This window comes from Adiantum capillus-veneris, chromosome 24, assembly GCF_014529385.1.
Source record: "Adiantum capillus-veneris isolate H3 chromosome 24, ASM1452938v2, whole genome shotgun sequence".
Classification (NCBI taxonomy): domain Eukaryota; kingdom Viridiplantae; phylum Streptophyta; class Polypodiopsida; order Polypodiales; family Pteridaceae; genus Adiantum; species Adiantum capillus-veneris.
Genome location: NC_140954.1, coordinates 127,784,960 through 127,857,048, shown reverse-complemented (window position 1 = coordinate 127,857,048; position 72,089 = coordinate 127,784,960). Strand labels below are relative to the sequence as shown.

At 42.9% G+C, this 72,089-nt stretch overlaps 2 pseudogenes across 1 annotated transcript; both read right to left on the bottom strand.

The window, feature by feature from the left end:
* Positions 1-19,637: 19,637 nt before the first annotated feature.
* LOC147427113 (putative glutathione S-transferase GSTU6) lies at positions 19,638-20,814 on the bottom strand (annotated as a pseudogene). Its single transcript, XR_015186240.1, has 2 exons — positions 20,409-20,814; positions 19,638-20,327 (listed from the first exon to the last, which is right to left on the bottom strand). The product of XR_015186240.1 is annotated as a putative glutathione S-transferase GSTU6 (transcript).
* A 15,874-nt stretch (positions 20,815-36,688) lies between these two features.
* On the bottom strand, positions 36,689-37,326 carry LOC147427112 (uncharacterized; annotated as a pseudogene).
* Between the last annotated feature and the right edge of the window lie 34,763 nt (positions 37,327-72,089).

Here is a 72,089-nt window from a genome sequence, read left to right as displayed (position 1 = left end):
AAGCTAAAAAACCCACAAAAAGAAAGCCCACACGCCCTTTTGACATCAGGCGTCATGTCCATATGTACAAATTTACAAAAAATGGGGTGTCAGAAATGCGTCCAACATAGTTTGCCACACCCCAACCTTCTAGATCATTCATGATCAGCAGCACAAAAGAGATCCTATAAACCACATGAGGGAGTCTTCACCTCATCTTCATCATTAACCACATGATGAGAAAATTCTTCAAAAGAAGGCTCATCCTCAATCAAAGTCATCAACCTTGCAATATACTTCTTCAACCTGTAGCCATTCACATGTGCTTTATGCGGGGTACCATCCAAGTCAGCAAGCTGATATGTGCCATTTGGAAATCTTTTTAAAACCAAGAAAGGACCTTGCCACTTGATTTGAAATTTCTTTTGAAAAGTGCTATCAAGATTACTATTGTAACGAAGCACCATGTCACCCTTCTTGATGTCCTTGTTCTTTACCTTCTCATTTGCCTTTGCTTGATTCTTCTTCAAGACCTGCTCATAATGCTCAAAAGCTAACACCCTATCCAATTGTACACGTTTCAAATATAAAAGTCTTTCCTTGAATGCATCCTTGGGCTCTTCTTCAAGATTTAGCATCATCTTCAAGGATGGTATCTACACCTCAATAGGAAGTAAAGCCTCTTTGCCAAAAACTAGATGGAAGGGAGAAAAACCAGTACCTGATTTGATGGCAGTCCTATAAGCCCATAGAGCACAAGGTAGCTCTAAATCCCAAGTCTTCACATTGTTTCTTGTCATCTTTGTAAGCATCCTTATGAGCTCTCCATTAAACCTTTCATTCATGCCATTGCATTGGGGATAATATGGAGTAGTAAACCTGCGATGCACATGAAGCTTTTCACATAGATAATCCACCAACTCTCCCTTGAAACCTGGACCCTTGTCAGAAATTAACTCCAATGGCATGCCAAATTTACAGCAAATATCTTCATATATAAATAAGGAAACATCTTTACTCGTGATGTGGTTAACAGCTTTGGCTTCGGCCCACCTGGATAGATAGTCAACAACAGTAAGTATGTAACATTTGCCTCTAGCTGTCATAGGTAGAGGACCTATTGCATCAATACCCCACTTCTCAAACACATCATAAGCCACAATGGTGCCTCTAATTTCTGATTTGAGAACCCTATTTTCCATGCTTTGACACTCTTTACAAGACTTGCACCAATGATGAACATCACGTTGAACAGCTGGCCACACATAACCCTCCTGCAAGACTTTATGCAAAGTGATCTTTGCAGCAAAGTGACCACCACAAGAACCCTCATGATTCTCCTCTAAAATTTTGTAAATTTCCTCTTTCAAAGGCACTTTTCTCATCACAAGATCAGCCCCCTTCATATACAAGCCATCACCAAGTAGCACATACCTTTTGGCACGACGTAGGAAGGCGTACTTTTTTGGCTTTTCCAACTCTGATGGAAGCATACCTGTTTGTAGAAACTCTTTCTCCTTCTCTAAAGATTCCATTCCCAAATAAAGAGGAGAATAAGCCCTTATCACATACAATTGCCCAATTGAGGCTTGCGCTGCACCATGTGCTTCTTCATTTTGAGACCTGTCCACATGCCTTAAACTCCAAGCTTCAAAATGCTTAAGCAGATTCTTCACTTGAAAACACATATTTTTCAGCCTTGGATTCTTACTTTGCCACACCCCAAGTACTTGCTTCACCACCAAAAGAGCATCACCTCTTACCCTCACACGAAGGATGCCAAGCTCAAGGCAAAGGTTGAGACCTTTCTCCAAAGTAGCATACTCAGCTTCATTGTTGCTTTGTGATGTAAGCTTCAAACTCCTTTTAGTTACCAAAGCACCTTCAGGATCATAAACTACCACACCTCCTAAAGCTTCACCATGCGCTTTCCTGTAAGAGCCATCAAAAAATAATAGATAGGCATTGTCTATGTCAGGAGCTTCCATGTGTTGCTTCTTCACTGCATCCTCCTTAAGAAGAAGAGGGCTTTCCTTATAGGTAAGCAAATCAGCCAATGTAGCCCTTGTACTCTCCTCAACAAGAAAAGAGAATTGGAATTCCTGTAGCTCCACAATCCACTTCATGAGCCTCTTTGACAAAGTAGGGCTATTCACCAATTGAGGTAGAAGAGTGTAGCTAGTGAAGAATGTGAATGGTTTAGGGAGAAGGTAGTGCCTAAACCTTCTACATGCATAAATCACACTCACCATAATGAGCTCCACCTCAGTATAGCCTCTCTTCACCTCTAGCTTCACCCTGCTAGCACAATAGATAGGCTTCATGTAGTGGGAATTGTTACCTCGTTGAAGAAGCATAGCTCCAATAGCATCCTCACCTACTGATGGATTCACATAAAACTCCTTATCCCAATTAGGAGCTTGCATAGTAGGAAGAGAACCAAGAACCTCTTTGATACCTTGAAAAACCTCTTCACATTCATTTGTCCATTGTAGAGGATCCAACCTTGCTACTTGTTGTAGAGGATAAAGAAGTTGAGAGGACAAAGGAATAAACCTTGCCATATACTTCACCTTTTGAATAAAAGTAGAAAGTTGCTTTGTATCTTTAGGTGATGCGAGGAGCACCAAAGCCTTCACTTTGTCAAGATCTGCTTCAATCCCATTCTCTGAGATCATATGCCCCAAAAACTTCACTCTTGGTTGAGCAAGATGACATTTCTTTGGGTTGAGCTGACCTCCACTTTCATCATATTTCTTCAATGCCATCTCAAGCTTTGCAAAATGATCCTTTCTAGAGCTATAAACACAAAAGTTATCAATAAGATCCTTCACAAACTTGCCAAGAAAGGGAGAGAACACCTTGTTGACGCGCTTTTGATACCACGCACAGCCATTCATAAGACCAAAAGGAAGTACACAATAACAAAAGCATCCCCATGACGTGATAAATGTGGTCTTCTTTCGATCTTCCAAAGCCAAGGTGAGCTGAAAATATCCAGAGAATCCATCACATACGCTATACCTCTCATGCCCTGCAATAGAATCAAGTATGTCATCTATGAAAGGAAGAGGGTATGGATCCCTCTTCATGGCTGCGTTTAGAGGCTTAAAATCAACACATATCCTCCACTTTCCATCCTTCTTGGGTGTGACAACAACAGGACTCACCCATTCTGCAGTGCTCACAGAACATATGAAACCTGCTTCAAGAAGCTTGTCTACCTCTTCCTTTAAAGCATTAAGTTGTACCTGTCCCATTCTCCTTAGCTTTTGGCGTACGGACTGAGCTCCTTCCTTGATTGGAATGTGGATTTTCTCTCCCTTAAAGCCTCTAATTTCCTCATAAGAAGTGATGAATAAATGGGGAAACTGTTGTATCATATGTAGGTACTCACTCTTCTCACAACTAGTCAAGTCGGGAGACAACATACCTTGTATCAACTCCTGTTTGACATTAGGTTGAACTTTGGGTTGCATCATCTCTTCAATTTTCTCATAAGGACCAGAGGTATCCTCATTCTCCATAAGGCCAATAAATCTTTGTTTCTCATCATGCTCTTCTTCAAGAAACAAGGAGGAAACATCTAGATCATTATCGCTGCTATCTTCCACTTCACTGCCCTCATCCCCATTGTCTTCTTCTTCACTTGAGTACTCTTCTTCATCACTTTTCTCATCAAAATCAGCATCCAAAGATTGCTTGATAGCCATGTCAAACCTCTTCTTATCACCCCTTCTATTGTAGAGAGTGATGGTACCATGTCCCCAATCCTGTATAGCTTTGGTTGCATGTAACCATGGTCTTCCAAGGATGAGAGGCTAAGCACCAATACCTGCAGGCATAACATGGAAATTTACCAGCACTTTAACATCAAATACATCCACCTCCAAGTCCTTTACAACTCCCAAGCACCTCACCCTTGATTGGTTGGCAAGATTTATGCGCAAACCTGAATTCTTCACCATGTTGAGTCCCAACTTTGATACACAAGCTTGAGTAATAACACATACCTGTGCACCTCCATCAATATAAGCCTCTCCAATGCACTTCCTCTTATGCCATGCATCCATAGTAGGGCATATATCAGGTAGCTCATTCAAAGATAGGACTCTCACTGACCCCCTTGTAGGCTCCTTCTTGATGGGATTGACTACGTGCTTCCATTGCCTCTTTAACTTGGGACACATCTCCATGAGTTGCCCAAAGGTAACATCAGCCTTTCTACCCACCAAATCAGCCCTTAAACTATAATTTGGTTTCCCTTCTCCCAAAGGAAAGTCAGATGCATTGTAATGTTTCCTGGGCTTTCTTTTCTTCTTCTCTTTACCTGTACCTGTTTCAACCTGTTTCCCTCTTTTATGGCTGGGACTTGCATCACTCATGTCATGATCTCTTGTAACCCTCTTACCTACAAGCATGACCATAGCTCCCAAATCATCCTCTTTCTTCTCCAAACGGATTATGCTTACCACTTTTGTTTTGCCCTTCTCTTCTGCTCTCAATGCACTTGGTCCTGCTTCCCCTTTAATCTCAATACCATAATCTTGAGCTCGAGAAGGAATTTGTGGAGGAAGAGGAAACATGTCGCCACCCATTCTCTTTGGCTTGTCACATTGAGGGCTTTTATGACCCCATTCACCACAATTGTAGCATTGAAACATATCCCCTCTTCCAGCCATGCCTCTTCCTCTACCACCTGTATAACCCTCATTGCTTCCATAACCACGTCCATATCCACAACTCTGACCTCTTCCACCTCCCATCATATGCACACTAAGATTCTTCATAAGACCTACAACCTCTTGCATCTCCTTGCGAAAGGCATTCACATCATGAGAAGCTTGTTGATCATAACTTGGCTCCCTGATGAGGACCCTTGGTTGCTCTACCGCTTTCACTTCAAGCTTTGGCTCGACATTGATTCCAAGTTGATGAATACGCTCTGCTTTCCACTCTTTATTCTTTGCAATTTCAACTGCCTCCTCAAAGGTCCTTGGCTGCTTAAGCTCTACCTTCAAGCGTAGGTTACTCCTCAATCTTGCAAGAAACCTGTCCTTCTTCAACATGGTTGGAGGAATTTCAGACCTCAAAGATGTACACCACTTTGCCCATAACACATTGAATGCCTTGACAAAGTCTTCTATGGTTTGGCCTTCATCTTGTACTAAGCCTTGAATAGACTGCCATACCTTTTGTGGGTCTTCCACCTGTTGAAAGTGTGTAAGAAAATCATGCCTTACCATTTCATAAGTCATAACTTGAGGAGGTTGGGCTGATTGTAGATCCTTTTCGTAGCCTTCCAACCATTCCCTAGCATCTCCCTTCAAATAGAAGTAGAAGATTCGTAGCACCAACGCTGGGTCTTGCTTGTCAGCAAGAAGGCAAGCAAACTCCATTCTTTCAATGAAAGCTTTGAAAATTTCATTTGATTTCACACTAGACTCCGGAAAATTAAACGCCATGTCTTCAAAACCTGTAAATTGAAGGTAACTTGAAGCGATTCCTCGCTAGCGGGCACCAAAACACTGTTGAGAAACAAGCAAACTGAAACACCTCTATACTGATGTCACCCAAGAGCGTTGAAAGAGAACTAAAAGACACCAAAAACTTTGCAAAATTCTTTTGAGAAACTACAAGTCCAATAGGAGTAGACCCTTGGGAATTTACTAGCCGTCGCCCACCCAAGAGACTATGTCACATAGGAGCAAAACCCTGCCAAAGCATGGATTTACAGCACACGCCGACCAATGCATATGAAGACAAGAGCCTCTTCTTTCAGAATCAAACATCACAAACACACAACTTCAACATCAATTCCACAATTCATAGATACATGCCCTCCGAATCTGTCTACACACAATTTGCCACTAGGCTGCCATAGCCATAACCCTGCAGAAAACTAGTCGTAACCTGATGAGCACAACTCCAATTGGGGCACTTTAAAGCTTGAGAGAAAGCTTGAAAAATGACTGGCGAGAAAGTTGAAGATGGCTAAAATTGATTCCATACGTCCCCATGAGCAAAATTGACGCGAACAGAGAGCTGTCCCAGCACGACTACACGTAGAGAAGGCTAGTCGGGGGAAAAAACTGCATCCAAGAGCACCAAGGAGACAGAACGAGCTAAAAATTGAAAATTTCTGATGTTTGGATGAACTTTTTTTAGTTTTTACATGAGTTTAAGTTATATACAAGGCTCACTTCAAAAAACTCACTCGCGGACACTTATAGTAGCCCGACAGCTGTCACTAGACTAGCGACTTGTAGTGCATGTACATGTGCTTGCTAAATCAAGATAAAAAACCCACAAAACGAAAGCCCACACGCCCTTTTGACATCGGGCGTCATGTCAATATGTACAAGTTTATAAAAAAAGGGGTGTCAGAAATGTGTCCAACAGCGCCTGTGCCTTGCCCGGTCGCCCAGAGTCTGGGCGCGACTGACTTGTATACCTTATACATAGCACAAATGTATAGAGGGCTGCTCACTCTTTGAGTATCCTCACCCATATCTGTGTGTCATGTGTCTCCTTCTCTCTCTCATGTTGGGATATAGGCGCCTGTGCCTTGCCCGGTCGCCCAGAGTCTAGGCGCCCACTGACTTGTATACCTTATACATAGCATACATGTATAGGGGGCTGCTCACTCTTTGAGTCTCCCCACCCATATCTGTGTGTCATGTGTCTCCTTCTCTCTCTCACTCTCCGTCTATGGTGCTCTCCGATCCCCTTCAATGAAACTTGTCCAAATGGATGTGAAAACATTTCTTGACGGGGATCTCGATGAGGATGTTTACATGCAGCAGCCTGAAGGGTTTGTTCAGGAGAATGCATCTTGTGAGGATCTAGTATGTAAGCTCAAAAAGAAACTTTATGGTTTAAAGCAGGGTTCAAGGAAGTGGTATCATAAATTTGATCCATGTATGAGGTCTCAAGGATATACATTAGGCAAAATTTGGACTCACAAAGGGGCCCTTTAAGGAGTTTGACTTTACCTCTCTCTACCAAAACGGGCGCATGGATAAAGTTTTGCAAACAAACTCCAAAGTTGGCGGAGGTTTGAGAGTTAGAATGTCTTCTTCAAGCTCTATCTACTGATATATAACACGCCATGAGATTCCTCATATTTTAGAAGATTCTCAAAAAAAGAATCTTCTAAAATATGAGGAATCTCATGGCATGTTATATATCAGTAAGATTCTCAAAAAAAGAATCTTACTGATATATAACACTTACTGATATATAACACGCCATGATATATAACACGCCATGAGAATCTTACTGATATATAACACGCCATGAGAATCTTACTGATATATAACACGCCATGAGATTCCTCATATTTTAGAAGATTCTTTTTTTGAGAATCTTCTAAAATATGAGGAATCTCATGGCGTGCTATATATCAGTAGATAGAGTTTGAAGAGGACATTCTAACTGTCAAACCTCCGCCAAATTTGGAGTTTGTTTGCAAAAATTTATCCATGCGCCCGTTTTGGTAGAGAGAGGTAAAGTCAAACTCCTTAAAGGGCCTCTTTGTGAGTCCAAATTTTGCCTAATGAAAGGAGCGAAGAAGATCACTGCTTGTACACAAGAAAGCTAGATGATGGCTCGATGATCATTCTAGTTTTGTATGTTGATGACATGCTTATAGCTAGGAAATCCATTGCGGAAATTGCCAACTTGAAGAAAACACTTAGCAAATAATTTTGCAATGAAAGATTTGGAGGATGCTACACACTTTCTTGGCATGCGAATTAAAAGAGATCGCAAACGTCGTATTCTTGAGTTCTCTCAAGAAACATACATTGAGAAAGTTTTGCAGCATTTCAATATGTAGGAAGGGAAACCATTGAGTACCCCAATGATGGCATTCTTGAAACTCAGCAAGGAAGATGCACCCAAATCTGATGCTGAGCGAGCTGAAATGGCTAAGGTACCATATTCTTCCGTAGTGGGCAGTCTCATGTATGCTATGGTGGCCACAAGACCAGGCATTGCTTTTGCAGTGAGAGTGGTGAGCCGATAGATGGCAAATTCTGACAGCAAGCATTGGGAAGCAATGAAGCACATTCTTAGGTACCTCAAAGGTACGGTCCGCAGGTGTTTACGCTTCAGGAATAGTGATTCATCCATCGTGGGTTATGCGGATGCAGACTATGCGGGTTGTGTCGACAATAGAAGATCGACATCTGGCTATGTCTTCATATTTGCTAGAGCAGCAGTATCTTGGAGGTCATGTTTTCAAGATTGTACGTCGTCTTCCACTACGGAAGCAGAGTACGTTGCAAGTATATGAATGCCTCTCTATAGCCCAGCACATATCCAGCACCCCAAGCCACACAGAATCGCATACACATGCACCTTACCTGCCAACCTTCGCACCCTGGAATCGTCTATGAGCAAACATGACTACCCAGTCACATGTGAGCACTTCACCATCATATCTTGACACCACTGGACGCATACAACTTCCCCATTTGTAAACGCAATCACACAGGGAGGCGACACCCGCCTCGACCAATCATACAAGTTGCTTGCACAATCTCTCTACCTTCCTCTTTGCGCACACACACACTGCCCCGGAGCCACCGCTACCACGGGTATATGGCACAAAATGAGATGCAGATGAAATTGATGGCTAACCTGACACAACACTCAAACCAACTATGTATCACATCAACACATTCCCAATACAAGGATGACGACTGTCGATTGCGTGCTCTGGTGCAAACTGGTATCCTTCCTTGGTTATTGGCAACTCACACTAGCGGTCAATTCTTCTCTTTCATAGGCAGCCCCTCGGTGCTTGGTGCGACCTCCCCCTTCACAGAGTGCCAACCCTTCTTCATTGACGGGTCCCCCCTTCTTTCATATGCAGCCCGACTCTGTTGGAACCCTTGAGTCGCCCCTCTTCACCTCCTGTGGCGCTGTCCTGCAGCCCTGTTCTCACCTTGTTGAAGGCGGCTCCTGGCAGCCCATGGCGAGCCCCTTGCAATGGAGCCCTCTATCATCAAGCTTGGCGGTTTTTTCCTGCTCGGCCCCCCTTGGTCTCACCTCATGCATCACCACCTCTGGCCCTCCTTGGCACCACCCCCTTTGCAAGCTGGCCCCCTTGCTGAAGCCCTGACGGCCCCTCTTTACTGCTTCATGCGCCCCGGGCCGACTTTCATAAACCAACCCCTTCATCTCCCTAGGCCTGCAGCCCCGCCACACCTCTCAGATGTCACCCTCTGTCCGAGGCCACGCTTTGCAACTGCCGCCAACTCTCTTTCCTTTCCATGGCCACCTCCTGCATAGCCCCGAAGTGTCGACCTCTCTCTGCATGCGCCACCCGATTGGATGCTCCACACCTCGTTTTTCTTTTTTGCAACTCCCTGTTAAACATCCTCTAAAAATAGCCAGCATGGCCTCCTTTCCCACGTGAGAATGCTCGTGAGATCCGCATACCTTGATATCCGAGATCCCCTGTGTTAATGCCAACCCGATCACCAAAAATATTATTCAAAATAGTGTTTGCCGCAGTCAACCATCGTTTCGAGCTCGAAGTGACACCCGAAACGAACATGAAGCCGCACTCGAATACATAAAGATTTCGACTTCGCTGACCTTGATGTCCGATCCGACATACATATCATAGCACCGTGTGCCTTCCAAGTTTGAGAACCACAAATGAACTGTACAGTGTCGCCTTTGGCATACACATCCGGACAGTAGAGTGTTGTGCAGACAGCCTGCCCCAAATTCCATATCACAAACTTGATGGTACCTGCATCCAACACTCCTTGTCCCGCTCACAAGCTTGTGATATCAACCTTTGCTCCTGCCGCCTGTGATAGCAGGAAACCCTTGCATTTTCCCCTAGCAGATGCTCCATCTCGATGTACCTGGCCCCTAGCACCATCAAACACTTGCCCAATGTCCCTGCCAGTTGCCTGCAAACCGCCATGCACGGACTTCTTTCATCTCCATGGGTCGACACAGTCGGGCTGTCCCAACGCTTCCCGCGGCATCTTCATGGGGGACAGTCTCCCAAGGGGTCCAATGAGCATTCAACAGCCCAATGGCTTGCCTGATTCCTATTGGCCAGAAGACCAAGAGGTCCAATGAGAGATTAATTGATTTATTTAAATACCTAAAGCTCTCACAAAAGGGGAAAGGGGGACACGTTTCACAAGGCTAGCCATTATGCTTCTAATTTCCTATTAGCTAAGCCTGGCATGAGCCAATGAGGGGCCAGCAAGAGGGATCGACCAAGAGAGAGAGGGGCTGATTTTTGCAAGGCATTAACACACACACACTCACACAAGCTCATGTGTGAAGTAAAGAATACTACCTCTTTCTCCAAGCTTTAATGGAAAGCTTATCATCTTCTCCAAGCTTTTGAGAAGGGAGGTCTACACCAACAACTCTTGGCTTTGTGATGCAAATCCAACCAAGAGCCAAGCTCCAATGCATGCTCATCTCCTCTACCATGCTAATTACTGAAGGGGATCGGGGAGCACCACAGACGGAGAGTGAGAGAGAGAGAGAAGGAGACACACACACGATGTGGGTGGGGAGACTCCAAAGAGTGAGTAGCTCCCTATACACTTATGCTATGTATAAGGTATACAAGTCAGTGGGCGCCCAGACTCTGGGCGGACGGGCAAGGCACAGACGCCTATAACCCAACAACCTCCCACTTAAAGGCGACTGTGCCTTTAAGCAAGAGAACCTAGTCTAAAGACTACAAAAGGCGAGAGAAAACCGCTCTCAACCGATGTCCACTGGCTGACTGTGATCGTGTGCATCTGGCTGTCCTGATCCCGTGTAAGTCCATACACCACCAGACGTACCGCACACGTACTGCAAGTATGTGCGCAATACCTGCATATCTCCCTCGTGCACTATGCCATCATCAATCAACAAACGACTGACAATCCCAACTGCAAATGCTCCCACTGCAGCTGCGATATCCGGTCTCAAGATCAACATCTCATACATGAGACCACCGAATGCCGATGCAATGCTAGCGGGCCCTGCTAGCTCTACGGAGCATGCATCAACATATAAATCCCTGGAAATAGGCATCTCTGACTGACAAGGCGTGTCAGCCACATGCATCTCCTGACTGTCCGCAAAAGACGCATCAACCTATTGTGCAACCTCAGAGCAAACCAGCTGCTCTAGGTGTCTGCTGGAAGACATATCCTGCACAACTATATCCCCATGCTCAGTGTCGAGCATAGAAAGGAATGACTGCATAATCGCTGACATCTCAGCCTCCTCTGCAATCATCCACTGCAAACATGACCACTCAATCTGCTGTGACTCACTAGAGCTCTCATGCTCTAACTCCGTATGCATAGACTCTTGCACAACGTCCTCTTGTCGTGACTCACTAGAGCAAGACCACTCTACCTGTCTATCCTGCATAGAAGTATCTCGCACAACTGACTCTCTGCTTTGCTCAGTCACTAGCAAAGCATGCATGTCTGACTCTGTCACCTCTCTGTGTGACTACTCAAGTCGTGCCCCAACTGTGTGCACAACGAGCTCACTACTCTGCACTCCATGAAAAGCATCCTGTAACCCATGCGCAAAAGAGACTCGCCTGCTCTCTCGCTCTCTACCTTGCTGCATGATCACAGAGACAACACCGTCTCTCCCGTGATCCACATGCAATGGGTAACCTGTACCACTCCTGGCACCTCTCGCAATCACTAGCGAACCCAAATGCATCACAAAATCTCGCTCTCGTAGCGAAATCTGACATCCACAATCTCTAAGCTGACCAATTGAGATCAAACTCACTGTCAAATCTGGTACATAGCGCACATGTCGTAACAAGTAAGATGCACCACTCGGTAATGACAGTCTCACATCTCCTGCACCTGCTATCGCATGCACCGATCCATCGGTCAAACGTACACTGCCAAGCATCCTGCTAGAATAGCTACAAAACCATGCACGATGCGGCGTGACATGAAACATAGCATCTGCATCTAGCAACCACTGCGAAGGGAGTGCACTATCCACATGTATAGCATCTCGTGCATAGCTCGAGGTTAAAGTGACATCCCCGTCACTAGTATACTCCGACACTACATCTACATCAACTGTCAAAGCAACTGAGTCCATGGCATCACTACATACATCTCTGAGACTGCCATGTCTCCTACGATGTCGCATACGACGAAATCAACGCCATCTAACGTGTCTAGAATGACCACAATACCAACATGTCACCTGTCGGCGTGCTCGTGAATGTACATGTCTCACCTGAGTCCGTGATGACTCAGATCTATCATACATATCATGTAATCTACGCCAAAGTGCTCTCGAAGTAGTCTCATACATAACAAGAGCATATACAGATTCCGCAAGGTGCAAAGAGAGCGTAGATAGTGCCATCTCCTCTAGCTCCTGCCACTGATCATCAGACATGTTTGAAGGTCTACCTGCATCACCACTCAATGGTCGATGCAACCCTCGTTGTGTCAATGCATCAAGCATACACTCTCTCCATGCCGCAAAGTCTGACCCATCAAACAAGCGCATCTGTGAGAGGTCACAATCTGATCGATCACCTGTCTCTGCCATGAGCACAATGTAGCAAACTAGAAAGCAAAACCACCTCACCAACAACACCTGGAAACTGTCTACAAATATGGCCAGAAACACAATGTAAAACCTGTGAGACACACTCCAAAATAGAGCTCCCGCAATGTCAATACAAGCCTCGCATGCTCTAGATCACACTGCAATCTATGAGCTAATCACCAAGCCCACACTGTGCGGTATCGATGCATACACACGCACAAATCTCCCACCTGCAGAGAACACCGCACGCAAATGCTGAGTGCAACCCGCAATCTCTACCTAGATCGCATAAATGATACGCATAAAACTCCTGGGAAAATTTCGCCAGAGTTTCGACGTACAATGGCTATCAACACAAAATAACCATTGTCCTGCAAGCTCAATACAATGAGCAATCAATGCGCATCAAACTACACTCAACATACATGCATAAGCTCTGCAAAACTATGGCAAACAATGCTCGAGATCACAAGACTCTCCCACCTGAGAGCAAACCACTGTCTCAAGCAAAGAAAGATACACAACTCCTCACTCTTGCGAGAGTGGATACAAAAACACAAAACTGTGTACAAAAACACAAAACTGTGTACAAAATCACAAAACCTGTCAAAGTGAGAGTAAACACTCGATCACAAACTATGGCGAGAATCTGGGAAAAATCTGACAGAATTTCCCCTGAAAACTGAGCAAAAAACTCAAGTACAATCTCTACCATAAACCATAACACTACTCAATGCCAATGAGTAGAAATGCTGAAATGTCTCCACATTTTCACATACAATGGCAATCCGCACTTAACGTACATCAACGGAGTGACTGCGCATAAGCAAACGCCAAAAGATTTGCAATCCGGAAACTTGATCAATGCGAAAACAATGCTCTCAAGAGAGCTTACCGGCACTTGAAAGTGCTCGCCAAAATGCATATATAATGGGCATCAACCATGTGCCATAACCATATGCAAACCATCCTCAAAGACCATGAATCCAAGCACAAAATCACTGCCAAAGTATCCTGTGAAAACCAATGAAAGAAGCCCCACCTGTGTGCTCCAAAAAACTGCGTCTCTCAAGAGACCGCCCCGGTGGTGTGTAAACGCCTCCGTACTTCGTTGCCCAAGTCTACCAAAAACCCTCAAACCACAAGCTTAACACAAGCTGCAATTGTATCTTCAACTCAGAATTTATGCACTCAATTTCAAGCATCTCGCGTGCTTCCAAAAGTGCATCAAACTCGCACACAATGCGACAACAGAAAATCTGGAATTTTTTGTATACAGTCAGTCTGAGCTGAATATCAGCAAAACGGTGAGAAATTTGCAAAAAGTTTCTTCTGCAAAGATGTAGACCACGTCGAGACGGAGAAAAATGAATCTGAAAGAAGTGCTGCTGCGCACACAGTTTTAGGGCAGCACCTTCACTTACACACAATCTTCCACACTCCTTTCTGAGCTTCCACAAGAGCATACATCACTCTCAACTGAGCTCACAAGCTCCCATTGCATTCTCACAGCAAGTCTTCTGCTTTCTTAATCTCTCTACCGTCGAGAGAGAGCGAGCTATTGCCTCGAAGTTCTCAAAGCCGTCGTGCTCTCCGCTGTCACCATAGCTCTGATACCAATTGAAGGGGATCGGGGAGCACCACAGACGGAGAGTGAGAGAGAGAGAAGGAGACACACACACGATGTGGGTGGGGAGACTCCAAAGAGTGAGCAGCCTCCTATACACTTATGCTATGTATAAGGTATACAAGTCAGTGGGCGCCCAGACTCTGGGCGGCCGGGCAAGGCACAGACGCCTATACCCCAACAATTACGAAGCTATGCTAAGCTATTAAGAGTGATTATGTGAGGAGACATAGTTCTTTCTTGTAAGAATACTCCTCCTTCCTCTTGATCTACTCTCATACCCCGCTATCTCTCACCATCTTCGAAGGTGTGTGAGGTCTTGGGTCTGAGACCGTGGGGGAATTGATGTTGTGGTTTCAAGTGTAAGCTTGGTGTTTGAAGCTTCCATTTTCATTGCACCAGCCAGATATTGAAGGAACACAAGCTCTTGTATTGTAAAACGTCTCCCTTGATGGGGGGAAACCTATAATACAAAGCCTTTTGGAGGGGGGACTAGCTCCATGTAAATCCAATCCTCAACTGTTGTCAATAGCTTAATTTCTCTCTCTTTTTGAAGTATTTTTCATGCCTATCTAACTAGGTGTTATGCTTTTGTTTCTCTCTCCATCCAAGCACTCTTGCTATGCTCAGTAGGAATCTATTCTTAATGAAATGCTCACTATGTCTATGTTATTTTCCGCTACACACAAGTTACTAGACCATTAAATGTTACAAGGAGGCTTTAGCTCATGCAAGAAAAGATTGGTAGGTCATGATTTCTAGGCACAAGACATGCTAATTCCAAAAGACGATGAGATAAGTCTTCTAAGAGAGCAGTTAACTAAAGAAAAAGAGGAACTCGCATCACAAAACGATGCACATGTCTTGGTGATGCAACAGAAAGATCTAGCAATTGTATATCAATTTCTCTTGTGGATGGCCAATACAACATGATGCTTTCCTTGTGTCATATTTAGTTGTGAGTCATTCTAGGGGGGCAATATTCAAATTGTGTGTATATATGTAATTTATTTGGTGTAGAAGTATCTCATCTGTAGAGTACTAAGCATCTTACTCCATGGGTATTTGTGCATTTGTAACAAGAGAAATAAGAAAATACTAAACCACCACAATTTAGGGCACCTAGAAAAAATGAACCCTATCACTCTCAAGAGTGAGCCCACCTCACGATCTTGATAAAATTGCGTCATGATTGCAAACTAAGGAAGTGTACCTCTCCCTTATGGCTTCGAGGATTGGTTTTCTCGATTGAACAAGTGATGGGGCAAACAATGGCCTCAGTCAAGATGGGAGACAGCCATGTAGAACATCTGGCGCCCACAATGGCCACATGGAATGAAGGTTTTCTTCTGGAAGGTGTTGTGGGAATCCATGCCAACTGGGGTGAAGATTTGCATCAGGGGGATTTGTTTGGATAGATGCTCGCAATGTAGAACAGCTAGTGAAGACCTCCCTCACCTGTTCAAGGAATGCTCGGCAATCTGTGGCCTAGCAGGAAAAATTTGCAAATGGGTCCAAAAGACCTGGAAAACAGGATTCTTCAAGAATGATCTCTTCTTGGGAGGGAATATGTTTAAGAGTCATGCTTTGCTCATCACAACACAAATGGTGAGATTTTGTCATGTTTGGAAGGAAAGAAACTGCCATATCTTGAAGAACACCATGAAAGTTGCTAAGTTCACGGGGATAATCCAAGAAAGCAAGGGGACTATCATCGCCATCGGGAAACATATGAACTTCGATGAGTGGAACATGACCATGGAGCCCACAATGATTGACCTAAATGGGTATTCATGTGGGCCCATCCATTGTGGTGGGGTGGCTCCCCTTTTAGCCGATGTATCTATGATCATTTATGGCTCATGACGAGCATGGTAGGAATTTGTAATTATAAGATTATGCTAATATAATCTACTCACCATCGTGAGTTTTGGGAAATAGATTTTTTTCACGATTGTACCTAATAAAATCTATGAATGAAAGACAACCCATATCATACGTATGCTTTTCACTCAATATATTGTAACATAATTGTAAGAACATAAACCAGGCTAGGTTATACAAAAGCTACAAAAGGTTATTTGGAAAGTATTTGCACTAATTATAAAGATGCTATAACTTTGCAATCAACTAAGGCTGGGGTTCTCAAAGTGCTCAATGTGATGGTTGGAACTTGGGAATGTTGAAGGGAAACAAAGATGTACGTGTGTGTGTTTTGGGTGGTGTACTTTTTTTTGTTTGGGGGTGCGAGGGGATGTGTCTAATTAATAAATTCATGGGAGTAGGACTTTAGAGACAAAAGATGTGATTTTGTCAAGCTTTGGAAGCACAACAATAGCAGGGTAGGCCTTGTTGGCTGCAAACCATGCTTCTAAGAAGGGAGCGCTCCTTCTTCGCCTAGGGCAGGCTTAGCTGTGCCAACTCTTTAAAGGCCAACAATCACACTAGTAGCGGCATGGGCATCACATCTACCAGGCCCAACCTTGGGCGCCCGAAGAATGGCCCCTTATTGCCCTTTTCATCAACGCCTCCTCCAATGTGCTCATCACCCCCAGCACATTCTCCTCTGCCGCGTTCTTCTCCTCTTCTGTCCCCTTGCTTTCCTTCACTGTTTCATGCAACACATCAAATACCTAAGATGATTGAGCATAGGTGTTATAGACTAAAAAGAAGAAGAAAAGGAAGAATTGATCTCCTTATCGTTATTTTAAGTATTTGACTATTGTATGGGTTGCTAACTCCTTATAAAAGCCGAATACTTTTAGTTCTGGAATCCCCATGGCAAGGCAACTTTGCATGGGACATCCTTGTATCTTTCTTGTTTTCGCAAGTACAAAATATCCCACATAATGTGACATAATGTGGGAATTGCTTTTAGAAAATAAAAAAGAATAATAAAGATGGATAGGCTACACGAAGCTTAAAAAGGTTATTAAGGCAATGGTCACGCGAGGCTCAGTTATCAATTATTTGGATGGATAATTGAGCCTGCATTGTGGTCGTGCGCGTATTTAACTGTGCTGGTTCAGTTCTACTATGCTTACAAATTTGCTATCATGTCTATTTTGGCATAGTTACATTTGGTGAGACTCAGTTACAAGTTACTCGTAACTGAGCCTCGTGTGACCACTCCATTAGGGAACTCTTTGTAATGACAAATACATGTGCGGTGCAAGAGAGACCCTGTTGTCCTCATGATGTTGGTATCGCTGTCGTGCAGCTCCGCTTCCATGATAGGAAAAAGAGCAAATAAATGCAAGCTAAAATTCTTTGAAGCCTACACATTTACTGGGCAGTGACAAGGCTTGAGAACAGGTCAAGTTTAATGATTAATGTATGCCAGATGCGGCTTTAAAGGTCCAACTAATGCCTTAATGATGATAAAAAGTTCTATTCTTGAAGTGGGTATGGATGTGATATTATGACCTATAATTGCAGTGCTTGAAGTGCTCTATTAGCCTGTCTTTACGGCTCGTTGATTGGAGCTACGGTGAAGAAGTTATGGCAGTTTGAAGTTTAAGTCGATTGCAGATCCATACCGGATTGGGCAACTACAGAAGCTGAGGTTCGGTCGGCTTGGTTGGTGTCTCAGCGGGAGTTTTGTCTATCGTCTAGGTTTTGGAATGCGGGAGCAGTAATAGCTTGATGAGTCTAATGCTCGAGATGCCATTTCATGCAGTGCTTGGCCGGCAGTGGTCGTGATTGGCAATACTTGGCTAACAGGAACAAAACTCTGACACTTTTATCGGATGTGATGGGAAGTCCTTACTTCAATGCAATCACTCATAATTGCATCTAGCAAGCTAATCGCGCTATTCAAGGACATTTACGGGCATGAGAATTCATGGAAATATCACTAGTCAAGGGATATTGGAAATAACGCTGTCATCGGCATGTATACCAAATGTGGTATTCGAAGCAATGGAAGCTTCAGTTGATATGCATGATAAATAAGGTGCGCTTTGAGAGCCGCTTGGAGACTAAGCATTGCCTTGACTGGCATGTGTGCCAAATATGGTGCCTTCATTTTTTTTGTGTGTCGAAAAACTCCTTACTAGGCATGTATGCCTAAATTGGTGCCCTTACAAAGCCAAAGGGAGGCCGGACGCCCAAAGGTTCATCTAATGGCCACCCTAATTTTAGTGGGTGTGTAAGCAAAAGAAGAAAAAGAAGGAGATGGCGGGCAGAAGAGAGCGTAGGCAGCGTGGAGGGAGAAGGAGAGATGCAGAGGCTGTGGTGATGCTCCAATGAGCGCGAGCCAGAGACGAGAAATGACGAGGTCGCCAGGGTGCGTATTTTCGGCACTGGTCCGGGCATATTTCAGCAAGGTCGGATTTGGCGACTGCCACGTCATAAAGGGGGTTTTTATGCCTCCCTAGCAACGACAGCACCGTCGTTGCTAAGGGAGGGGCAAGCTATTAATAGGGGGGGACGCCTTTTGCATGAAGTATTGGAAGCCAACGAGAGAAAAGAAGGGGGAGCCAGGAGAGCTTGAAAACCAAGGAGCTATTGCAAGCAAAACGAGCAAGAGGGGAGAGGAACCAAAGAGATAACAAGGAGATAACGTGGACAAGGCTTCTTTCTTTTTCTCTCTCTCGATAAGGGGAGGCAAAGCAAAGGGTCGGCACAAGAGGCAAGCATCGAAGAAAGATCCCTCTCTCATTCTCCGATCGAGCCATAAAGAAGAAAAGGGGAGTAAGGTGTTACGAATAAGGAGATGACGTACGGAAGCGGTAAGGAGAGTTCTCTTTCTTGCTCTCGGAACTAAGGAAGAAGCCACTTTCTCTCGTTCTCGGATAAGCTTGAGAAGTCGAAGGAGGAGAAGGCAATCTCTCTCTCGTGCATAAGCAAGTGACTCAACCTAAAGAAGCAAGAGGTCAAGAGCAGGAGAACGGAAATCAAGTGAGTGGAAAGCAAATAGAGTAAGAAGTTGCACATCTATTTGACAAAAATCAAAGCTTGATGATCGAGGCAGTGAAGTGAATTGAAGCTTGCAAAATCCGCGAGGTATTTGAATCAGATAAAGTGGCAGAGGAAAATTTCCATCACAGTCATCCGTTAGAGATTGATTAGCATTTTGTTAAGTCTGGTGTCGTTAACGACCCGGTTAATCCTATAAACGGGAGGTTAAACTCCTAGTAAGCTGATGATCCAAGTGACGGTGCTGTTAATAGCCTGCCTTGGTTAAATGACTAAGTTATACTCAAAATAATATTCAATTAATTGATAATTGCGGTGATTGCCAGAGCTGTCAGTGTCTCTTGTTCTCTCTTTTTCACACCTCCCACAGCCAAAGGCCTGACACCTGTCCGGCTCACATAGCGAACACATATCCCCTGACAACACGACCGTGGGATATCTCTCTCCCTCTCACTCTCTGTTCTAAAAGAATCACCTTTTTGAGCCTCAGCTTTTTAAAGGTCCAACTTATTAGACGATTGGGATATTAGGATTAGTTACCGGGGTATATAAAATGGCCCAAATTTGAGCTTGAAATATATGATCAAATCAAACTGACTTTACAATAGAAATTTGAAGTACAAAGTGGGTGATACGGTAGCATTCTTGGCATACGTGGTTGCCATTCTCCATATTCATTTTTCTCTTGGAAGTCATTGGTATGCTTTCAAAAATTGCCTAGGGGCTTGAGTTATGAGTTTTAAGCAATTCAAGCTCAACTGAGCACTTAAAGAAAAATAAAAAAAAATTGCCAAGGGGACACAAAAAATGGGGGGCAGGGCCGGGGCCCGAAGGTCTGGGCTTCTAATTGGCAAATCGCGGGAGGGCACTTTCGCGACAAACTCTATGATTCCGCTAGGCTCTGGAAGCACAGCAACAGCAGGATGCGCCTAATTGGTGGCCGCGAACCATGCTTCCAACCGAGGGAGCTTCTTCGCCCAGGGAAGGCTTAGTTGTGCCAGCTCTTCAAAGGCCAGCAGCCACGCCAGTAGCGGCACCAGCATCACGTCCACCAGCCCCAGCCTTGCGCCCCCAAAGAACGGCCCCTCCCCACCTTGCCCTGCATCAACGCCTCCTCCAACGTGCTCATCACTGCCACCACATTATCCTCGGCCGCCTTCTTCTCCTCTTCCGTCCCCTTGCTTGCCTTCAGTGTTCCGAACAGCGCATCAAATACCTACACATACGTACACAGACATATATCCCGTTTCCCTCCTTCAAAACAATGTCTTCTTCTCTATGTATGAAAAATGCTTACTTTCTTGTCCACGAAATCCGCCCAGAAGTGCGCCGTTGCCCTCCCGTAGGCGTTTGCCGGGAGCAAGTTGCTACCCTTGGCACCGGGCCAGACCTCGTCGACGTACTGCACGATGATGCCGGACTCGCAGACGGCCTTCCCATTGTGTAGCAACACGGGAACCTTCTTGTGGACGGGGTTGGAGCTAAGCAGCAGCTCGCTCTTGTTGCTGAGGTCCTGCGGAACGTTCTCATAGTCTACCCCCTTCACCACCAGCGCCACCTCCACCCTCATCATGTAAGGACTCGCCCACAAGCTCAGAAGCTGCACCTTCTCACCTGCCATCTCTCTGATGCTTGTTATTCTTGTCCTCTCTTGGCGCTTGCTGCTCTCTCTCTCTCTGCCTGCTAATTCTTTCGCGTTGTTTGCTCGCAGTGTTATGCCCTGCTGGGCCTGCTCTTTTAAAGTGCTTGGGTGAGGTATGTCACGCGTGACGATAGCTGGATTTAATTAGACTCCTACGATGAGTGGTCAGAGAAATATAAAGAAAGCCTTGTTGTAGCTTCGTATCCAGCTTGCAATGCGAGCCAATCACTGCTTTGCATTCTCCTCGAGTCCTCAAGGCAGTCACTTTTGATTCTTGACTGCTTTGCATTCTCCTCGAGCCAACCACCCATACAACCTAGTACCTACATATGAGAGGAGGGCCCGGGAAACCTTTTTTGTGGACCGGCTTTGGAACCTTTTCACACGCATATGAGCATGCTAACTCTAAATTTGAGAGGAATAATCACACTACAAATCTCATATTATAACTAAAAATTCCATAATTTGAATCGGCTTGAGAGCCTTCTCACCCAAATTTCAGTCGGCCATTTTTCATTTTGAACAGGCTTGGATAAAGCAAACCTATCTTTTCCCGAGCCCTGATGAGAAATGAGAGTCTAGAGGTATCTTGACTATACTTGAAGGACTTTGCAGAAGGTGAGAATTTCAAAACGCTCTTCTTGTTCGAAAGTATACTAAGGTCACTGAAGGCATTTAGCACCACCGTTAAAAAATGCTATGGATTAGGACACTGCTACCATTTATTGCAAGAACGCAGCAAATTGTGGGTCACTTCGCTACATGCATTTCAAATCATTGAGCAATGGGATACTCTTTCTTATAAAGAAACTCCTCTGTCTCAGGGCACTCTCTCCCACGATTAAGAAGCCAAGTGCTTTTATATGATGTCAAAACCGACAATGCAAAACTGTAGAGCTAGGGAGAGAATGCCTAAAGGACAACAGAGCAAATAGGATCACATTGGGCATTCACTTGTTGAGATGTATAATCTTTAACACCCTCTCGCTAGCCCATAGAGTACATATGTAGGAAGATCAAGTGGACGTAGAGGCTACGATGGACACCCCATAAGTGGCCAACTATCACCTCGGTGGATTTTAAATGTCATCAACTTGCTAGCTTAAAAGGATGCCATCTTGAGTATCTTTTGCCTCATAGAAAGTTGAAATGGACCACCCTACGTCCAAAGATCCCCATTTATGATCTGTGAACACATCACACACAAGATTTCACAAGATAAAGAACTTTGGAAAACACCCTCTTCATAATCCCTCCGAAAAAAATGGATTCTTCGCAACACATCCATAGTGTTTGGTATACGTCATGTTGGTTCCTTGTAGTATGCAATATGCTTTGAACTCTGACACATGGGTTCAAACACCGATGACTTGAACTTTAGCACACGGGTCCAAATCAAGCATTGGGAGCTCCTATTGCCCCTCTTTGCCACTCACTTGCCTCTCTGTGGCTAGCGGCATGTTGCAGCAACCACCATCGTGGTAGAACTTGCCTTGGGAGACTAAGACAACTTCCTCCTCACCGAGAAAAGGGATAAGATAATTGAAATCAAGCTTTTACTTTGAGAATTGTAAGCTTAATGTCCTAGCCACCATCGCACACTCCTTAGGGAACTTTGCAAATGCCAAGGTCCTTGTGTGTACTAGTTAATGCACATGCACTATCCGTAGCTGAGTGTTGATTTCAACTCAACTTTGGTGTTGATAGTGAGCCATATCTTTGCCAAGAGTTGGACCCGCCACCACTAGTTTCCCTTTTGTTGATTTCAAAACGGAAGGCACCAAAACAAAAGTCGATATGAGAACATTTAAGAACCTTGAAAGCATTGTCCAAATTTGCATGCAAACTTGCTAGTGGATCAACAAAAAAGGCAAGCAAGAAGGAGGTTCATGTCTGATCGGGCAAAGCGTCTCAATATTCATTTGGCAAGAGAAATTTCAAGTGTGCTCCTAAATGTAGTTTGTTCAGATGTCGAGCTCTACATCTTGAGCTGGCATCCACTACGGGTCTTGGCCGCTTATGGCATTTACTCATAGGCGCGTTAGGTGACCGACACGGAGGATCTCTGCCAGTGATTCTACAGCTGGACTACACTTATAGTGCCAGCCTAGTATGCTTCTAGCGAGTTCACACTTAGTGACCGCATGTACATATGTGCTACTTTTCAGCTTAGCACTTAGTTATTTTGTACTCTCTTTTCTAAGCGAAGAAGAAGAAGAAGCTTTCCATCTCTGTGTGCTTTGTGCTTGTCTTGTGTAGCTCTCTTGCATCCTCATTCTTTACATGGTATCAGAGCCTGGTGCAGGCAAGAGAGGCTAAGAGAGCAAGAGCATCACAATCTCTTCGTTCGCAATCCACGTACCAGTTTCTGAACATGTCTTCTGTAACATTTAATGGCCTAATAACTTATGTGTAGCGGAAATTAGCATGAACATAGTGGGCATTTCATTAGAATAGATTCCTAATGAGAATTACAAGAGTGCTTGGGTGGAGAGAGCAATAAAAAGCATAACACCTACTTAGATAGCATCGACAATACTTTCAAAAGAGAGAGAAATTAAGCTATTGACAACAGTTGAGGACCGGATTTTCATGGAGCCGGTCCCCCCTCCAAAAGGCTTTGTATTATGGTTTCTCCCATCAAGAGAGACATTGTACAATACAATTCTTTGTGTTCCTTCAAGACTAGCTAGTGCAATGAAGATGGAAACTTCATGCACTAAGCAAAACACTTAACAAACACAACTTGAATTATCCCCGTTCTCAGACCCAAGACCTCACACACCTTCGAAGATGGTGAGAGCTAGCAGGGTATGAGAGTAGATTGAGAGGAAGAAGGAGTATCTTACGAGAAAGATGTACATCTCCTCACATAATCACTCATATGTAGCATAGATTAGCTTAGTAATTAGCTTGGTAGAGGAGATGAGCATGCATTGAAGCTTGGATCTTGGTTGGATTTGCATCCACATGCCAAGAGAGTGTTGATGTAGGCTTCTATCTCACAAGCTTGGAGTAGGTGATGAGTTCTCCATTAAAGCTTGGGAAGAGATAGTCTTCTCCTTCTTCACACATGAGCTTGTGTGAGTGTGTGTGTGATAATGCCTTGCAAAAATCAGCCCCCTCTCTCTCTCTCTTGGGCGAGCCCTCTTGCTAATTGCTCTTGATGAAGCCTCATTGGCCCTCCCCAAGTCAAGCCAATTACAATTAAGCAGCATAAGTGATAGCCTTCTGACATGTGTCCCCCTTTCCCCTTTTGTGAGAGCTTTAGGTAATTAAATAATTAAACTAAAATCTCATTGGACCCCTTTTCCTCCTGGCCAATAGGAATCAGGCAAGCCATGGGGCTCCTGAATGCTCATTGGACCCCTTGGGAGACTGCCCAATAGTCTTCTAGGAGACTTAATTCTCATTGGTTTCTTTTATTAAATGTTTTTAAATTAATTAAACTAGATTTACTCTAGCTTAATTCTCATTGGTCCACTTCAAGGGTCATCCAATAGAAATTGGGCACACCTTGTGGGCATCTGGTCTAGGGAGCTGACATGTGTCCCTCATTCCCTTTGTGTAAAGGGAGCCTGTGTGTGTGTGTGTGGCTTTCTCTCTCATCCCCTACCTTTAGGGCTCGCCCCCTCCTATGTAGGGATGTGCAAAGACTTTTAGGGCACACACAAAGCATCCAATTTTCCCTAGGGTTGACCTTTGGACACAACCTTTGAATTTTGGAACCTTAGCATTTTGGAAGTCTTAATGGGCTGAACCTTAGGGTCTTTTTAGCCCATTGTTGCACATGGCTCTTTTGCAGATGGCCCCCCCTTTGGATCCCTATTTTCCCTCCTTTGCATCCCTACTATGGCCGGTCTGCTAGCTTAACTAATATTCTAGCTTTTTCTCCCCTGGCCTTCCCCACATTAAATGATCAGTTTAATATGAGAAAATCATTTAGGAGAATTAGATATTGATTATTATGAAATTAACTCTCTCTTGAAATCATAGTCGTCCTCGACTATGGTGTAGAGAAGATAAAGCATGTTTATGAGTCCTTTTCTTAGCGGGTAGAGGATCCCTATGTTACCCTACGACATCATTCCACAATGGATGACTAGTCCATTTGGCACTTGAGAGCTTGAGGCTGCCGCAAGCATGTCTGCACATTAGTCCTATCATTCTTCCATAATAGAGTGACAAGCTCTACTTGGTGTTTGGGAGACGTCGTCTCCGCAAACTTGATCTAAGCATGCATACTACTTCATTTTTGTGCACAAATAAAGAAAAAGAGAGTCTTATAAGACAAAAATTTTGTTCATTTTTAACATTTTGTACATTTGCTTACTCTTGGGAAGCATTGTAAGCATTGACAAGGTTTAGGTTATCCTTTAATTGTATGCCTTGTATCCATCTAGCATCTTCAAAAGGATAATTCTTAAACTTAATAAGATATCGTCGGATAGTCTTACCGCCTCTTAGTACCTTGTCTTCATGTCGGAGAATGGACTCGGGCTGTAGCACCTCTTCTTGGTCCTCGATCTCTGGTGGGTCTTCAATAGTTGGTTCTTGAGGTGGCTCTCCTTTGTAAGGCTTTAATAGGCTCACATGAAAATCATTGTGTATGAGCCAATGATTGGGCAACTTGAGTTGATAGGCCATCTCATTGATTGGCCTAAGAATCTGAAAGGGACCATAGTACCTTTTTGCTAGTTTAGCATAGTACTTTTGGTGACCCGTAGGATTCTTGCCCGTTGTGTGCCTTAATCGAGCCTTGGGAAACTTTAACAAGACCCAATCGTTTTCTTTAAAGGCTTGGGCTCTTCTGTGCTTGTCAGCAGCAGACTTTTGCCTTTGCTGTGAGATAGAGATAGCATCCTTAATCTTTTGGAAAGATTCTTGTAGGTCTCGGCTATACTCATCTGCAGCGAAGATCTTCCCATGTACCTTAAGTAGCAAGGGACTTTTTGATCTTCCCTCAATTACCTCGAAAGGTGCTTTTCCTGTGGAAGTATGTATAGTGTTATTGTAAGCATACTCCACTAAGGGTAAGTACTTCTCCCATTGGGATCTTTGATCTACTTCCGTTACATAGGCTTTTAGTAGATCGAGAATGGTTAGGTTAGCTATTTCACTTTGGCCATCAATTTGTGGATGATAGGCCGAAGAGAAGTTTAGCCTTGTTCCTAAATTCTCAAAGAGACCCTTCCAGAAATTACTGGTCATTCTAGGATCTCTATCCGACACTATGGACATGGGCAAGCCATGGTACTTGAAAATTTGTGAAATAAAGAGGGTTGCCATTTGATGGGCTTTGATAGTCTTTTTGACAGGTATAAAATGAGCTTGTTTACTAAACCTGTCTACTATCGTCCATATTCCCGTATTCCCATGGATAGACTTAGGCAATCCAAAGATAAAATCCATGGATATGCTCTCCCATGGTGAATTAGGGATTGGCAAGGGTTGAAGCAATCCAAGTTGCTTCCCTCTATCAAATTTTGTCTTTTGGCATACCACACATTTGGAAACATACTCTTGTATGTTCACTTTCATGGTAGGCCAATAGAAATATGTTTCAATTCCCTTTAAGGTAGGCTGAATCCCTCTATGCCCCGCATAAGGTGGAGCATGAGATTCATACATTACTTTCTCGCGTAGTGAGTTAGTAACGCATAGTCTATTGCCATAGAGAAGATAACCGTCTTGTAAAGTAAATGGTTCTTCTTTCTTCCCTAATGCAAGGGCTGAAATCACATCTCTAAAATCGGGATCAATAGCATACTCATCTATCATTGAAGATAGATCATTGTGAGTTGCTATGGAAACCGCATTCACTCTCGGCCGTCTTGAGAGTGCATCAGCTACTTGATTATGCTTGCCAGCAATGTGAGCAATATGAAAATAAAATTGCGAAAGGAAATTTGCCCACCTCATTTGTTTGTCGGAGAGCTTGGTCTGCGTCATGAAGTACTTAAGACTTTGGTGATCCGTTCGCAGAATGAAAGGAGTCCCCAATAAATAGTGCTTCCATGAGTCTAAGGCATGTAGAACTGCAAGAAGTTCCTTTTTGTATATGCCTAGAGTTTGCTCAACAGGGTCGATCCTTCGACTCTCATAGCCTATGGCGTGCCCTTCTTGGAGCAAAACAGCTCCAAGGCAATCACCACAAGCATCGCATTGGACCTCAAATGGTTTTGAGAGATCCGGTAGTGTAAGCACATGTTGAGAGATAAGCTTTTCGAAAGCATTGTTCTCCTTAGCAGACCATGTATACCTAACGCTTTTCTTTGTTAGGTCATGTAATGGTCCCGCAATTTGTGAGAACTTTTCTATGAAGCGTCTATAGTATGCACACATACCTATGAAGCTTCTTAGTTCATGAAGATTCCTTGATTTAGGCCATCCTTTTATTACCTCTAACTTGGATGGATCCATTTGGATGCCATCTTGAGAGATAATGTGACCTAAATACTGAATCTCTTGCAAGAAAAATTCACTTTTCTTTTGATTAACATAAAGTTTATTCTCTCTTAAAACTTGAAATATTACCTGGAGGTGTTGCTTGTGTTCCTCCAATGAATTAGAGTAGATGATAATATCATCAAAGAACACTCCAATGAAGGTTTGATGAGGCCTGAACAGCTTCTCCATCAAGCGGTTGAATGTGGCTGGTGCATTGGTCAAGCCAAAAAGCATGACAATGTATTCGTAAAGACCAAATGTAGTACGAAATGCAGTCTTTACAATGTCTTGATCAACTATCCTTATTTGATGATAGCCACTTTTTAGGTCAACCCTGCTGAAGTAGGTCGATCCTTGTAGATTATCAAATAGGTCTTCTACCCGTGGAACGGGAAACCTATTCTTGATAGTGATCCTATTTAGTGCTCTATTGTCGACACACATACGATATGTGCCGTCTTTCTTTTGCGCTAATAGCACAGGTGAGCAAAATGGAGATGAGCTTGGCCTAACCATACCCTTCTCAACTAACTCATGCACCTGCCGCATAATCTCCTCTTGTTGAGCTTGAGAAACTCTATAAGGAGGTTTATTAGGCGGTGAACTTCTTGGAAGAAGTTCAATTGCATGGTCATCATTACCTCGTTTAGGAGGTAGCTCACAAGGGATGTCGTCAATAAAAACATCTTGAAACCCCTTGAGAAAATTGGATAACTCTAATTCCTTTTGGTTGCTTTTATTTTCTTTTGCTAAAGCATTAGGTTCATTTTGAGAGTCTTTAACAAAAATCATGTACACGGAAATAGAGCTCTTTATTGACTTGTTGAAAGATGGTGTATGTACAATGGGGATGGTGTTACCCATTTCCTTAGCATCTATATACATGTCTTTTTCCCTGAACTTAAAGAAGATTCTCCTTTCAGGAAATTTAACATCGGCAGCCAGGCGGTCAAACCATGGTGCCCCTAGGATTACATCCTCATGCTTGAGAGGAGAGATAAAGAAGTCCTCTTTGTCCACATAGCCTTGGACATGAAGCCTCAATTTCCCGATTAAGGGAGTGACTGAAGCTTCTTGCCCCTTGAAGGCACTGTCTGCGGGTAGGACATCTCCCATCTCGTAGGATTGTATTCCTAGCTTGGTGGACAACTCTATAGATATAAAATTGTGAGTAGAACCAGGGTCAAAGAGAATAAAAGCATCATGTTCTCTTACCTTTCCCCAAGCATGGCATAGAGGAGATCCTTTGTGGTGAGTTTGGTGAGTCTCCTCCTCTTGGATTTCAACCAAGGAAGCTCTAGGAGGATCTTGGCAGTTGTTCTTTTGGGGACAAGCGCGGTACACATGCCCTTGTTCGCCGCACTTGAAACACCGATTATCCTTACGATAACGCTCAAGCTCTTCAGGAGAGAGTTTATTCTTACCTTTGTAAACTCCCTTCTCTTTAGCTTTGTTGGCGTTGCCCTTAGGAGACTTTTGGACATTTTCCTTCCCCTTAGGCTCATTGGAACCCTTGTTTTCCGGGGGCTTATTATTTCTTTTTGCCCCCGTTTGGAAATTGATTCGAGAGGCGACCATAGTGTGGTGTATTACCGCCGATATGGTACGTGGTCTTTGGGAGTTGACATACTCCGCCATTTCTTCGGTTAAGCCCACACAAAATTGTTGCTTTTGCTCTCCAAAATCCAACTTTTTGAAGACAGTGGCTTTGAGTTGTAGGTCCCAAAACTTGTCTACATATTTGTGGATAGATTCATTGGGAGAGAGCTTTAAGCTTCGCCATTCGGTGAGTACTTTGTCTTTGGCATCGGTGGCCAAAAACTGTTTCATAATGGAAGCTCTTAAAGCTTTCCATGTTCGTGGAGCTTCACCGTTGGCTCGTAGGCTAGACCACCATTGTCTGGCGGACTTTTGAAAGTGCATAGCTACATGGCGTAGCTTAGAGGACTCCGTGAAGCCCTCATCTCCAAACGCCGCATCGAATTGTTGGATAAAGGCCAAGACTTTGTCCGTAGCACCAAAGGTACCATCATAGGTAAGGAAAGAGATACTCTTCCCTCCCTCTTTGAATTTCTTCAACTTGGACGACCTCTTCCATGCGGCATAGGATTTCCTATGGCCTCTTCTTTTTGATGGTTCAAAGGTTGCACCATCACTTTCTTCAAAAGGTGAAGAATTTGAAGAAGGTGGAGAAGAGGGTGACCTCTTTCTCGCCTTTTTCTTGTCTTGATCTTTGTCGTCTTCACCATAGCTTTCATAAGAGGAAGAGGATGGAGAAGAGGGTGTCCTCTTTCTGGCCTTTTTCTTCTCTTGCTTTTTATCATCCCTCTTTGAATTATGGCATGGAGAAGAGTGTGATTGTTTTCTCCGCTTTGGTGGTGATGGAGAGCGTTTAGCCCGCCGTCTTCGTGGAGCCATCTCCGCCAAGGTGGCGGGAGACTCGCTTCTTTCTCGTTCCTTTGGTGGAGGCTCTTGAGTTCTCCTTTGGGAAGGAGATGCATCATCAAGAAGTAAATTCTTGAGCCCTTCATATGGATTCTCTTCTTCTTCCTGAATCGGAGAGAGACCTCTTTTGGTAGTCTCACAAGGAGGCTTCCTAGGTGTTCTCTCGTCATGGTGATGAGCTTGGAGAATCCTGTGAGCACGGAGCTTCCGTTGCACTTCACTTTGGAGAGATGGATTGCCCATGGCTTGTTGAAGCCTAGAAACAAGATAGTTAACAAGCATTGAAGCATCATTAGTAGCTTGCTCATGAGCAAAATCAAAGTTATCAACATTAATTTCACTCTCTTTACTATTGTCAGCCATTCTAACAACTTTTAGGTGTAAAATTTTTAGGTGTACTTTGGCACTTCAAGCCCTAGTTGCTACTCCTCTTTACCCCTTTAGAACAAGCACTCAAGCTACTGTACCTGCGGCTCGAATACCATTAATTGCAAGGAATAGAAGAGAGGGTCTTTCAACACCAAAACAGCACCTGTGGATCAAGCAGTGTTGGTGAGGGATGAGGAGACCTGTGATGCGGCGAGTCTCATATCTCTCTTTGCTGCTGCTGATCATGAATGATCTAGCAGGCTAGGGGATGGGCAAATTATGTCAGGAGTTTTCTGGAGCAAGGTATTGCGCATATGTACATATACATGCATGGTGCATCAAATAAAGAATTGCCCATTTTTCAGAGCCAGGTGGTTATGTGGGGCCCACATGTGTACAGGTAGGACAGGGTGTACATAGTGCATCGATTTTCAATATTACCAGTACCAGTGTGTTTTTTCTACAATAAGGAGGAGTTGGTAGCACGTAAAAATACTCGAGAAAGCTATCCGCGAGCCGACGACATGAGGTAAGCAGGTGCGTCAGATGGCATCGAGTGGCGTCAGGAGGTCGAACGGGGTCAATACTTGCACGCGGAGAAGTATGGACACCACGTGGGTGTTTTTTTGTGATACTTATACAGAAAGGTCATCATGAGGACCACTTTTTGGGGCCACTTCACGTGGTTGCGGGATGCATTATTTGGAAAAACTGAGTGCCAAGTGTGCGGATGATGCAAAAAGGTGACAACTATGCACTGCGAGGTCAGTTTTTGGCCTGTTCGGGGTCCGCTTGAGGTCATCTAAAAGGCCACGGGTGACCAAATAATAAAGCTAAGTGTGGGAACTGAAAAAACTGAGATAAGACCATAAAAAACGTGGAGAAGAGAGGAGGAACAGCCGCAGGTGTGTTTTTGCTCATTTTGGAGCTTGTTTCGGCCATAAACTGCTCATCCGAGGTCGGATTTGAGCATTTTGAAATTGTAGACTGGGGTTTTGGTCCGTTCCGGACGCGATGGCGCTGTCCATTTTGCAAAATTCCTCACTCTTTTCCTGCTATTTTTCTGTGTAAGTTTCTCCTATGAGCGAAGTTTCTGCTCTAGTTTGTGATTGTATCTGGCTTATTTTACCCATATTGTGTGAGCTATTTGCCCCATTGGTGTTGTCCCAAGCTCAATTGTATGTAAACATCAGAAATTATCCTCTTTTGAGCTGAGTTTGTTGGGTGTGCGTGTGTGTGTGTGTCTGTGTGGAGTGGGCAAGTGGATAGTCTCTCTCCTCTCACTCCAGAGGTGTGTTCCCTGTCTCGGCCAGGTGTGTTGTCTAAGCCGAGTGGTGTCCCATAGTGTGTGTGTGTGTGTGTGTGTGTGTGTGTGTGTGTGTGTGTGTGTGTGTGTGTGTGTGTGTGAGTGTGTGTGTGTGTGTGTGTATCTTCCCAAGAGTGTGTGTCGGGTCGTTATAGAGGCGCTGTGTGTGTTTTCATCCCGCTCACATCGCTAATTTGTGCATTTGGATCTTTCAATATCCCAATATCAACACAACCCAGTACTAATTGCCTACTACCATCAGCAAGGGGAATGCTTGCTCACAGTCCCTCTGTCATGGACTGTAATACATCATTATTTCTTTCATTTAGCTCTGTGGTAACTTGCCCATAAGTTATCCTCTGGGCCTCTTCATCAGCTGCAACAGACTGTATACTCTTTAACTTCTCTGCTTCAGAGAGCCGTCTTTCTTCTTGCTCAGCTCTGGCTCTTGTCTTCACCTCATGAGTAACGTCATGAATCTTAATCCCTTGAGCTCGCCGGCCTGGTGGTATAAGCAGTATATCTTTCATTTTGGGATCATTAAACTCATTAGGGATAAGGAGCTTATCATATCTCCAGCGCACTCTCTTAACAGTCTCACTGTCCTTGTCCAGTATTGTCAAACGGTGAGCGTGAGCAGCAACAATCGTAATATCATTAAAATACTCCAAAAGAAAATCTTCTGTTGCTTCTTGAAGACACAGCAGGGCAACTGCCTTCCACCTCATTGTACCAGCACATGCTTCCTCACAGATTTGTCTCACTGCTCTTTGAAAAGGAAGTTTAGGGACACACAGCTCAATACATTTGTGAGCTTTCCTAATCTCCCTAAATAAACCCATGTTTCTTTGAATATTCTTCATTCTTGGGCCCTTCAATATCTTCATTGGTTTACCTGAAGTTTTCTTCTTACTAGCAGACCTTCCACATGCTTTCTTTGCAAGCCCTAGTCCTTTCCCTGCCTTCCTTGCTATTGCCTTGGTTCTTGCCATAACACTGAAAGAGAAAAAAGCAGAGATTCTCTCTCTCTCTCTCTCTCTCTCTCTCTCTCCCCCTTTTTTTGGGATCACGACGCGCGGGCTCAGATTTGACATGGGCTAATAGCCTACTGCGTGTCGTGATCCACAAGCGGGATTCTCTCTCTCCTTATCTCTCTCTCTCTCTCTCACTCTCATTCTCTCTCTCTCTCTCTCCTTCTGTCTCTCTCTCTCTCACTCTTTCTCTCTGCCCCTCTCTCCCTATCTCCTTATCAATCTCTCTCCCTCTCTCTCTCTCTCTCTCTCTCTCTCTCTCTCTCTCTCTCTCTCTCTCTCTCTCTCTCTCTCTCTCTCTCTCTCTCTCTCTCTGTATGGATCATGGTGCACGTACAAAAATGCAAGCAAAGAGAACACTCTACAACCGCGCTGTGATCCACTTTATGAAATCCCTCTCCTTGTCTTTCTCTATCTCTGCCTCTTCTTCATTCAAACCAAGCAAAATTTCAAAAGTACTATTTCTAACACTCTCTCCATCCAGCTCTCTCTGTCTTTAGCTTCCAAATCTAACAGACTATCAGCAAATATAGCTCTCTATCTTTCTCTCTATTTTTATCTCTTTTTGGCTCTTAATCTACAAAAATCACCATGGAAATACCTTTCTATGAGGAATTCAAATGGACGGAAACGCATGTAGGAGCCTTGCGACTTGGTTGCAGACGATATCTCGGATGTATGTGTCCTCTCCGTCTCTTTCTATCGCTCGTAGAGGTTGACTTCTGAGTTAGCTATCTCCTTCTCTTTCTCGCAGAGGTCGTCTATGTAGGCTTTTTCTCTCTCTCCCTCTCTCTCTTTGTATTTCACTATATATCTCTCTCTCTCTCACTCTCTCACCGCAATCATCAATTAATTGCATAATACTTCGAGTACAACTTAATCCTTAGCCAAGGCAGGCTTTTAACAACACTGTCACTTGGATCATCTGCTAACTAAGAGTTTAAGCTCCCGTTTATAGGATTAACCGGGCCGTTAACGACACCGGACTTACCAGAATATTAAATCAATCTCTAGCTGATGACGGTGATGGAAACTCCCTCATGTCGCTTTATCTGCCTCTTTTACTCTCAAGATTCTACAAACCTCATGTAAGTTCAGTCTGTCGATCATCATGCTTCAATTATTACAAATTGTACTACAATTTCCTGCTCTTTGAGCTTTGGACTCGCTAAATTGCCATTCTCTAGTTGTAACTTCCTCCTGCTCTTCAATTGCTATCCGATGCTTTAACCCTTGTTTTGCCTTCCTCGTGCTTTCCTCTTCCTTCTTACCTTGCTTTTCTCTTGTTCAAGCGAGAGAGAGAGAGAGAGAGAGAGAGAGAGAGAGAGAGAGAGAGAGAGAGAGAGAGAGAGAGAGAGAGAGAGAGAGAGAGAGAGAGAGAGAGAGAGAGAGAGAGAGAGAGAGAGAGAGAGAGAGAGAGAGAAAGAGCTTTGACTGCTTACCGAGCTCCAAGATTTCCAAAGAGAGAGAGAGTATCTTCGTTCTTCCTTAGAACTCCCTTATCCGTCAAGACACTCTACACCACCACTCCTCCTTACTTTGCTAGGCCAAGGACGAGCCGAGAGAGAGAGAGAGAGAGAGAGAGAGAGAGAGAGAGAGAGAGAGAGAGAGAGAGAGAGAGAGAGAGAGAGAGAGAGAGAGAGAGAGAGAGAGAGAGGTTTCCCTTGTTTGTTACCCTTCTCCTTAGATGCTTGCTGAGAAATAGCGAGAGAGAGAGAGAGAGAGCTTTGTTTTTGCTCCTTACCGAGGATGAGAGAGAGCGAGAGGGAGCCTGTCGGAGCTTTCCTTCCCTTTTCTTCAGCGTGCTCCCCGCTTCCCATCGTTACCCTATATTTTACCTCTTCTTCCTTGCATCTCCTCGTCAAACCTTTCATGCACTAAAATACCCCTTATTATTAGCCCTCCCTAAGCAACGGCAGCACCGTCGTTGCTAGGGGCATAAAAAACCTCTCGTGATGATGTGGAAATCGACTATACGGACCACCACGAAATTGCCCAAGCATGGTATCGAATGGCACACGCTGGCATTCCAAGCAATTCTCATTTCATGCTCGCTTGCTTTTGAGCCCCGTGCAAGCGGCTGCGTGTCTTTTCGTTCCTACGCAGCTGCCGCTCGTCGGCGCTGCTGCCTTTCATGCCATGCTCCACCCTTTTTCCTTGGTTCACACCATAATTTCCCCCCACTTTTTACAATGGGCAGCCATTCAACTCGCTTGGGCAGGCGGCCATGCCCTTGGCCTTTAGGCAGCCGGTCCCTAAACTTCAATAAGTCACCACATTTGATATACATGTCGGCCATGCAATGTTTTGCAACAAGTAAAAGGCATCATGTTTGGTACACATGTCGGCCAAGGCAATGCCAAGCACAACATTTTTCTTTAGCAAGCCTTGACTAATAATATCTTCGAGAATCTTATTGCCCATAACAACATCCCAAATAATGCCAAAATTACCCAGCTCAGCAGTGCCGACAATTGTCATCGATCTCAAACCCTATTATCTAATCAAGCCAGACTCTGTCTCACGAGCCGTAAATCCTTGTAGACCTCTCGAGCTGCATAAAATTCATACAAATCCTGCTGGGGCAATAAAATTCCCAGATGGCACTTCGATCAAGCGAACCAGACTGGTACGAAGCCGGCCCTTGGTGAATCTTTAACGGCGACTAATATCTTGGCAAACGGAACTCCAATCGTTGATCTGAAAAGACCGACACACTCCACAAAGTGAGCACTTCAGGCCCGTGCATTCTTTTCATTTTTGTCCCCTCAGTTGCAATTGCCCAATCCGGTACGGATCTACAATCGATTAAACTTAGAACTGCCATATCTTGTTCACCGTAGCTCCAATCGCGATGAGCTGTTAGGACGGGCTGGTAGAGCACTTCAAGCACTGCAGTTCTAGATCATAATCTCCCATCTATGCTCACTTCAAGCATACTCATTTTTGGCATCATTAAGGAATTTGTTGGCCCTTTTAAGTCGCATTTGGCATACATTAATCATTAAACTTGGCCTGTTAACAAGCCCTGATCACTGCTCAATAAATGTGTAGGCTTCAAAGAAGCTTAACTTGCATTTCTCGGCTCTTTTCTCTTCATGGCAGTGGAGCTGCATGACATCCACCCCCTCTGAAGCTGCACAGCCTTCGGTCTATGCCAACTGCACTTCTATAGGTACCTTAATCTCTTTGCCATCATTAGACTCACATAACTGGTAAACATATGAAAAAGAATATAAAGGCTTATACCCTATCATCAATATTCTAGCTTAATCATTAGGTAGCTACCCATCGAAAATCTTCGAATTGTATCTGCCATATCTCTAAAGCACTCAAATATGGAAACCTATTTAGTGAACCCCGCCAGACTCATGTGCTCCAGTTAATGATGCGCACGGCTTTACCATTACGCTCGCTTTATGGAACCCTATCAAGCTCAAGTATGCCTTACTCTGTCTGCACACAAAATAGCCGACAAGTCCTTTACTTCAAGTTTTAGTAACAAAACCAACTCAAAAGATGTGAAGATACTTCATCAATTGTCCAAAAAAGTCAAACAAAATCCAGCCATTTTATCTTATTGCACGCATAACCAAAAACTCTTATGACTCAGCATACTCTAGAAACCAAAACCTTGTACCATACAACCTGCTACAACAGATAACTCGTACTCTTCAAATCTGCAACTAGCACTTTCATAGCCCTCGAGATCAAACAGGAAACAAATCATTTGCCCTAATGTGAGTATTCCTTTAAAAAAATGTCAACATCCTCCAGGATCAAAAGGCATATAAAGTAACTGACAACAATCATAGCTAGCATGATAGCCTCCTGGGTCATAAGGTAGTAGAAGATCGAATTTCAAGTATATTGCATCTCCACAAACTTTCTCATAGCATAGCAACAAAAAGTCCCGAATTCCCATCATAGCCGAACCCAAATTCAAAATGAATTCAATCACTATGGTTTCCAAAATATCAATCTGCATTTGTGAGTCATTGAATGCCATCACTTCATTTGATACCACAAACATTGCATGGCTGCCTTCTCTAGTAGGCACAAACTCCTCTAGAGCCTCATCCAAAAGAAACATAAGCTCTTTATCATATGTTGCAGGATGTTCTTCACTACTCTTGTCACAGGGAACTCAAAATTCCTCTAGCGCATCATCAAGCAGATCCATAAGCTCCATATCTTCCTCCTTGGAAGAACCACCTAGTTTGTGAGTATTATCAGAGGAAACCTCCTCGCTTGTTTCGTACATAGGCACGAATTGTTCTGGAAACTTCAAACTCCCATTCAAATATCTTTCCACTTCAATATCACAAGTCTCATCATGCACTACAAATAGCATCAATTTCTTTTTCCATAGCATCATCATAGCAAACCTTGTAACATGTAGCAATCATAGACTGATCATCATCACGCACCCCCTCTAAATATGCATCTCCATAATTATAATCATAATCTTTGTCTGGGTTTACATCAAATTCATATGGATCAGCGTCAAATACATCTGCATGATCACCAGTGTCCTAAAATGTATCCATAGACATAAAACCCTCTTGCATAGCATTAGCCAAAATAGTTGCTTTTGCATGTAATGTTGCATAAGCATTCTCTTCATGGTCTACACCCAAAGAGCACTCCAAATGGGCATCTACATCACATATTGACTCTAACAAACATGTTGCTTGATCACTGTTAGTGGCTATGCTTGCATGCATAGCATGCACTAGCTCTGAGAAACCTGTTTTCTCATATATGTCACTTTGAAAGGATATGACTACATCCACAAAGTCACATTTCTTTGAAATACAGAAGTCAATCCCAATCGAGAATAAATTGTATCCACTATGAAATCATCATCTGCATGCAACAATGATTTGTCTTCCAGAAGACATGCATCGATAACAGCTTCTTGCTTAGCTCGGATAGAACTCTGACCACCTACATGATATGCTTTTTGCATTAAAACAGATGGCTCCTCATCTTGTGTGCTTTCAATCTGCTGAAGATCTAGGTCATCACTTAATACGAACCCCTGTATGATTGCTTCTGCAAAATCATCCCAATTGTCTGCATGAGTTCTTGCAAGAACTTGAATTTGATCCTTAATATGATCCTTAATATGGTCACACAAGCTGTTCAAATTCTGCAATCATCTGGACGTCTCACACTTTTTGATGATTCATTTGCTACTTGTAACACTCTAGGTAACCTTTTGGATCATATTCACCATCAAAGATTGATCTCTCATCGTATACTGCATCCAATGCTACATTCAAAGCTTCTCTCATATGCTCCTTTGTCATCATGGCTTCTACTTCAAGCAGTGATCCTTGCATCACTTGCATCATCTAGAAAAATTTGGAACTCCTGACTCGCCATCAAAAACATGTGCGATGAATTATTCAAATAATCTCTTTACCTCCTCTGGAATCTCCATTTACATCTCCCACCTCGGCTCGTTTCGCGTCGGGTTCACCAAAGATGTCGGGGGATTTGTGTTTGAAACGTGAGCCGGGCACACGCCGGACCTCAGGCTGTGAGAGTTGTGAAAGATAGAGAACAAGAACAAGAGATGCAACTGACTCTGTCAATCACCGCAATCATCAATTAATTGAATAATACTTTGTGTACAACTTAATCCTTATCCAAGGCGGGCTGTTAAAAGCACCGTCACTTGGATCATGTGCTAACTAGGAGTTTAAACTCCCATTTTACAGGATTAACCGGGCCGTTAACGACACCGAACTTAACAAAATATTAAATCAATCTCTAGGTGATGACGGTGATGGAAAGTCCCTCATGTCTCTTTTTCTGCCTCTTCTACTTTCAAGATTCTCCAAACCTCATGTAAGCTCACTCTGTTTTCCATCATGCTTCAATTATTACAAATTGTACTGCAATTTCCCACTCTTCAAGCTTTGGACTGGCTTAATTTCCATTCACTAGTTGTAACTTCCTCTTAATCTTGAATTGTTATCCGATGCTTTAACCCTTGCTTTGCCTGCCTCCTGCTTTCCTCTTCCTTCTTACCTTGATTTTCTCTTGTGAGAGAGAGAGAGAGAGAGAGAGAGAGAGAGAGAGAGAGAGAGAGAGAGAGAGAGAGAGAGAGAGAGAGAGAGAGAGAGAGAGAGAGAGAGAGAGAGAGAGAGAGAGAGAGAGAGAGAGAGAGAGAGAGAGAGAGAGAGAGAGAGAGAGAGAGAGAGAGAGAGAGAGAGAGAGAGAGAGAGAGAGAGAGCCTTCATTCTTCCTTAGAACTCCCCTATCCGTCACAACACTCTACACCACTACTCCTCGTTACCTTGCTAGGCCGAGGACAAGCAGAGAGAGAGAGTTTTCCTTGGTTCGTTACCCTTCTCCTTCGATGCTTCTTGCTTCCCGAGAACTAGCTCGAGAGAGAGAGAGCGGGAGAGAGAGAGAGAGCTTTGCTTTTGCTCCTTACCGACGATGAGAGAGAGCGAGTGGGAGCCTATCCGAGCTTTCCTTCCCTTTTCTTCAGCGTGCTCCTCACTTCCCCTCAGAACCCTATATATTTCCTCTTCTTCCTTGCATCTCCTCATCACACCTTTCATGCTCTAAAATACCCCTTATTATTAGCCCTCCGTAAGCAACAACGGCACCGTTGTTGCTAAGGGCATAAAAAACCTCCCGTGATGACATGGCAATCGATTGTACTAACCACCACCAAATTGCCCAAGCATGCAATCGAATGGCGCGCGCTAGCATTCCAAGCAATTCTCGTTTTAGCTCGCTTGCTTCTGAGCCCTGTGCAGGCGGCTGCGTGTCTTTTCCTTCCTGCGCAGCTGCCGCTCGTTGCTCCTTCCTTTTAGGCCATGCTCCACCGTTTTTCCTTGGATCACACCATAATGGCCCCCCACTTTTTACAATGGGTGGCCATTCAATCCGCTTGGGTGCGCGGCCATGCCCTTGGCCTTTGGGCAGATGGTCCCTAAACTTTATTAAGGCACCACATTTGATATACATGCTGGCCATGCAATGCTTTGCTACAAGTAAAAGGCATTATGTTTGGTACACATGTCGGCCAAGGCAATGCCAAGCACGACATTTTTCTTTAGCAAGACTTGACTAACAATATCTTTGAGAATCTTATTGCCCATAACAGCATCCCGAATAATGCCAAAATTACCCAGCTCTGTCATCCTTAAAATTGTATGCCGGACTCTGTCGGGCGAGCCATAAATCCCTCTAGACCTCTCAAGCTGCATAAAATGCATACAAATCTTGCTGAGGCTTTAAAATTCCCAAATGGCACTCCTCGATCGAGCGGACCGGACGCGTACGGAGCCGGCCCGTGGTGATTATTTAATGGCTAATATCTTGGCAAACGGAACTCCAATGGCTGATCCGAAAAGACCGATGCGCTCCACAAAGCGATCACTTTAGGCCCGTATATTCTTTTTGTTTCTGTCCCCTCAGCTGCAATTTCCCAATCCGATATGGATTTGCAAACAATCGACTAAACTTCAAACTACCATATCTTCTTCAACGAATTGACGAGCCGTAAAGACAGGCGGGTAGAGCACTTCAAGCACTACAGTTCTAGATAATAATCTCCCATCTATGATCGCTTCAAGCATACGCATTTTTGGCATCATTAAGGCATCTATTGGCCCTTTTAAGCCGCATCTGGCATACATTAATCATTAAACTTGGCCTGTTAACAAGCCCTGATCACTGCTCAATAAATGTGTAGGCTTTAAAGAAGATTAACTTGCATTTCTCTGCTCTTTTCTCTTTATGGTAGCAGAGCTGCACGACATCCACCCCCTCTGAACCTCTGCACAGCCTCCGGTCTGTGCCAACTGCACTTCTATACGCACCTTAAGCTCTTTGCCATCATTAGACTCACGTAACTGGTAAACATATGAAAAAGAATATAAGGCTTATACCCTATCATCAATAATATAGCTTAATTAGGTAGCTGCCCATAAAAAATCTTTGAATCGTATCTGCCATATCTTCAAAGCACTCAATTATGAAAACCTGTTTAGTGAACCCCGCCAGACTCAAGTGCTCCAGTTAATAATGCACACGGCTTGACCATTTAGCTCACTTTACTGAATCCTATCAAGCTCAAGTATGCCTTACTCTATCTGCACACGGAATGGCTGACAAGTCCTTTACTTCAAGATCTGGTACCAGAACCAACTCAAAAGATGTGAAAAAGTCAACTAAAAGCCAACCATGTAATCTTATTGCATGCATAACCAAAAACTCTTCTGACTTAGCATACTCTAGAAACCAAAACCTTGTACCATGCAACGTGCTACAACAGATAACTTGTACTCTTCAAATCTGCAACTAGCACTTTAATAGCCCTCGGAATCAAATGGGAAACAAATCATTTGCCCTACTATGAGCATTCCTTTAAAACAATTGCACCATCCTCCATGATCAAAAGGCATATAAAGTAACTGAGAGCAATTATAGCTAGCATGATAGCCTCCTCGGTCATAAGGTAGTAGAAGATCGTAGTTCAAGTATATTGCATCTCCACAAACTTTCTCATAGCATAGCAACAAAAGGTCCCAAATTCCCATCATAGCTGAACCCATAGGAAAAATGAATTCAATCACTATGGTTTCCAAAATATCAATCTGCATTTGTGAGTCATTGAATGCCATCACTTCATTTGATACCACAACCGCTGCATGGCTGCCTTCTCTAGTAGGCACAAACTCCTCGAGAGCCTCATCCAAAAGAAACATAAGCTCTTTATCATATGTTGCACGATGTTCTTCACTACTCTTGTCACAAGGAACTCAAAATTCCTCTAGCGCATCATCAAGCAGATCCATAAGCTCCATATCTTCCTCCTTGGAAGAACCACCTAGTTTGTGAGTATTATCAGAGGAAACCTCATCGCTTGTTTCATACATGTATAGGCACAAATTCTTCTGGAAGCTTCACACTCCCATTCAAATGTCTTTCCACTTGAATAGCACAAGTCTCAGCATGCATTACAAAGATAGCATCAATTTCTTTTTTCGTAGCATCATCATAGCAAACCCTGTCACATGTAGCAGTCATAGACTGATCATCATCGCGCACCCCCTTTAAATATGCATCTCCATAATCATAATCATAATCTTTGTCTGGGTTTACATCAACTGCATATGGATCAGCATCAAATACATCTGCATCATCACAAGTGTCCTGAAATGTAGCCATAGACATAAAACCCTCTTGCATAGCATTAGCTAAAACACTTGCTTTTGCATGTAATGTTGCATAAGCATTCTCTTCATGATCTACACCCAAAGAGCACTCCAAATGGGCATCTACATCACATATGGACTCTGACAAACATGTTGCTTGATCACTATTAGCAGTTATGCTTTCATGCATAGCATGCACTGTCTCTGAGAAACCTGTTTCCTCACTTATGTCACTTTGAGAGGATATGACTACATCCACAAAGTCACATTTTCTTTGAAATAAAGAAGTCAATCCCAATCGAGCATAAATTGTATCCACTATGAAATCATCATCTGCATGCAATAATGATTTGTCTTCCAGAAGACATGCATCGATAACAGCTTCTAGCTTAGCTTGGATAGAACTCTCACCACCTGCATGACATGCTTTTTGCATTAAAACAGATGGCTCCTCATCTTGTGTGCTTTGAATTTGCTGAAGCTCTAGGTCTTCACTTAATAAGAACCCTTGTATGATTGCTTCTGCAAAAGCATCCCAATTGTCTGCATGAGTTCTTGCAAGAACTTGAATTTGATCCTTAATATGATCACACAAAAGCTGTTCAAATTCTGCAATCATCTGAATGTCTAGCACTTTTTGACGCTTCATTTGCTGCTCGTAACACTCTAGGTAATCTTTTGGATCATATTCACCATCAAAGATTGATCTCTCATCGTATACTGCATCCAATTCTGCATTCAAAGCTTCTTTCATCTGCTCCTTCGTCATCATGGCTTCTACTTCAAGCAATGATCCTTGCATCACTCGCATAATCTTGGAAACATTTGGAACTCCTAACTTGCCATCAGAAACATGTGTGATGAATTCTTCAAATAATCTCTTTACCTCCTCTCGAATCTCCATCTCCATCTCCCACACCGGCTCGTTTTGTGTCGGGTTCACCAAAGATGTCGCGGGATATGTGTGCAAAACGTGAGCCAGACAGGCGTCGAGCCTCTGGCTTTGAGAGGTGTGAAAGAGAGAGAATAAGAACAACAGATGCAACTGACTTTGGAAATCACCACAATCATCAATTAATTGAATAATACTTTGAGTACAACTTAATCCTTAGCCAAGACGGGTTGTTAACAGCACCATCACTTGGATCATCTACTAACTAGGAGTTTAAGATCCCGTTTACAGGATTAATTGAGCCGTTAATGACACCAAACTTAATGGAACATTAAATCAATCTCTAGCTGATGACGGTGATGGAAACTCCCTCACGTCGCTTTATCTGCCTCTTCTTCTTTCAAGATTCTGCAAACCTCATGTAAGTTCGCTCTGTCGATCATCATGCTTCAATTATTACAAATTGTACTGCAATTTCCTGCTCTTTAAGCTTTGGACTAGCTTAATTGCCATTATCTAGTTGTAACTTCCTTCTGCTCTTCAATTGCTATCCAATGCTTTAACCCTTACTTTGCCTCCCTCGTTCTTTCCTCTTCCTTCTTACCTCGCTTTTCTCTTGCGAGAGAGAGAGAGAGAGAGAGAGAGAGAGAGAGAGAGAGAGAGAGAGAGAGAGAGAGAGAGAGAGAGAGAGAGAGAGAGAGAGAGAGAGAGAGAGAGAGAGAGAGAGAGAGAGAGAGAGAGAGAGCTTTGACTGCTTACCGAGCTCCAAGCTTTGCAAAGTGAGAGAGAGAGAGCCTTCATTCTTCCTTAGAACTCCCTTATCCATCACAACACTCTACACCATCACTCCTCCTTACTTTGCTAGGCCGAGGACGAGCCGAGAGAGAGAGAGTTTTCCCTTGTTCGTTACCCTTCTCCTTCGATGCTTCTTGCTTGTCGAGAACTAGCTCGAGAGAGAGAGGGAGAGCCGGAGAGAGAGAGCTTTGCTTTTGCTCCTTACCGAGGATGAGAGAGAGCGAGCACGAGCGTGTCCGAGATTTCCTTCCCTTTTCTTCAGCATGATCCTCGCTTCCCCTCGTTACCCTATAGTTTACTTCTTCTACCTTGCATCTCCTCGTCACACCGTTCATGCTCTAAAATACCCCTTACTATTAGACCTCCCTAAGCAACGACAGCACCGTCGCTGCTAGGGGCATGAAAAACCTCTCGTGATGACATGGCAATCTGTTGTACCAACCACCGCCAAATTGCCCACTCATGGCATCAAATGGCGTGCATTGGCATTCCAAAAAATTCTTGTTTCATGCTCGCCTACTTCTGAGCCCCGTGCACGCGGCTATGTGTCTTTTCCTTCTTGCGCAGCTGCCGCTCATCGCTGCTTCCTTTCATGGCATGCTCCACCCTTTTTCCTTGGATCACAGCATAATTTCCCCCCACTTTTAACAATGGGCGGCCATTCAATTCGCTTGGGCGGGAGGCCATGCCCTTGGCCTTTGGGTGGCCGGTCCCTAAACTTCATTAAAGCACCACATTTGATATACATGCCAGCCATGCAATGTTTTGCAACAAGTAAAAGGCATCATGTTTGGTACACATGTCAGCCAAGGCAATGCCAAGCACGACATTTTTCTTTAGCAAGCCTTGACTAACAATATCTTCGAGAATCTTATTGCCCATAACAGCATCCCGAATAATGCCGAAATTACTCAGCTCAGCAGTGCCGACAATTGTCATCGGTCTCAAGCCCTATTATCTGATCAACGCGGACTCTGTCTGACGAGCTGTAAATCCCTGTAGACCTCTCAAGCTGCATAAAATGCATACAAATCCTATTGAGGCTATAAAATTCTCAGATGGCACTCCAATCGAGCGGACTCGACTGGTACGGATCCGGCCCCCGCTGAATCTTTAATGGCTAATATCTTGGCAAACAGAACTTCAACTGCTGATCCGAAAAGATCGACGCGCTCCAGACAGTGAGCACTTCAGGCCCGTGCATTCTTTTCATTTCTGTCCCCTTAACTGCAAATGCCCAATCCGGTACGGATCTGCATCGACTAAACTTTAAACTGCCATATCTTCTTCACCGTAGATCCAATCGACGAGCCGTAAAGACAGGCCGGTAGAGCACTTCAAGCACTGCAATTGTAGATCATAATCTCCCATCTATGCTCACTTCAAGCATACTCATTTTTGGCATCATTAAGGCATCTGTTGGCCCTTTTAAGCCGCATGCGGCATACATTAATCATTAAACTTGGCCTGTTAACAAGCCCTGATCACTGCTCAATAAATGTGTAGGCTTCAAAGAAGCTCAACTTGCATTTCTCTAGTCTTTTCTCTTCATGGCAGCAGAGCTGCACGACAACATGGGTTTATTCATGATCTAACGCCAGAGCTTAAGAAGCACGTCAAGAATCAAGACCCTAAAACACTTGAGGAGGCCATAGTGAAAGCCCACTTTCAGAATGATCGAGATGAAAAGGAATCACATAGTACTCACGTGCCTGCGGATACACATGGTAATACACGCACACAACATGGTCACAATAAAAGGAAATTTATAGTAGCAAATTCTGAAGCATCTAAAAAACTCAAGGGGTCTTGCGGTCCTCTCTCTCTTGAGGAATTTGAGAAGGCTAAAAAAGAGAAGTTATGCTTTCAATGCTTGGGAAGCGACCATGGCAAAAAGGATTGTCCCAAGGAGTGGACCATGTAACTATGTAAAGAATGAGGATGCAAGAGAGCTACACAAGACAAGCACAAAGCACACGAGATGGAAAGCTTCTTATTCTTCTTCGCTTAGAAAAGAGAGTACAAAATAACTAAGTGCTAAAGCTGAAAAGTAGCACATATGTACATGCGGTCACTAATTGTGAACTCGCTAGAAGCGTACTAGGCTGGCACTATAAGTGTAGTCCAGCTGTAGAATCACTGGCAGAGATCCTCCGTGTCGGTCACCTAATGCGCCAATGAGTAAATGCCGTAAGCGGCCAAGACCCGTAGTAGATGCCAGCTCAAGATGTAGAGCTGGACATCTCAACACTCCCCCTTGAGCTCTGCATGTCACAGAGTCCAAGCATAGTCCGGAAACGTCGAAGCTTCTCAGCTCCAAGGGCCTTGGTAAAGATATCCGGTATCTGCTCCTTTGTGCTGATGTAGACCAAATCGATGTCACCCGCCAATACTCGCTCTCGAACGTAGTGGTAATGGACCTCTATGTGCTTGGTCCTGGCATGGAACACTGGGTTCCTAGCCAACTGCATGTTGCTGAGGTTGTCACAATGGATGACAATCTGCTGGTCCACCTGCACTCCCAAGTCCTCAAGTAATGTGCGTAGCCAAGCTACCTCGCACGCCGCAACTGCTGCACCTCTGTACTCGGCCTCTGTGCTCGATAAAGCAACCGTAGGCTGCTTTTTGCTGCTCCAAGTAACATCATCACTCCCAAAAGAGATCATGAAGCCACTCGTAGCCTATCAACAGTGCTACCTGCCCAATCTGCATCTGTATACCCATACAATGCTAACGACGCATCTGCTGCATAGAACAATGCGTAGTCAAGAGTCCCTTGCACATACCGAAGTGTGCGTCGTACTCCATCCAAATGTGGCTTCCTCGAAAGCTGCATGAATTGACTCTCCAAGCCTATTGTGTAGCTCAAGTCTGGCCTCGTGATAGTTAAGTAGATTAGACTACCCACAATCTTCCCCTATATCTTGACATCCTCAACAACATCACCCTTCTCTGCACTTAGATTTGCATTCACATCCAAGGGAATAGAAATTGGCTTACAATCAGCCATACCATACTTTGACAACATGTCCAAAGCATACTGTCTCTGTGACAGCCATACACCCCTGGAGTCCTGATCACCTCAATGCCAAGAAAGTAGCGCAACTCGCCCAAATCTTTCATTTCAAACTCCTGTTTGAGAAGACCCTTCACATGGTCAATATCCATAGCATTGTCACCCACAATAATAAGGTCATCTACATATATGGTAATGACCATAATCCCCATATCACTCTCACGTACATAGAGTGAATGATCAGCATGATCTCTCCTAAAACCAATACTGACAAGATACTTGGAAATCCTGTCATACCATGCTCTAGAGCCCTGCTTCAAACCATACAAAGCTTTGAGAAGCCTGCATACATAATCTGGGTAACCTGGATCGACATAACCAGGTGGCTGATCCATATACACTTCCTCTTGCAACTCACCATTCAAGAAGGCATTATTTATATCCATTTGATGCATAATCCATCCCTAGATGCAGCCACTGCTATGACAGCTCTCATAGTCGTCATCTTTTCCACTGAAGAAAAGGTCTCCTCATAGTCTATGCCATACGTCTGTGCATAACCCTTTGCGACCAACCTTGCCTTGTGATGCTCAATGTTACCATCAGCCTTATGCTTGGTTTTATACACCCATTTACAGCCAATAGATTTCTTGCCACTTGGCAATGGCACCAACTCCCATGTGTCGTTTGCTTCCAATACAACCATCTCTTCATTCATTGCATCATCCCAATGCACATTTCCAACTACATCCTCAAAACATGTGGGCTCCACATCCTGTATCACCTTAGCCATGTAGGCTAGCTGATGTGCTAGATACCCATCATAAGTCAATTTTTGAACTGTATTTCTGACTCTGTTAGATCTGCGCTGTCCTGGGTCACTCCTTTGCCCTCTAGCATCTTCTTGTACTTTCCTTACACCAAGTGTCCTGACAACCGGAATTCCAAATTCCTCATCAAGACTTTGTTCAGAACCATCTGAATCCATGTCTACATGTGAAAAACCTGATGATGCATCAACCATAAGGGGAGGTTCATCAACCTTTTTCTTTCCTTTTCGTGATACATTCCCTGTACCTGCTGGTGGAGTAACCTGCGTACGTAGTCTACCATTCCCTGGCTTCTCAACAGAGCCACGAGAAGAGGACTCTTGTGGTCCACTCAAAACCTGTGACTGTGGCCTCACATTTTGTACAACCACATCATCTTTTACATCATCCCCAATAGGACCATGTGCATTACTGTACCAGCTCTGCTCACTCGTAATTCTTTTGTAGCAGGATTGTAGCACCTGTACCCCTTTTGTTCAAGGGAATATCCCACAAGAATACATTTCTCTGCATTAGGATCCAATTTCCTACGCAACTCATCTAGTACATGCACGTAAGCTATGCAGCCAAACACTTTCAAGTGTGCCAAATCAGGCTTTGTACTTGTAAACTTTTCCTTAGGTGTTACATCATGCACCGCAGCTGTAGGTGTCCTGTTCATAATGTGCACAACTGTATTTACAGCTTCAGCCTAGAAATGATGAGCCATGTTTTTCTCATTCATCAATGCACGTGCAACCTCTGCAATGTGCCTATTTTTCCTTTCTGCGACCCCATTCTGCTGTGGAGTATATCTGCATGTAAACTGCCTGCATATACCATGCATTCGCAGAAAATCTGAAAAATCATTTGAGAAGTACTCTCTCCCTCCATCTGACCTCAATATCTTGATTTGCATATCTGTCTCCTTCTCAATCATGACTTTGAAGTCCTGAAAGTGACCAAACACTTCACTTTTGTTACGCATGAAGTAGACCCATACTTTCTTTGTATGGTCATCAATGAAAGAGACATAATACCTGCAACCATGTATACTTGTAGTATCGGTTGGACCCCAAACATCTGTGTGCACCACCTCAAGTGGATTTTTACATACATTGTGCTCATGTGGAAATGAGCTCTTTGACTATTTTTCGAACTGGCATGCTGCACACACTTTATGCATACCATCCACCTTGAATTGGGCAAACCTTTTACAATCTGTTTTTATTGCATGCTGTGCAATCTCTGCTCATTGACATGGCCAATGCGTTTGTGCCAAATGTCAACATTAGCCACAACACCTGTGTCCTATGCAAATAATGCAGCTTTTACCTCAGGCATGTCTACATTCAGCGTAAACATTCTGCCCACACATTTGCCCTCTGTGATCAGCCTACAGCCATTCTGGAAATCTTCTACATAACAGCCATTTGGATTGAAGCAAACCTGCAAACCCTACTCAACCATTTGTCCAACAGAAACAAGATTCTTTGTAATGTTTGGGACATGAAGTACATCTGCTAAGTACTTTGATTTCCCACTCTTTGTATCTAGAGGTATGTCCCCTACATGAGCAATGGGCTGAGCTGTGTCATCTCCTGTCTGCACATAGCCTGACACATCTGGTTTGCGCATATCTCTAAACCACTCTCCACGAGACGTCATGTGATTAGAGGCACCTGAATCCACATACCAAAAATCATCTTGGGTGGAATTCTCTGCAGTCGTTGTATTCATTACATTCTGCATAACAAACATGCGCTCGCTTCTGCTGTCATCTGCATCTCTGCGAGTAGATGCATAATTGCCATGTTCTCTCTTTCCACTTGCTTTTCCCTTTGGACAGTCACGTGACATGTGGCCTTTTTCACCACAAGTTCAACATTCTCTGCTATCTGCAATATGTTGCTACTTGCTTGATCATGCACCATGACCTCTTTGACTCCCCCTACCTTGAGACTGGTTTCCCCTACCACCTATATTGTTTTGATTTGATTGACCTTCTCGAGATTGGCCCCTGCAACCACTTGGGCCTCGACCACGACCTCTACCTCTGTTGGAGTTAGAATAGAAGGCCTGTTCAGACCTATTCTTCCACGCGAAGAAGATGTGTCAAGACCAAGGTTCTTCTCCTCAAGAATAAGCATAGAAATCAAATCTTGGCCATCCAAGCATGCACGGACAATGTCATCGTCTTCCACTGAGACTTTAATAGATCCAAGAGCCTCAATGATACTCTTGATCTTCAAGGTATAGTCATTGATGGAGAGGTTGTTCCTCTTGACCTGATTTAGCTCCGACTTTAGTTGAAGCTTCCTGGCCTTGGTGTTCACCTCGAACACTCTGCCTAAGTTTTTCCATGCAATGGCGGGGGTTTCAGCATCCTGTAGATAGCCCATCATGCCATCTGTGATGCTCATAGAAAGCCAATACATCACTTTGCTCTGGCCTTGTTGCCAGTCCCTCAAAGATTTTCTTTGCTCTACCGTAGCATTTGCCTCAGGAATCTCTGGTTCCTTTTCATTGTCTCCTTCTACATAGTCCCAATAACCTTTCCATTTTAGGAAATTAGTTATTTTGAACTTCCATGCAGGGTAGTTATTTTTCTCAAGCTTCTTAGTGACAATCTGACTGAAACCGTCAGACATCTTGAAGAACTAAGACAAAATAGCTACAATCTGCAAAAACCTGCAAATCTGCTGAACCTGCTATTGTGGTATCCGTAACACTTTCTACACTCAACAAGTGTCCACAATCAAGCGTACATACAACCACTGTACTTGTACAGTAAATCTCTATATACTGCACTTTGGAGATGTCATAATAATCAATATCTAATTCTCCTAAATGATTTTCTAATATTAAACTGATCATTTAATGTGGGGAAGGCCAGGGGAGAAAAAGCTAGAATATTGGTTAAGCTAGCAGACCGGCCACAGTAGGGATCCAAAGGAGGGAAAATAGGGATCCAAAGGCGGGGGCATCTGCAAAAGAGCCATGTGCAACAATGGGCTAAAAAGACCCTAAGGTTCAGCCCATTAAGACTTCCAAAATGCTAAGGTTCCAAAATTCAAAGGTTGTGTCCAAAGGTCAACCCTAGGGAAAATTGGATGCTTTGTGTGTGCCCTAAAAGTCTTTGCACATCCCTACATGGGAGGGGGCGAGCCCTAAAGGTAGGGGATGAGAGAGAAAGCCACACACACACACACAGGCTCCCTTTACACAAAGGGAATGAGGGACACATGTCAGCTCCCTAGACCAGATGCCCACAAGGTGTGCCCAATTTCTATTGGATGACCCTTGAAGTGGACCAATGAGAATTAAGCTAGAGTAAATCTAGTTTAATTAATTTAAAAACATTTAATAAAGGAAACCAATGAGAATTAAGTCTCCTAGAAGACTATTGGGCAGTCTCCCAAGGGGCCCAATGAGCATTCAGGAGCCCCATGGCTTGCCTGATTCCTATTGGCCAAGAGGCAAAGGGGTCCAATGAGAGTTTATTTTAATTATTTAATTACCTAAAGCTCTCACAAAAGGGGAAAGGGGGACACATGTCAGAAGGCTATCACTTATGCTGCTTAATTGTAATTGGCTTGACTTGGGGAGGGCCAATGAGGCTTCAGCAAGAGCAATTAGCAAGAGGGCTCGCCCAAGAGAGAGAGAGGGGGCTGATTTTTGCAAGGCATTATCACACACACACTCACACAAGCTCATGTGTGAAGAAGGAGAAGACTATCTCTTCCCAAGCTTTAATGGAGAACTCATCACCTACTCCAAGCTTGTGAGATAGAAGCCTACATCAACACTCTCTTGGCATGTGGATGCAAATCCAACCAAGATCCAAGCTTCAATGCATGCTCATCTCCTCTACCAAGATAATTACTAAGCTAAGCTATGCTACACATGAGTGATTATGTGAGGAGATGTACATCTTTCTCGTAAGATACTTCTTCTTCCTCTCAATCTACTCTCATACCCTGCTAGCTCTCACCATCTTCGAAGGTGTGTGAGGTCTTGGGTTTGAGAACGGGGATAATTCAAGTTGTGTTTGTTAAGTGTTTTTCTTAGTGCATGAAGTTTCCATCTTCATTGCACTAGCTAGTCTTGAAGGAACACAAAGAATTGTATTGTACAATGTCTCTCTTGATGGGAGAAACCATAATACAAAGCCTTTTGGAGGGAGGACCGGCTCCATGAAAATCCGGTCCTCAACTGTTGTCAATAGCTTATTTTCTCTCTCTTTTGAAAGTATTGTCGATGCTATCTAACTAGGTGTTATGCTTTTTGTTGCTCTCTCCACCCAAGCACTCTTGTAATTCTCATTAGGAATCTATTCTAATGAAATGCCCACTATGTTCATGCTAATTTCCGCTACACATAAGTTATTAGGCCATTAAATGTTACATTGGTATCAGAGCTCAAGGTTTCTCTTTTCTTGCTCAAGAAGGGAGGTCCTCAAGCTAGCTACAAATGGTTGGTATTATTAATTGCCTGTGAGTAAGTAGAATAGGGATTTTTCATCCTTGCAGTGCTCCTGCCTTTGTGCAGTTAACGGGGCATCACCGTCGAGAGCTATGGTCTTAATAGTGGAGTCCTACGGGGCTTGCCTACGGCTTAACCACTATTCATGCTTTGCCACTTGCTGTAATTGATAAAGAAGCTGCGAAGACAATAGAATAAACCATGCCATGTACTTCACTTTGTGTATAAAATTTTCCAATTGCTTCGTACTCGTAGGTGATGGAAGAAGAATAATAGACTTAACCTTATCTGGATCAGCCTCAATGCCATTTTTTGACACCATATGGCCCAAGAACTTCACCCTTGGCTGTGCTAGATGAAATTTCTTTGGATTTAGTTGTCCTCCACATTCATCATATCGAACCAATACCATCTGCAGCTTCTCATGGTGTTCAGCCTTACTGCTATAAACACAGAAGTCATCCATAAAAGCTTTAACACAACTACCAATGAATGGTTCCAACACCCAATTTGCTCTCTCTTGATAGAAGGAAGGTCCATTTGACAACCCAAATGGCAATACTATGTAGCAATAGCAGCCCCATGGCGTAATAAAAGTGGTCTTTGTGCGGTCTTTAAGAGCAATCTTCAATTGAAAATAGCCTGAAAAACCATCACACACATTGTACCTCTCATAACCTGCCATTGAATCCAAGATCTGATCGATGAATGGAAGAGGATATGGGTTCTTCTTAGTGGCTGCGTTTAAGGGTTTAAAATCTACACAAATTCTCCACTTCCCATCCTTCTTTGGACTGACTACAACTGGACTCACCCATTCTGTGGTCTCCATAGGGACTATGAACCCTGCCTTCAACAACTTGTCCACCTCTTCTCGCAAGGCTTCCATTTCCTCTTGACCCATCCTTCTTAGCCTTTTCCGCATTGGCTTAGCACCTTCTTTCAGCTCTATATGCATCTCTTCGCCCTTGAACCCTCTGATCTCTTCATATGAAGTAATGAACAAATCAGGAAAACTAGCCAGCATGTGCAAATATATATCCTTCTCCATAGCTGAGAGGTCTCCACTGATCATTTGTGTCATCAATTCCTGCTTCTTTGACAACTCAACCTTGGTTTGCATCAGCCCTTCAATCACTTCATAAGGCCCTTCACTTTAATCTTCAACCTCATTCGCAAATGCAACTAAACCAAACTCCTGGATTTATTTGTCCATCAAAAGAAATGCAACATCAGCATCCTCATCACTGCTGGTAGTGCTATCACTGTCCTCATCTATCACCGTGGAAGAGTCTTCATCACTAGACTCATCCTCATCTTCATAAAGATCCTCTAATCATTTCCTTGTGTCCATATTATAAAGCTTCTTGGTACCTGTCTTTCCATAGAGGCTATTCGTACCATGTCGCCAATCTTGAACAGCTCCCACTGCACGTAACCATGGTCTGCCCAGTATAATAGGATATGCTCCCAACCCTGCTGGCATCACATGAAAATCAACCACTGCCTTTGCATCATATGCCTCCACTTCTAAGCTCTTTACAACACCCAAGCATTTTACGTTTTGATGGTTTGCCAATCTGATCCGAAAACCTGACACCCCAGCCACTGTGAGACCCATCTTCTCAACGCATGAGTGTGTTATGACGCATATTTGGGCTCCGCCATCCACATAACCTTGTCCCAAATTTTTCCTTTTATGCCACACATCTACTATTGGACAAATGTTTGGTAGCTCATCCATTGCCAACACCTTTACTGAACCTCTCTCTGGCTCTTTCTCCATTGGGTTAACCATCCTCTTCCACTGTCGCTTTAGCTTAGGCACCATCTCTGTAAGCTGCCCAAAAGTAACATCTACCTTCCTGCTCGTCAGATCCTCCTTCAAGTCATAGCTTAATTGCGCATCCCCTAGTGGAAAATCTGAAACATGAAACTTTCGACGAGCTCTCCTTTTCCTCTTGGCCTTGACATCCTCGCCTTCATGGCTCTTTCCTTTCTTCTTACTAGGACCTGGGGCACTTATTCCTTCTTTATCCTCTGTGGTCCTCTTCCCAATAGGCATCACTAATGTATCCTCTAGCTTTGATGCCTTCTCCAAGGTGACTACACTTAGCACTTTTGTCTTTCCCTTTTCCTCTTGGGTTAATCCACTGGTTCCTTCATCTCCCTTAATTTCGATGCCATAATCATTTGACCTAGTTAACACCTGTCTTGGCAATGGATACATGTCTCCTCCCACCCTTGGTGGCTTATCACATTGCGGGCTGATGTGACCCAACTCTCCACAATTATAACATGTGGGCGTCTGCCTCCAAAACCTACCATTGCTTTGTCCAACACCATTCCTAGGCCTTTCTTCACCTCCTGGCTGATTTGCAAACCTCCCTCGACCTCGATTATTTCCCACTTGACCTAGCATGTTTAGGTTGAGATTCGTCATCAAATCTACCACTTGCCTCATGTCTTGCCTTAGCCCATCATCTTGCACCGATGTAGTGACCACTGCTGGCATAACCTGAGTAGTAACAGGAACCACTGGTTCATGATGAGCCCATGACATGCGACCTTGTAAAGACTCTATAGGATGAAATTCAGACCTCATGGGCAAAGACTCCACCCCTAACTGGCTCATTTTCCTCAGCTTCCACTGTTTGTTCCTTGCTACCTCTAGTGCATCCTCATATGTCCTAGGCTTCTTTAGATCCACTCTCCAACGTATATTCTCCCAAAGACCATCCAATAACCTGTCCTTCTTCATCATGTCAGGCGGGGGTACCTATGGTGCTAAGGACTTGCACATCCGCTCCCATGCCAATGAGAACTTACGTATGTACGCATCTACTGGCTCACCTTCCTTTTGCACCAAACCTTGTACTTCTTGCCACACTTTGTCAGGATCTTCTATCTTCACAAACTCCACTTCCAACCCATGCCTTAGATTGTCCCAACTCAATCTTACAGGTGGATCCACTGCACGCAACTCCTCTTCAAATACTTTGGACCAGACTCGTGCATCACTCTTCAAACAAATTTGGAGAAGACGTAACATCTGCGCAGGGTCATGAATCTGGTTGCTAATGTAGGCAACCTCCATCTTTTCCAAAAAATCTTCCACATCTTCATCACTTCTTCCATGAAACTCCGGATAAGAGAAAGCCATGGCTACCCAAGTTACAATGCTTTGAGAACCCCTTTGAACACACGTGCAAGAACCCAAAACTTTTGACTACCCAATCCCCAGAAACTTCAATGGAGCTCAGCTTTAGATAAGGACAAACACATGCACATCAAATGAGTTTTCATAGTTAATCATCGGAATGACAACAGGAAAAGGACATTCCAGGATCTCTCTCAATCTTCTTGGCGGAACATAAAGACTATGCGCTGCTGGAAAAAACTCTTCCTGGACACATGAACATTTATATGGATTCTTTGAGTTAAATGAAATGGAGTGAATTGAGGGCCATTTTGATCATCCATTAAATCCAACCATGAAGCTCCCAAGAAGGCACACCTGACTTAACCTCTGATTTTTTGCCAAAATTTCAGCAGCATAACAGCATAAATGGATAAAAAGACCAAAAAACCAGCCATCATAACTTGGAAAAATTTTGGCAGAGTTTCCCCAGAAATAGAGCAGTAGGAACCCAAAATATAGACTGTATATGTATGCATAAACTGTCAACAATAGAACCTGAGCATCAAGTAGGACTCACTAGTACATAGCCTATGGCGAGGTCACAAAAAGGGTGCTCCAGCTACCTGTATCACTGAAAGGATCTCCACATTTGAGAATCCCCCAGCTCAATAAAAACCTCACGCTATCGACCCTCACACGAAGGCTAATGCAAATTGCGTATAGTCAAGTCTCAGAAATGACTATCTTCCAGACCAAGTCTCAGAAATGGTTGGGACTGCCAAATACAACCAAGTATGGCTCCACAAATGCGTACAATGGCAGTTTCCACAAGTAACGTACAATCCAGCAGACAATGCGCTCAAATAGGCTCCAAGTGATGCATACCCACAACAACTGCAAGTGACATCACTACTAGTATATCACTGTACTCCAGCTACCTATACGTGTACCTGTCCCTGTAACCTGTAGCCCTGAATCTCAAAGCTCGAAGCTCGAAGCAGAAGGTACTCGAAGAAGATCCTCCGTGAGGGCACCAAAAGAATGTGAGCGGGATGAAAACACACACAACGCCTATATAATGAACCGACACACACTCTTGGGAAGATACACACACACACACACTATGGGGCACCACTTGGCTTAGACAACACACCTGGCCGAGACAGGGAACACACCTCTAGAGTGAGAGGAGAGAGACTATCCACTTGCCCACTCCACACAGACACACACACACACACACAAAAAAACTCAGCTCAAAAGAGGATAATTTTTGATGTTTAGATACAATTGAGCTTGGGACAACACTAATGGGGCAAATAGCTCACACAATATGGGTAAAATAAGCCAGATACAATCACAAACTAGAGCAAAAACTTCGCTCATAGGAGAAACTTACACAGAAAAATAGCAGAAAAAGAGTGAGGAATTTGGCAAAATGGACAGCGCCATCGCGTCCGAAACGGCCCAAAACCCCAATCTACAATGTCAAAGTGCTCAAATCTGACCTCGGATGAGCAGTTTACGGCCAAAACAAGCTCCAAAATGAGCAAAAACACACCTGCGTCTGTTCCTCCTCTCTTCTCCACGTTTTTTCTGGTCTTCTCTCATTTTTTTCAGTTCCCACACTTAGCTTTATTATTTGGTCACCCGTGGCCTTTTAGATGACCTCAAACGGACCCCGAACAGGCCAAAAACTGACCTCGCAGTGCATAGTTGTCACCTTTTTGCATCATCCGCACACTTGGCACTCAGTTTTTCCAAATAATGCATCCCGCAACCACGTGAAGTGGCCCCAAAAATTGGTCCTCATGATAACCTTTCTGTATAAGTATCACAAGAAAACACCCACGTCGTGTCCATACTTCTCCGCGTGCAAGTATTGACCCCGTTCGACCTCCTGACGCCACTCGATGCCATCTGACACACCTGCTTACCTCATGTGGTGGCCTGCGGATAGCTCCCTCGATAAGTTTTACGTGCTACCAACTCCTCCTTATTGTAGAAAAAACACACTGGTACTGGTAATATTGAAAATAGATGCACTATGTACACCCTGTCCTACCTGTACACATGTGGGCCCCACGTAACCACCTGGCTCTGAAAAATGGGCAATTCTTTATTTGATGCACCATGCATATATATGTACATATGCGCAATCCCTTGCTCCAAAAAACTCCTGACAGCGACACTATTGTTTATGTATACTTAAAGTAAGTGCTCATCTCTACCTTTAAGATCTTTCTTTGTTGGTACTTGGCCTCTAATTAAATCCTTGTTTGTGATTTTAGCTTAATAAAGAGCCAGCTCCCTCAATAAACCCAAAATGAAATTTTTATTTTAGATCCACAAATGTATGTGCCACTCCAAATAAAGAACACCCCACATGGCACATTTGAGAGATGGTTTATACATTGTCCAACTCTCCAAGTGACAACACTGGTGTTGCCATACGAATCAGCAAATCATTGGAGCCTTGTATGTATAGAATTGGACAAGCAAGTGGTATGGACTATCAACTCCATGCAAGCAACACATTCAAAGATAAGAGTGTGAGTGTTGATAAAACCTTTAGTGTTGATTTGGGGAATGGTTGATGTCCTGAATATTGTTAATAATAAATAACCTTCATTCTTTATCGAGGTATAAAATATTACTTCATGTCTATGGAAAACTCTGTGGAAATCATGAACTGTACAAGTCCACCTTTAAAGCTGTCAAAGTGCCTAATTAGACAGATCCAAATTCCTGGAGATGTCTTCTCCATGCAGTGTATATACTCCAGAGTTTTTTTGCTCTTCATACATTTATGTCAAAGGTATTTCCTGGTAATGGTATGGTCCAACATTAGCGCTATTATTAATTAAAGTATTGACCACAAGTTAACCTTATTTTGCAGAATGCTCTGAAAAATTATACAATAGAATATTTACAAAGGTACCATGCTTCAATGATTCAACATCTACTATCTATTTCAACCCCAAGAATTTTAGATGTAGAGGACAGTTTTGTCGACGACCATATTATAGCTTTAACAATGGCCGGTGAAGAGGTAGTCAGGCCAGTTTCCAACACCTTAAACCAAATTTCTCAAACTGACCCCAGATTAGAGGAAAAGACACCGGTAAACTTTGCAGTTGGAGTGGCTGTATCCGAAGCTGGGGTTGAGCAATGTGAAGTAGACCAAGCCCCTGAAAATACAGATGTAAAATGCTCCTCGGGGATGAAGAATGCAACAGAGGTTCTAGTCGAAGCAGAGGAGAATATGGGAGTGCTAGGGGAGGAGACCAATATTGCAAATCAAGTCCAGGAACAGACCACAAAACAGGTTAACCATTCGGCCATGGAAACACAAGAGTCATGTACCTGCACAAGCACAAGAGGTGGATACGCTTGGCAATACACAAGGAAACATCGACACTCAACAACAAAATGTCAACATTAGAAATGACCAGTATGGACTCTTGCTTCAAGTAGATATGGTTGTTCCGGTAATATCCATTGTACTTAAATAATTAATGCTTTTTTGTTTCTAACTACTTATATGTATGCACACAATGATTGTAGAGACTGATTATCTTGGATCTCAATGGATTGCTACTCCCATGACAGTCGTACACTGTACATATAGAGTTCTCCGATTTACGTAGTTTTCGCTTGGGAAATGTCAGAGTATTAATTCGACCACGCACAAAGGAATTTTTGAATTTTTTGATTCCAAGGTTTAGGGTGGCTATCTGGTCTTCAATGCAGGCCCATAACCTGAATCCCCTTGTTTCCATAGTTTGTAATTTGGCTGAAATTTAGCGATCAGCTTTTTATTTTGTGTACAATCAAAGAAATTGTAATACCATTGCGGGACATTTCCACCCAGCTAAACCTACATTACCACTTTTCTACAAGCCCTTTGAGCAGATCAATGTACCTTATGATGCTTTCAACACTTTGTTGATTGATGACACACCACACAAGGGTTTACTTACCATCCGGCACTACTATATCCCCACCTTCGTTTGAAGGGCATCTTCACGATTTTTACCTAGAGGATATTTTGGTCACATATCTGCAAGCAATGTACTTAAGCCCATTGTGCACATCGGAATTTGTACTTACAAATGTATTTAGTCATTCATTGATTATACCTTAAATTGATACTGTCTATCTATCTATGTGTTTTGAATACTGAGAGAGAGAGAGAGAGCCTTCAGCAAACACTTGATATTAAGATTAAACTAGTAAAAAATGTTACATTTCATTGAAGCCATTCAAGGATGATTACATGGGCACAATTTGAATACGGCCAGAGATATCTCCACAGAAAAAATGTTTCTCCATTCGTTGCATTACTCTTCGTCCGTTCAGCAAGAAAGAAAAGTTTACGGAGTCAATGTCGGCAGTCTCCTCCACTATGTCAAGTTGAAGTTTTGCATTGCTGCCTTATTGTAATTACTGTCATAAGATTTAGGTCTTTTCCCACCACTTCCATGTCTATGAAAACATTGTTTGCCAAACTTGCTGCCTCTTGATCGATAGGCACATAGCAACCTTCAACAATGTGAGAAAGCTTGTACCAACAGGAGATTATTAATGTCTGTGTCGCAAGCATATACTTGACAATGAAAGTGTCAAGAGAAATCTCGCAACATATTCCATCTGTTTCTTTCACATACCACCCTCGATCAAGAAGCTTATCACACAAGAGGGAATGAAATGATTTGCAGAGCAGCATTTCTTTAGCAACATGTACTTTGTAGGTATGAAATAACTCAACAAAGAGACCAATAGGACAAAATTTTTCAAGTTTCACCAATTTAGTAGGTACAGAGTTTCGGAGAGACCTTTGAACATCCCTATAGAGCCTGCTCCTCAATGCCTCACTCATTGCTGTGTCGGGAACGGGCCAATCCACAGAGTTCCAGTTGGTTGGTAGTGGAACCTTCACCAACACTCCTCTCTGATTCCTTTGATTGAGTTGGTAGAAATGGTCATAGAAGAAAATACCCTCGTCTGCCAGGCTTTTGCTAGTTCTGCCAGCATATTGCAAGACTCCAATATGAGCATGGGTCACAGAGATGAGACCTATAATGTACTCTAGTGGCTCCCATTCCTCATATGACGAAGGATAAACATCTGTGAATGTAATAGAATAGAAATAAATATAAACATCTGTATAACCTAATTATATACCTCTGATAAAAGAAGTAAAAAAACAGATTCTCATTTGAAATTAAGATAACATTTATAGAGGAGTGCTAAATAATTAACTTACAGTTTCACAGTGGATTATGCACCATGGAGACATCGCCACCATTAGCAATCACATCCGAGTGAGTGAAAACATGTTGAACAAAGACTTCTTTCATAGTCTTCTTACCGACCTCGACTTTGAAATCCAAAACTCTTGCTTTCCATGCAAAATGAAATATGTTTGTTTCTTTCGAGATTTTTCTCCTTCTTGGCTACATAAGAACCCAAGAACCTTTGCTTATCCTCTGCTCTTGCCACCTATTATTTGTAGTGAGAGAGTTTGAGATTGAGATAGTGCTTATGCTACTACATGGTCTTCTTGGAACTCTAATGGTGAGGCTGGTTGGGGACAGTGTAGAGCAACCTCTAGAACTTCTTGGGTAGGTAGAAGACGAAGCCATAGGTAAAATGCAGGGAGAATGAGGTTTGAAATCCTTTCATAAAGGTAGTGGATATCTTTTAATAAATAGAGATAGCTAGGTATCAATCAGTAGTCAGGTGTCATGAACTTGACGGCTACTAGCAGTGGGCCCTACTTTGTGAAAGCAGGAAGTTACCTTACGAAAATAGGACAAAGCTCAATATTTTGAAATCTTTTCTTTCATTTTTGTGTTGATTTCCATGTATTTCTACGTTATGTAAGGTTGTTGCTCATTGGCTATGCCTTTTTTTCTCTCTCTTCAATAAGGCCCTCCAAATGACCTCCAAAATTTCCTAATGTATAGGGAAAAAGGGTTCTTGCCTTATCCAAAGGGAGACAAAGATTTTTCCACAACTGCCCTAGTAGCAAAGGATGGATGAGTATCTTTTACAATTCTTGGAAATTTAAAGAAAGAACAAAAACAATATGTAAATAGTAAACATATATAATACAAAAACCATGATTTGGTAGATGAGGATGAGTACATTTTAGTTGTTTTTGAAGAGGTTTCTTTTGTAGATACTATGGGTGATCTCAACACTATAGCAGGTTCTAGTTTTCAACATGGAAATGACCTGGTAAAAGTAGCTTCTATGGACATGTATAGAATCGTTGAGTCTTTCAAAGATGAAGAGTGCTTCAATGTGCAAAAAGATCTAGAAGTGCGAGTGGAGACAAAGTACAAGACTATAGCAAAGAAGGTGAAACTAGTGGAATTGCCTTTGCCTACAGATTTCAAGGAAGATATGGATCAAGCTTCTTTGCAACCTAGTCTCTGTTAAGTATGGAGCCTGATTTACCCTTGTAATTTTCTGTGGTAAAAGCGCACATTTGTAAGGCCCCCATTATGAGGAGAAGCCATCGTGCGTGAAGGAAAATCACTCACCGAAAACCAAAATTTTCACAGACAAGAATCAGGGGAAACTTTAGAGGCCTCCGCCCGTGAGACTTTTTTTCGCCGGAATATTCCTTTTCGCCGGAATATTATGGCCGTACGGCGGCCGGAAAGTGGTCGGAAAACAACCGGTCGGTTGGCCGGTAGTCAATGGCCGATGGCCGGTGGTCGGAAGTCAATGGCCGGTGGCCAGTGGTCCGAAGTCAATGGCCGGTGGCCGGTGGACGAATTCAAAAGTGGACTTGTCTTCTCAAGGGCGGCCACACATGGGCGGATTGGAGGGTCCGATTTGGACTTATTCGCACAAGGGCGGCTACACATGGCTGTCTCTCATAAGAGAGGGCAGCCCTTTTGGCCTATAAAAGGAGGCCATTTCTACACACATTTCATAGTGTGAAGTTGATACAACAAGGTGAGTGTGAAGTGGTGAGAGTGAAGCAAGGCGGGAGCTCCATTAAGGGTATAATCCCTTTGTAAACTACTTCTTGTTTTGAAGTACTAAATCCATTGAGTGGCTGCTTTCCCGTGGACATAGCCCACATTGGGTGAACCACGTATATTGTGTTCACTCTCTCTCTCTCTCTACTCTATAATCTCGTGTATGTAAATATGTCTCTCTCCATTAAGTAATCTACTCAATTATCTATTTAGCTACGTCTTATTTCCTAACAACTGGTATCAGAGCAAGGTTTGCTCGTAGCTAAATTATCTCAAGGAAAGGATTCCTTGAACTGAGTGGGAGTTATGGCGGAGGAAGGGAAGCTCAAGATTGAGAAGTTCAACGGCAAAAACTACCAACATTGGAAGATGCAGATTGAAGACTATCTCTACCAGAAGGACCTCTATTTGTCACTAGGCAGTCTTGCAAAGAAGCTTGCAACAATGGCAGATGAAGCATGGATTTTCCTTGATCGAAAGGCACTGGAAAATATCCGGTTAAGCTTGGCGTCAACGGTGGCCTTCAATGTTTCGGAGATGAAGACCACGGAGGACTTGATGAAGTCACTTGACGACTTCTACGAGAAACCATCAGCATCCAATAAGGTATTTCTTATGAAGCGCTTGTTCAATCTAAAGATGGCAGAGAATGGTTCAGTTGCAGAACACCTAAATGAATTTAACACAAACATAAGTCAACTTCGATCGGTGAAAATCAATATCGATGACGAAGTGCGAGATCTCCTTATACTATCATCTCTACCAGATAGTTGGGATAGCCTTGTGATGGCTGTAAGTAATTCTATCTCTGGTACAAATACTCTTAAGTTTGATGATGTTGTGGGTGTTCTCCTAAGCGAGGAAATACGAAGGAGAAGCACAGGAGAATCATCAAGTGCTGCATTGTCAGTGGAAACAAGAGGACGGCCTAAGGAGAGGTTCAAAAGCCGAAAGGGTCGTGATCGCTCAAGACGGAGCAAGTCACGCACAAAGCCAGTTCTTGAATGTTGGAACTGCGGCAAGAAGGGCCACGTCAAGAAGGATTGCTGGTCCAAGAAGGAGAAGGAGACCGAGTCTCAAGACAACAAGCCAACATCGGAGGCCAATGTGGCATGTAAAGTAGAGCAAGATGCTCTAATTCTCTAATTAGACAATGTGTCTAATTCCTGGATAGTAGATTCCGGGGCTTCATTCCATGCGACACCACACAAGCAACATTTCCAAGATTACACCAAAGGTAATTTTGGGTATGTATACTTGGGAGATGATGAAGCTTGTGAGATTGTCGGCAAAGGTACAGTTTCTGTCAAAACTGCTAACAGAAATAAATGGAAGCTTAAGGATGTTAGGCATGTTCCTTCTCTTCGCAAAAATTTGATCTCTACAGGACAATTGGACGATGAAGGTCACAACATTGCATTCGGAAACAAACGGTGGAAGATCTAAAAGGGATCTTTGGTGGTTGCCAAGGGAGAAAAGGTCGGTACACTTTACTTGTGTACTGTTAGCACGCAACCTTCAGCTTGTGCAGCAACTACAGAAGTTGATAGTGCGGTGTGGCACTATCGACTTGGGCATATGAGTGCCAAAGGAATGCAAATCCTTCAAACAAAGAAGCTTCTACCAAGTTTGAAAGAATTGGACTTAGAGTTCTGTGAAGATTGTGTTTATGGTAAACAAAAGAGGGTAAAATTTCAAAAATCAGGAAATGAAAGAAAAAATAAAAAACTTGAGTTGGTTCATTCTGATGTTTGGGGTCCTGCAAGTACACCATCACTTGGTGGCTCATTGTACTATGTAACATTCATAGACGATGCGACTAGAAAAACATGGGTTTATGTCATGAAGAATAAATCCGATGTATTTTCTATATTTCGAAGGTGGAAAGCCTTTGTGGAGAATGAAACAGGTACCAAGGTTAAATGCCTCAGATCCGACAATGGAGGTGAATATTGCAGCCAAGCTTTTGGAAGCTTTTGTGCTAGCAATGGCATTTGGAGGCAAAGGACAACCCCAAGGACACCTCAACAAAATGGGATTTTGGAAAGGATGAATGGGACAATCATGGAGCGAGCACGAAGCATGCGGCTACATGCAGGCCTACCGCTTGAGCTTTGGGCGGAAGCTGTAAGTACGTCTGTGTACTTAATCAATCGGTCACCCTCAACGGCATTGGATGGGGGAGTTCCAAAAGAGGCATGGACAGGTAAACCGGTGAATTATGCATTTCTCAAAGTGTTTGGGTGTGAGGCTTTCATGCACATAGATAGAAGCCTAAGATCAAAGCTAGATGCAAAGTCCAAAAAGTGTTTCTTCATTGGCTATGGAGAAGGAGACTTTGGGTATCGCCTATGGAATCGTGAAGATGGTAAAATCTTAAGGAGTAGGGATGTAATTTTTAACGAACAAAATATGTACAAAGATTACTTGGAAAGAAAACAAACAAAAGAAATAGGTGATGAGTACATGGAGCTTGAGGACGGTGAAGACTCAAGGACTGCAAACGGTGACAATGTGCAACAACGTCAACCAAATGAGGAGCCTCAACCTATTGCCCGAAGATCTACAAGAGCAAGTAGAACTCCAGAAAGGTTTGTTCCTTCCTTCAACCATCTCTTGATCTCAGATTCTGGAGAGCCGGAATCATACGAAGAAGCTATGAAACATGAATCCAAAGAAGAATGGACGAAGAGCATGCAAGTGGAGATGGACTCACTTCATCACAACCAAACATGGGAGTTGGTTGAGTTGCCTAAAGGTAAGCGGGCACTTCAAAACAAATGGGTGTACAAGCTAAAGGAAGAAGAAGGTGGGAAGAAAAGGTACAAGTCTAGGCTTGTGGTAAAAGGTTTTTCTCAAAAGAAAAGTATTGACTTGAATGAAATATTTTCTCCTGTTGTAAAAATGAACTCAATTAGGCTTGTCTTAAGCCTTGTGGCTGCTCATGATCTAAATCTCGAGCAAATGGATGTAAATACGATATTCCCTCACACTGACTTAGAGGAGGAAATCTACTTGCTTCAACCAAAGGGGTATGAAGTAAAAGGTAAGGAGAAAATGGTTTGCAGATTAAAGAAGAGCTTGTATGGTTTAAAGCAAGCATCAAGACAAAAAAAATTATATGACCAAAAAAAAGAGAGGGCTTAGGGATGCTCTATTCTGTCAAAAAGTTTAGACATTACTTTCTAGCTAACAAGTTTGTGCTCTTTCTGAACCATCAGGCATTGTTATACCTAGTGAATAAACCATGCAATACAGGTTGCATCATTAGGTGGTTCCTAATATTTCTTTAGTTTGATTCTATGGTGGTGGTAAAAAAGGGGACGACATGCCAGAGAGAAGACCATTTGTCGCACATGCTCCATGCGGAAGCTCCGTAGGGGTTGAAGATGACTTTTTTTGACTCATATGTGTTCAACCTTTAGATGGTACCAAGGTGGAGAAAACATGTTAGTGGTGTTAATTGTAGGATGCCTATACAAGCAAGGATGTGATTTCATACTTCAGTTATGCATTGAGCCATGCAAAAAATAAATATATTTGTAGTAATCTCATGTACAAATTACGAGCATTCATAATGCCAAAATGAATACATATCAGAGACTGATGCTAGTTGGAGTGTATTGGCCTAACATGCAAAAAAGCGCATATGACTATGAGTGATGTTTGTGTAGTTAGCAAGCCAATCAAGCATGCTACACTGTTCAAGATAGCAACAACACCCAAGTGGGAAAATTATATTGTAGAGTACTTAGAGCAAGGTAGAATCCCAGAGAACTTGAGTAGAGGCAGAATAAGATCGATACAACACGAAGCCGAAAACTATGCTATTATTGAAAACCAACTTTATTGGAACGGAGGAGATGATAGCTTAAGAATTTGTGTTGTAGAACATGAATATCTACCCATTCTTAAGCAAGCTCATGCTGGGCTAGTAGGAGGACACTTTTCGGCCTACCGAAAAGTGTTCATGGATGCTGAATATTATGTGAAGCAATGGGATGTATGCCAACATACTAAAGTACTGGCTTGCCGTGACCAATAAAGGGAGCACATGATTTTTCCAAATGGGAAATAGTCTTTGTAGGGCCTATCTCCCCATTGGCATATAGAACGCATGCTCAATACATTATAGTGGAAACGGATTATTTGACTGAGTGGGTCGAGGCTAAGGCAACACAAAAAATGATGCTAGAAGCACCACACAATTTATGTACGAGAACATTTTCACGCAATATGGCCTTATTACAAAGATTGTGAGCGATCGAGGCACTCATTTGCTCAATGACATGATTGATTTTTTGCTGCATGAATTTATGGTACTTCATTCTAAATCAGCTCCATATCACCCTCAAGAAAATGAACAAGAAAAGAGCACCAACAAAATATTGTGTATATGCTAAAAAGATTGTTAGTGAATCTAGATAGGGATTGAGAGCTGAATCGACATTCAACCATTTGGGCATATCGAAGGCATATAAAACACCACAAAACATGACTTATTTCAACATAGTGTTTGGAATAAATGTGACACTGCCATTAGAATTCTTGATTCCCACACTATATGTAGCTCAAAACTTGGAATGAAGTGGACATGAGTTGTCTAGCAAATTGAACCAACTAATGCAGTAGTTGGATGAGACTAGACTCCAATAAGTTATAGCAATGTATGAACAAAAATGACAAATGAAACAATTCCATGACCAACATGTGAAAAACAAGAAATTTCAAAAGGGTGACTATGTGTTAGTCTACACCCTTAAGCAACATTCCAAGAAGCTTAAAAATCGGGGTGACGGTCCATCTGTGATTAATGACATATCACCAAGTGGGGATGTCCAACTCGCAGCATTAGAGGGAGAGGTGATGTCTAACTGAATAAATGGTTGTAAAGAAGTATCAAAAACCCCTCACTGCCAACATGCTGGAATAGATACATCTAGCTAAGGAGCGAAAGAAAAGAGCTCAAATAATCAAAGATCGAGCATAGGAGGAGGCCAAGTTGCAAAATTTAAAGAGAAAGAAAAAGCAACGATCCCACCTCAAATTGCAGCAATTTAAGTCAAGTACACTTCGCTTGGTGGTATGGATATTCGAATCAATGTTTGGCTAGCCAATTTCACAATAGAAAGAGAACTTGTGGATACCGGAGAACGTGTCAATGCAATGCAATATTCAACCTACCTCAAATTATTAGAGCCGATGATTGAAACAACCGAGACTGAACTGAAAGTAGCTAATAAGGAAACCATGGTTAGTTTGGGACAAGACAATGTCGCGATTAATGTTGATGGAAACCACTACCAATATTGGCTCCACATTATGGCTGACATAGATCTCAACGAGCACATCATTTTGGGAGTTTCATCGATGAAGAATTACAAAGCTATTGTAGATTGGAAGGATGACACGTTTTATTATTGTCTAAATGATCAATCTTATGTTACATCCTTCACGCAAGCATATCACATCTAGGATGAACAGAAAGATTCCAGTGGGAGTGGAACATAGGAAGCGATGCATGATCCTATACCTTGATTACCTGCTAGCAAATCGCTTTCAATTTTTGTTTTTTGATCACTTCTAGCAAATTTCTACTCTTATTTGACAAAGTATTGAGCCATATCGACAAATTTCAACGGAAGAGATACAGAGAGTGAGAGTATGTACATACAAGTGTGAAGAATAATTTTGGGAGATGTTTTGGCCAAATAATAATATTTTTTAGTAATTTTCTTGTATTTTTAACCTAACAATGATTAAAAATGAATAAGCAGAGCCAGGAAATTTGGAATCAATTTTTGAAAGCAATTCTGAATCTACAAAGCAAGAGATTCAAGCATGGAAATTATGGAGTAATTTGACACAAATCAAATTTTAGGCTAACTACAAATTGACTAGAGTTGCAAAATCAAGAGCAAATGATGATCATAAGTCCAAACAACGATCCATCTTAGTCGCAGCTCATATGACAAAGAAATGTGACCAACAAAGGTAAGTATACAAATTGCACTTGGGGTAATTCGGGCACATATAGGAAAAATGGACAAAGTTGACCTCATTATAGCTTAACACCTTGAAAGAGAGAAACAGAGAGAGATTTTTTCCCTAGAGTCCTCCGCTGCATTGCTAACTTCTACAACCACCTTGGACCTTTAGACCACAAAAGGTTTCACAGGTATGCTCCTTATAAGTGCATAAACAATCTTGTATAGTTACAAGTGCACAAAAACTATTAGATAAATTGTACCAATCAAATCAAAAGAAGGATTTTCACAAACCGGCAAAGGACTTTTGGGAATACAAACCAAAGTCAAATTCAAAAACAAGTGCATGGAAATGTTTCCCTCACTGGGAAAAATCCGAAAACGCAATCACAATATGGAAATGGGGTCGGACATGGATCACGATCCATGACCCCCCACGTCCCATGGCAAGAAAAAGCTGGGCAAAAACATGCTGGTGAAATCGTCTTTGCACTGTTGTAATCACAATAAAAATGTTACAAAACATAGATCGTGATCCATGTCCCGCAAGATGTCCACTCAGGGAATTGTTAACACAGAAAGTCTATTGTTGCCTTGGGAAATGTGTCTTTAAAATTTGGTACAAAAGGGACATTGCAATCGTTGAAATGGGGATTTCAGTTTGCAAATAGTCATTTTCAGCCATAATTGGGAAAATTTGATGTAAACCCAATAAAAAGTGCACCAATAGCTTATGGAAGATGCCTAGAAACAAAATTGTAAGTTTCATACAATTTGGTGTTAGTACATGGATCGCAATCCATGACCCCCTGAAGTCGATTTGCCAAAAGTCAAGTGCAAAATGTTTGCAGTGATCTTAAATAATGAAATGTGTCAAATTGTGGTTGTTTTTTCATCCCAAGAACCCTAAATGTCAAAGTGAGCAAAGTTACAGTAGTGCAAAGTGCAAAAATTCCGATTTTTGAACAAGTCTAACACCAAAGGGCTTGGAGATTTGTTTTGACCAAAGTAGTGTTGAAAAGTACGTGAGAATGGGCTCAAACTTTCCAGAAAGCTAGAATTGTGCAAACAGACTTCAAATAAGATACAACTCAATAGGAAATTGAGATTGGGATACCTCTTCAATTCCAAATCCTCAACAATGCCAGATGCAAACAAATTGACCATCTGAGATCTAAAGTGCCACCCGAAACCAAATATGTCAAAGTTCGATCAAATTAGACCATAACTTGGGTTTCTAGAAAAACTAGAGATAAACTTGTCCAAATTTGAAAATAACTTTACCAATGTGTTAGGATAGAATATAGGAACAAGCTCCCAAAGTTTCATCCCAGATGGTTGTACAACATGGATCTCGATCCATGAACCCCTAAAGGCTGTTTGAGTAAAAACCTTATGAATAGCTCCCCACTACCAAGGAAAACCTAACCCTAGAATCTCAAGTCATTTGGATTGCAAAAACTATGCCAACATGCCAAAAGTCCTAAGTTGGAGAAAAAATCCAAAATCTAGCATGAAATCCAAGCAATGATCCAAATTAAAAAATAAGTGAAGTATAACATTCCTCAACTCCTTCTTGATCAAGTGGCACCACCAAAAGTTCAAGATGCTATCCGACATGGACTGCGATCCATGAACCCCCTTTGCCAGAATTCACTTGTAGTAGTTTGAACTAGTGCATGTAGCTACCCTTGATGTAGTGGGGAAGTTTGGACAAATTTGGACTTGTTTTGATCAAATTATACTCAATTTTATGGTCAAAGTTTGTTTTTTTTTTACTTTTATCAACAACTTGTTGACCAGTTTCAGGATCTAACTTTCGGAATGTCTGCTTACAAAATACCTCGTCGACAATCGAGGAAGCAATGGGAAGTACCTCCCTACCAAGTGATAGAGATTGCATCAAATGAGAAATCCCATGTGTCACATAAGGAGCTCGCATAAATACCGGCAAACATCTGCATCGGCAGGTTTGAAGCAACTGATGGAACAAAAGTAAAGACAAAAATTTTCCCTCAAGAGCGCTAGAGTTTGCATCAGCACAGCTAGAAGTCAATGTAGGCTCAAGATCTTTTTAGATAGACACTTTCTTTTGGCTCCAACCATGGGGCACAAATTTCCTAAGAGCCCACGAATTAATGTCCTCAATTTAGTACAATGGGTAAGCCACATTAACCGAGAAAGACGGAGAAAAAGTGAAAGTTACAATCACAATGGATATGATGAATCAGGCATTGCATTTATCTATAGGAAACCACAACTTGCTTCTAAAGACAAAAACTAAAGATAATGACAAGGCCTTTGTCAACAACGAGCCAGGGACATAAATTCACATACAAAGACCTTGTGTATTTCAAAACATAATTTTCACTACGTCTGATTGCCCAACACCTAAAGGTCTAGAAGCCGCCCAGATACATGGAGTCAAATCTCCATATCGTGGTGGTGAAGGCTACTGGACTATCAAAACAAAGGTTGATCAAATGTGACCTTGGCACATACATCTTGGAGAATCTGGTAGAAGCAAACCTGGAGAACAATGCCAAAAACAAGACATACATGAATGGGGGACCAATGCTTACAAGAATCACATACTAGGCATTGGGCATGATTGATCAGCTACCCCTCATAGAAACCCAACTGCAATCACTCCATAAATCAAAGCATGTAGTGAAACTAGTGGCTGGACTTCAACACTTCCACCATCTAAGAGAGCAATTGGAGAGAGCTCAAGGAGAAATTAATTTGACAACAAAGAGATGGAATATCATATACAACTTAGTGGAGAAATAAAGTCCAAGAACAGGGATACACTTTCTGAGTACCAGCCCTCAGATGATGACGAAGAGAATGAGGAGGAGAAAGACAAATACAAGCTCCACCAGGCATGCATGCAAAGAAGACCTATGGAGCATAGAGACAACATTGTATACCCATTACTCAGCCGCAAAGGTCTATGGAAGAGGCTCAAGCACAAAGCGAGGAGATCCATAGAAAGAGAGTAGAAGAAAAGAAAAATCTAGGACCTGAGGTGGATGATGAAGGGGAAGAAGATGAAAAGAAGCCACTTGAACAACCCAATGTGAAATCATTAGAAGAGATAAAACAAAACAAAAGAAGAGTGGCAAGGAAAATCTAGATATTGCTTGCGAGATGCGGTAGTAGATTCAAAAATAGCTCAAGCAAAAAGCAAAGCAAACAGCATAACAGGGTGCAAAGAGACAAAAACTTGATGACCTAGAGTCATCGGATGATTCAAAGAACTCAGATAAAGAAGATACCAAACATGAACAAACGCAACAAGAGCACAAAGAAGGAAAGGAAGAAAAGGAAGGAAAGGAAGAGCAGGAAACCGGAGAGGAGGGTGGTGTGGAACCTTTTGAACTCCATATAGAAAATGTCCCATTGAGCTCAAATCTACCCACCATTCCTAATCCTACTCAAGATTCAATGATCCCTCCAACAACTCAAGAAAAAGATGAGCTAACCACGATAGCAGAGAAAGCCAAAGAGCAAGTGTTAACAAACCCACCCACAAATCAAGCAGTGGGCATTTTTGAAAACAAAAAAGGCAAGGATCAAACTCCACCAGCATCTCCAGGGCAAAACAGAAAGAAAAAAAGGAGGCAAAAACATGCAATGAAGAAGCTGGTCCCTCTCAACAACTATAGGCTATAGAGACAAGGCATATGTCTCCCTGCTCTCAAGAAATCAAAGAATAAGGCAAGCGGTTAGTTAACTCCTTTGACATTGCTGAGCATTTGGAGAAAATTAAACTTCAGCCCCAATGTCAAAGAGCACTCAATAATCTAAGGGGAGGACCATGGTCATGACATGATATCATTGCCATTGATGAGACAAGAGGCTCTCCTATGGAAAAAGAAGATGCATCCAAGCCTCGAGCCAGACCACAAGGGGGATTACAGAAATGTCCCCTTTACAACAAATTAAGTTCAGATGATCCCCGACAACCGGCCTCTATGGAGAAGGAAGTGGTCCAAGAAGCACACATCAGATGAGACGTACTACAAAAATGCACCACAGCATCTCAGGATCAACCTCGGGGGGTTTCACCGTTCAGTACCCCCATATATAATGTGTGTTTATGGGGTATTAAAAAAACCCCTCTTGTAACATGTCTAAATGAATAAAATGACCCATTATTTTAGGAATTTTCCCAAAAATTGAATATACAAAACCCTTATTTTAATGTATCTCTATTAAATTTCCTTTTTTTGCATCTGAAAACCCCTCCTTTCGAACTCACGTTATACATTAACATGATTATATAGTGCACTCCCTGAGGGATCAACCCAACATATTGTCCTATCTACTCATGGCAACATAAAAGGTCAGTAGTGCTGAATTACCCCATGATCACAAAGCCAATAGGGAACTTCCCTACATTAGAAAATTATATGCT